This window comes from Lactuca saligna, chromosome 8, assembly GCF_052625555.1.
Source record: "Lactuca saligna cultivar CGN05327 chromosome 8, ASM5262555v1, whole genome shotgun sequence".
NCBI classification, from domain to species: domain Eukaryota; kingdom Viridiplantae; phylum Streptophyta; class Magnoliopsida; order Asterales; family Asteraceae; genus Lactuca; species Lactuca saligna.
Window position 1 is genome coordinate 191,549,865 of NC_136424.1, and position 72,089 is coordinate 191,621,953.

Consider the following 72,089-nt stretch of genomic DNA (forward strand, 5'->3'; position numbering starts at 1 on the left):
TGTTGGTATCAAATGGGTTTTTAGGAACAAAATGGACAAGGAAGGTAATTTTATACGGAACAAGGCTCGTCTGGTGGTAAAGGGATACTGTCAGGAGGAAGGGATAGACTATGAAGAGACTTTCGCTCCAGTAGCTAGGCTAGAATCTGTTAGAATATTTCTAGCTTATGCTGCTCACAAGAACTTTGAGGTTTTCCAAATGGACGTCAAGTGTGCATTTCTCAATGGAGAACTCGAAGAAACTGTGTACGTGGAGCAACCTCCTGGGTTCGTGAACGAAAAGCATCCAAATCATTGCTATATTCTGGATAAAGCTGTGTACGGCCTTAAGCAAGCTCCGAGAGCCTGGTATGAAACGCTTACAAAATTTTTAAAGATGTTTAAATTCAAACAAGGTTCGGTTGACCCAACCTTCTTTCGCAAAAAGGAAGGTAACCACCTTATGATAGTTCAAATTTATGTCGATGACATCATCTTTGGCTCCACGAATCCCAGCTTAACAGCTGAATTCAGAAAGCTGATGGAGACTAAGTTTGAAATGAGCTCAATGGGTCCTATTAACTTTTTCCTTGGTTTAAACATAAGACAGGGACCCGAAGGCATCTTTATTAATCAGGAAGCTTACACGAAGACTCTCCTAGCAAAGTTTGGTATGATGGGAGACACAAAAGTCAAAATCCCAATGGCATTCGGCACCAAGCTTACCCCATCCCTAGACAAACGGGCTGTCGATATCACACTCTATCGTCAAATGATTGGATCATTGATGTATCTAACTGCTAGCAGACCTGATATCATGTTTTCTGTGTGTTATTGTGCTTGATTTCAGGCAAACCCACACGAACCTCACATGCTTGCAGTGAAGAACATCTTACGATATCTTAAGCGAACCACCTCCTTAGGTCTATGGTATCCATCCAACTCAGGCTTCTTTGTTCAAGCCTATTCTGATGCTGACCTTGGAGGATGTGGACTCGACCGTAAAAGCACAACTGGTGGTTGTCAATTTCTTGACGGGAAGTTAGTCAGCTGGCAATCCAAGAAACAAACGTGCGTGTCGCTATCTACTGCCGAAGCGGAATACATTGCAGCTACATCTTGCACATCTCAAGTGATTTGGATCCAAAGTCAACTTCGAGACTATGGACTCAATATGAAGAAGATCCCACTATATTGTGACTCTGAAAGTGCAATTAGGATCTGTCATAACCCAGTGCAACACTCCAAAACCAAACACATAGCACTACGGTATCACTTCATCAAAGATCACGTGGAAGATGGAAACGTCGAAGTTCACTTCGTAAGAACCACTGATCAATTGGCTGACGTCTTTACAAAAGCTCTTCCTGAAGCATCATTCAATAAAATATTGCAAGGACTAGGTATGATGGAATCAGAGTCAGTACCTCACACTATCTCTCAAACTCAAACGTAAGAACCGAAACCAACCGAACGTTCGGGTTCGGTTCAACTATCTGCCTCACTCATTACTTCAAAGGTAGTTTTTCAATGTTGTATATTTCTTGTACAATTCGGTTTTTCCTCGTGTTAAAAAAAAAATTATTTTCCCTGTTTGCTTAAATTTCCAGGTTCCTCAAAATTTTATTGAACCGAAACCAACCGAAGGTTCGGGTTCGGTTTTTCAAAATTTTCTAGAACCTTCCTCAAAATTTTATTGAACCGACACCAACCGAAGGTTCGGGTTCGGTTTTTCAGAATTTTCTAGAACCAAAACCAACCAAAGGTTCGGGTTCGGTTTTTCAAAATTTTCAACAACCGAAACCAACTGAATGTTCGGGCTCGGTTTTTCATTTGTCAAATTTTCAAGTTGTTTAAAGTTTTTTTTAATTTTTTTATGTCTTATTTTTTTTTAAATCTCAAAATCACCAAAAAAAAAAAAAAAAAATTTCATTTCTTGTGTGTTCGTGTTCGTTTATGGGGATAAATTTGATGAAATACCTAAGTGTCCCTAGAAGCATGCTGCTGTATGTGTCTCAAGCCTCGTAAGATTTTGAATAATGGCCCTCATGACCTGGTATACACAAACCTTGTCTTCCCAATAAGGCCAACTCATTTATTCTAATCGTGAGCTACCTCACTCTTTTCTCACATGAGTTAAGAGTTTCCTGCTTGGTCCTTCTTTTCGCAGCAGAGGTACTTCGCTCTCTTACACCATCTCCACATTACTTCTCCACTACACTCATTTCATCATAGTAACCCTTGAGACTCTCAGAAATTACCACTGAGGTTTATGGTTACACAACATATGTGTTTATGATCTTAGTATTGTGTCACTACGAACTAAGTGAAATCCAAAATTCAACACCTAATGAATTGACGGTGAACAATTAAATTGCTCAAGTTTTTCACTACAGAATTGACGGTAAACCCAAAACATTTCTTCCCTTGGGATCGTGTTCTTATTTTTCTTTCTGATATTTTATTTCTTTTCAAGCCACTCTTATTTAGCCTAATTAAAAGAAGCCTTTCAACATTTCTTAATAAAAGGTTGATCGTAATTTAACGGGAATCCTCTTTTAAACCTTAAGTTCTCTCTTGTCATGTGGCATTAAATGCGCGTGTGGAAACAGTAACGGCTTGTCCCTATGAAACGACGTTTGTTGGACGGCGTGATCCTAGGAACCTGACACTCTCTCTCCTACGTGATCATCGCACGCCCCAACTGTCATCCATAAGAGATTTGAAATGATTTTTCTCTCTCCTATCACCCACTATAAATAGCCAACTACACCACCTTTTACCTCTTTACAACCTTCAAAATTTCCAGAACGTAAACACTCTCAAACAGTTTCCTGTTCATCATCTTCTTCATACCTGCATCAATGGCTGATTCCTCTTCAGTTCATGCTACCTCACAGATCCTTCCCATTCGCCCACAACAATGTCTGGTCATTAATCTTAACCCACTGGCGTACGACTCCTATATGTCGCCGGTCATAGAGTGCTTGAAGTATTCCCAACTTGTTCCGGCTCTTACCAGAATCGAATCGGTGCCGATGGTGGCCCTATCGCAGGTCTACGCGACTGCATATTACGACAAGGCTGTCAACCGGGTATTTTTCGAGATTGGAGAACACAAAACCTCCGTCTCTCGTCCACGTTTCTGCACCTTGCTAGGGTTTGCTGCTGACCCTTCAAGAGTTCATCCGGAGTCGATACAGATTGGTCATCTGTATAACATGTTTTACAACATGGGATACACAGAAGTTCTCACCTCTGTCACAAGATTCAAAAAGTCATGCTTGCCGCCACAATGGAACGGTCTATTTACAGTCCTTTTCAAGGGCTTGTCGGAGAGAAGTTCAGGATCAGATGGTGCAAGTCGTCTCTTCCTCACCATCATGTACGGGGTTTACAATGGGATTAACCTGGAATATGGGTTTGTCCTATGGCAACAACTTATTCAAAGCCTCTCCTCTTCATCCCGACACTCTGAGGTCTCGTTGGCCCGATTCTGGATCCTGATCACAAAATGGGCCATGGACAGATTTGATGTTCCCACTACTGAAGGTGCATCAATGTCTTCTGTTGGTACTTTCCATACTAAGAAGATCATCGTCTCAGATGCATCAAAATTCTCCTTTATTGGCTCTATCCCGAAGTCAATGTATGGTGATGTGCCTTCTGATAGCAGGTTGATTCGGAAGCTCAAGGAGCTAAGGCCATCTGGTCCGAGGGATCTGACCCCGGAAATGCTCAGGTCAATTCACGATGCAGACAAACCGGTGAGCAGGGGCAAAAAGGCAGAAAAAGGGAAGCAAACGTCCAAAGCTCCAAAGGGGCCTTCTCCTAAAAAGAGGAAACAACCGAAAGCTGCACAATCCCCACCCCCGAAGAAGAGGAAGACCCAACCGAAGCGAAAGCTTGTAATACCCTCTTCTTCGAGTGACTCTGAGGGTGAGAGTTCGGGTTCTGACGACTCTCAAGGGGACGCATCTCCTCAACGAGGTAACACACCACCTCGGTCCCCTACCCCAGAGATGGAACTACCAATTTCCCCAATTCCTTCCCCTCCACCAATCTTTACAACTACAACTGAATCACCACATGTAACCGAACCTCCTCAACTCAAAACCCAAACAACCGAAACAACCCATACTCAACCTCCAACCAAAATTATACCATCACCCACTCAACCTGATCCTACCAAACCCACAACACCCCCAACCTCTCCACCCCCTTCATCTCCTGAAAATGCATCTGAGGGCGAAAACCCTTATCTTGGGGGAGCAAACATGATCTTTGATTCGGTCTACTATAGTCCGTTTCAAGTTCAAAGTGACGAGGAGGATGATGCTCCAGTAACCAAGAAGCATCTCAAAGAGCTCAACGAGAAGATTGACCTACTTCTCGCCTCCTCTTCCAACCAGCAGTCCTCTCTGTCTGAAGCTGCCCTTCAGAAGATTGTTGATGCCTTCTCCAGGGCTCAACATGATTCAGCGGCCTCAGCAACTGTTGCAATTGAAGCATCTACCAGGGCATATGAGGCAGCAACCGAAAAAGTCAATAAACTATTTTCTGATGCCTCTACCCTGCTGCAGTCCCTGCAGGCAAGTGCAGATGCCACAAAGACATCTTTGGAACCCATTGTCCAACAATTGGCCAACTTTGTCTCATCGGAGTTGCCTTCGTTCGCTACTCTACGCCAAACCATAAGCGACGACAACTCGGCCTTTCGTGCCTCCATTGATGCTCGCCTCAACAAACTACAAGAGGATCTTGCAACCGAGCGTTCGTTAATGGACGATCTGGCAACCAAAACAACCGCACTTGAGGTCAAGACAACTCAACTCTCTCAATCCCAACAACAACTGGAAGATCTTCGATCTGAACGGGAGGTGGTCAAGACGTGTGTTTCGGATGTTCACGCTGTTATATCCAACATTCTGGAAGCACACGATCCCATCTTAAACTTTTCGGTGAGGCGTTCCCTTGCTGAAAAGCTCTCTCCAGCCATCGATCTTCTTAACAAAGTAGAAGGGCTTCCAAGTTTCGTGTCCATTCCGAAACAAGGGGGAGATGAGAAGACAGGATCAAAACCACCTCCTTCCTCCAAAGCTACTCACACGACCGAACCATCTCCGACTGGTCATGCTTTAGGCTCGGGTGTGAAGGACAAAGGCAAAAACATAGCTGAGGACGAAGATGAAGAAGGCGACAAGGAGACCATTGCTGACATTTTAAAACGAAAGAACAGTTGCAAGGTTGATGAAGATGCCAGTCGTGTGGCGCGAGAGGCTGCTGAAGCCGAACGCAAACAAAAAGAAGCCCACGATCTCCTTGAGAGCCGAAAGACTCTCTTCCCTTCCTGGACCAGGGAACGTTTAATCAAAGAGGCCATTGAAACTCCTAGCATCTTATGGCTCGAGCCGGTTATATCGTTCGACTGCAACAACACTGTCGATTCGCAGTTCGATATGCCGCTGACTCGAAAGGCGTTCATCTTCCACGTCTTCTCTAACATCTTTGAAGTCCCTCACCCGAACGCTGAGCTTGACAGGGAGCTCATTGACTTCTATCTGGCGGCTGCTCGTCCACAATTCCTTACTTGGAGCGCCCAGAAGATTGTAAACGTTCGGGTGCTGAAACCTTATACTGAGGGACGTTTTATAAATGTTCGGTTCAAGTTGATTCGGGGATCTGCAAGAACTACTCATCTTATCTCCCTGGCAGATCTACCGAATCTAAATCCTCATGATTGGATTGTCCTGTATAATATCCTTTTGACTAATGAAGCTGAATATGGTCCCATTCTAGACCATGTCAAAAGGATGTTAGTCTGCTACATCATGGAGGTTGCCCTAATGGATCAGGAGGTCGCCACAGTCTTCAAGAAGAAACCCAAAATTGCTCCTGTGGGATCGGCCAGTGATCTCAATCAAATGCTACTGGGCAGGATCGACCCGAGACACAACACGGTTATGTTCACTAGAGCGGAAGGACAGAAATGTCTCTTCGCTTTAGCTGACAAGCATCTTTACACCACAACCTGTTTGGAGCATGTGCTGTTCATTATCAAACGGTGTAAAGAGAACTCGGTTGATGACGTCAAGTACTTTGAAGATATGATTAACTGGTACATCCGGTTTAGACAGACCATTCTTTCCATCACCAAATGTCTGTTTAGTACCGTGAAGAAGAAGGTACCTGCTTCAGCTGCTGGCCCAAGTAACTAGTGAAGGTATCGCTCCAAATTGACGCAAAGGGGGAGATTGTTGAGCTAGAGATTTCTTTTTGAAGATTGCGTCTTTTGGGCTCGTTTAGCATAAGGCTTTTTGTATTACGGTCTGGGCCTGTCCAACCGTGAACCTTTTATGTTTTGTATATAAGTTTACGCTTGCATGCATATTAGGTTAAGGTTTTTAGAGATCCGAGAATAGCGGTACATCTAGATGATATCAGGTTTCTTTGATCGTTCTTGTAACCTTCCAATCCTCTACAGTTGATGCTCTTAATCGAGCTCTTCTGAGGATTTTGTTTAATCATTCGACTCGTTTGATTCCATCTTGTCTTATTCTTTTTATTGCGTTCTTATTGTTTACATTTATATACTTGTTCAAGATCTAATCGATCTTTATAGATTAAAGGTTAGTTTAATCTCAGCATAATTGTTATATTAAAAAAGAAATTTTTGGTCGTAAATTTTGGGGATGTTACAGTAATTAAGGTACACAGATTGAAGAAGATGAGATGTTATATATGTTGGATTAGTGTCTAAGGTTGTAACTATATTTGGTAAGTACTTGATCCGGTTGTGCATGGTCCTTTTGGGTTGCCTTCACCATAGCAACTTGGTAGGGTGATTTAGAGAGAAGAAATATTATTATTAATATATTATAAGAATAATATGTTAAAGGAATAATATTATCTGATTAATATAAGTCATAAATTAATTAGGAATTAATTTGGTGACTTAAGGAGATTAATTGAATAAGGGGTTATAAACTGTCAAATGTGTGAAATTTGTATTTTGAGCTGATAATCCTTATGGATATAGGGTTGGATGATTTTAGGGATATGGATCACCTAGAAATCGTCCAAGGGCTTATCTAGGAAGGGATTTGGATTTCTTTGAGGCTAAGTTATCCAATTAGGGTTTAAAGGTGAAACCCTAGGAGCTCACATTATAAATAGACCCATAAGGTTGAGGAAATCGGCCACCTTGTGATTAGAGTAACCCTAGAGCCGATTTTCCTCCTCCCCATCTCTCTCAAATCATCTTCTTGCTAGTTGGTGTTTGTAAGCCATTAGAGGAGTGACATGTGTGACTCTAAGCTCCAAGAAGAAGAAGGTTTTCAAGCAAGTAACTCAAGGTATCATTCTATATCTGTTTTCATGTGTTTTGATTATTTGTATACATTAGATCTAGTTATGAAAGTCTTGGATTTGTTGCATGTTCAATTAGTGAAACCTAGATCCAAGCTATAGGGTTGTATGTGCACATAGGTAAAGTTCTTATGTCCAAAACTCATCAGTGGTATCAGAGCCATGATTGGTTTCAATTGAATAAGATGCTTAACTGTTTTGCTTGCTGGAAATCGTTTTTCTTCACCTCTGTTCGACCCAACTCGGCGAGTCAGTGTTTGGACTCGGCGAGTTGGCCCTACTCGGCGAGTTCAAGCGTCAGACAGAGGATAATTCGGGATTTTGTTGCTGTTTTGTCTTGGATTGATACCTAAATCGTTTTATTATGTAAAAATCCGAATTTTAACCTAATTTAATGATTATCCTTGATATAAACATAGATAATTTCAAATCTTTTGAATATTGATTATTTATATGATAAATATTGGAATATTTAAGATCATTTGGTAATTATCTAATGGCTAAAAGTTAATTAGATCAAATATAGATAATTATGAAATTAATTGTTTAATTTAAATTATTTGTTATTTGATCCCTATTGTTTGAAAGTTCAATTTATATCCCGAAGTTTTGAAATTTGAATTTTGTGATTAATAGTTTAATTTAGAAGAATTTAAATTTCAACCCCTAGAGTTTTACAAGTTTAAAAAATTCAACCCTATACTATATATTATTAAAAGCTTAATATATATATAAGTAAAATTAAAATGTTAGTCTTACCGTTAGTAGGCCTCATTCACGAAGCCGGTCTATAAGGTGGGTATAAGGTTGTTGCCTATAAAATGGTGCTTAATGGGTGTACACTCACACCTACTGCTTGCTTGACCGGTGGAGGGTCGTTAGCCGGATGGGTAGGATAGGGCAACTCTCTCTCCTCATTAATAAGTATAATGAAACTATGAAGTAACTAAACTATTTTATAAAAATTCCCAATCCTAGTTACTTTAGGAAAAGTGAATTGATGCAATCCCATGAAATTGCACTTTGCACCCTTGCTATGAAGTTAGTGGAGCGTGTGTGGTTTACCGACACACTAATTGGTTCTAAGCAAAGGTGGCAAAGGGTGATTCATTGTTTATCATAGTTCGATGGAGCTTGTGTGGTTTACCGGCACATCGGATAGATGATTGTAATAATGAAGGCACCATGTAGATTTGCATGGTAATTCACACCCACTTTGTGATCCTCGGCATCCCAGTCACAAACAAGAGGGGCATATTGAGATTAAACATGCCATTGAAAGGTTCAATGAATCTCTTAAAATCTAGGAATTCTTAATAAAACTTAAGGTTATGTTCTCGTGGTGAAGAATTAGTGAATTGTCATTCACTTACCTCCAAATTATTTGCATGATTGGATTACAGCATCCCTTTTCTAATATGTAAATAATGTTGTTGGGTCCTAGCCCTAATTTTTCATTTTGGGTGTTTAATTAGGGATCCAAATTCTAATCAAACTTTATCCTTTCTATTTGTAGATGTCGAACGCAAACAACGCTGCTGCCAACTTATTCACCTTAATGAGTCTTTGCCAAAAGGTGACCTTCGATGGTACCAACTTTAGCGAATGGATAAGATACATTCGCACCATCGCACGCTACGAGGACGAAGAGTATGTCCTCAACAAAAAGCTCGAGAAGGTCAACCCGGAAATCGCTACTCCCAAAGAAATGGCAGTCTTCGAGACACACGAACGTGATGCAACGAAAGTTCATTGCATCATGATAGCCACTATGAACCAAGAATTCCAAAAGTCCTATGAGGACATGTATCCGTATGAAATGCATCAAGACTTGATGGAGAGGTACCACCAAAGTGCAAGTTAAGATCGCTATGAGATCATCACAAACATGATCACCGCTAAGATGGGAAATGGAGAATCGTTGACCGTGCATTTGCAAAAGATGCAACGATATGTTGATCATCTTCGCAAGTTAAATGTTAACTTTGGGGAGGATTTGGCCATCGACATTGTCCTTCATTCCTTGCCTTCATGCTACAACCAATTTAGGATGACCTACCATATGAACAAAGAATAGGACACCCTAAGGAAACTCCAAGGACTCCTAAGGACTGCTGAGAGCAACCTAAAAGACAAGTTTGTTGCGCCAACTCCCACACCAACCGCTGCTCCTGTTTTGGCTATAGGGCAGGGAAGGGGAAAGAAGAGGAAGGCTCCATCAAAGAGCCACCACAAGGGAAAGTCCTAATATGGTTCCTCTTCTAGTGGGGAAAAAGTTGATCCCGCTAAGCCCAACCCTAACCTGAAGGAGGCAGAGTGCCATCATTGCCATAAGATAGGGCATTGGAAGAGAAGCTACCCGGAATATCTGCAAGCCATCAAGGACGGAAATATCAAGCCATCTTTTTCAGGTATATACACAATTAAATCTAGTAATTCATCTCACAATATTTCTTGGGTTCTTGACACAAGATGTGGTTACCACATTTGTTCTGACTTGCATGGGTTAAGAAGAAATAGAGATGTAGAGCAAGGAATAATAAATCTAATCATGGGAAATAGAAGATCGTCGCCTGTCACCAAGATTGGAGTGTATTCTTTAGTGCTTAGTAATGGATTAAGTTTAGATTTAAATAATTGTTGCTACTCGCCAGATATGGCAAGAAACATCATTTCATTTCATGGTTTGTTTAGACAAGGATTTAGATATTCGTTTAATAATATGAATGGTTCTATTTATGCTTACCTAAATGGTGTTTTATACTTTGAAGCTATGCCTTGTAATGGAATTTATGAAACTGTTATGATTGTAGATAACCTAGGAAATGATGTGTTGTGTATATATTCTTCCAATAGTACGGATAAAGTATCTTTGTGGCATTGTCGCCTTGGACATGTCAACAAGAAGCGCATAGCCCAACTCCAAAAGGATGGAGTGTTGGAGTCATTCGACCTTAGGGAAGATGACACGTGCGAATCTTGTTTACTTGGAAAGATAACCATGTCACCCTTCACTGGCAAATGTGAGAGGGGTGAGGGTTTATTGGATCTCATACATACCAATGTATGTGGACCCTTTAGATCCACCACAAAGGATGGAAACCGCTTCTACGTGACTTTCACTGATGATTATAGTAGATATGGGTATATTTACTTAATCAAGCACAAGTCTGAAACGTTTGAAAAGTTCAAAGAGTTCGAGAATGAAGTGGAGAATCAATTGGGCAGGAAAATCAAGATGCTTCGATCCGATCGAGGAGGAGAGTACCTAAGTCTTGAATTCCACGACTATCTCAAGGAATGTGGAATAGTTTCACAATTGATGCACCTAGAACACCACAGTTGAATGGTGTGGCTGAAAGGCGCAATCGAACCCTGTTGGACATGGTCTGTTCTATGATGAGTCTTGCTTCACTACCTATCTCTTTTTGGGGGTATGCCTTACAGACTTCCGCCCATATCCTTAACCGAGTCCCTCCAAAGAAGGTTGCCAAAACACCTCACGAGATGTGGACAGGGAAAGCTCCCTCGTTGGCACATATCAAGGTTTGGGGTTGTGAAGTTTTTGTAAGACGAGAAACTCATGAAAAGCTCGAACCTCGTAGTGAGCAATGTATTTTCATCGGCTACCCGCAGAAATCCTTAGGATATCTCTTCTATAGACCGGGTGACAATGTTGTCTTCGTTGCGAGGAGAGGTTTTTTCCGAGAGAGAGAACTCATAAGTCAAGGAGATAGTGGGAGGCAAATCGATCTTGAAGAGATTCAAGAGTTGAGCGATGAAGGAACCTCTACCGCTGGCGTTCAACCCGAGGAGGAAGCTCCGGTTGAACCCATTGACCAATCCTTACCTCTTAGACATTCCGAAAGAGTTAGAGTTCAACCCCATTTATATGGTTTTCATATTACTACCGAAGGGACACGTATACTAGCGATAGTACACTAATAAATCTAGATGAACCTAATTGTTATAAGGAATCCATGGTAGGCCTGGAGTCTGTAAAATGGAAAGAGGCAACGGATAGCGAGATTCAATCCATGTATGACAACCAAGTTTGGAATTTGGGTGATAATGTGCCCGGACGTAAGACGGTTGGGTGCAAATTGATCTTCAAGAAGAAGACCGATATGGATGGAACCATGCACACGTACAAGGCGCGATTGGTTGCAAAGGGCTTTACTCAAACTCCTGGAGTAGACTATGATGAGACCTTATCACCATTTGCAAAGATAAAATCTATTAGAGTGATGTTAGCTCCTGTCGCATTTCATGATTATTAGATATGGCAAATGGATGTCAAAACCGCTTTCCTTAATGGGAAGTTGGCTAAGGATGTTTACATGGCTCAGTCAGAGGGTTTTGTCGATCCGAAGCATCCAAATAGAGTGTGCAAGCTTGAGAAGTCCATCTATGGACTTAAGCAAGCATCTCGCAAATGCAATCTTTGCTTTGATGAGAAAGTCAATGAGTTTGGATTTGTATGAAGCGAAGATGAATCTTGTGTATATGTCAAATCCAGTGGGAGCATAGTTAGCTTTCTCGTTTTGTATGTCAATGACATACTGCTCATAGGAAACAACATCCCGACTCTGCATGAGGTAAAGTCCTGGAGCGGGAAGTGCTTCGCTATGAAGGACCTCGAAGAGGCTTCCTATATTTTGGGAATAAGGATAGTGAGAGAAAGAAGTAAGAGACTAATAGGACTTAGTCAGAATACTTACTTAGATAAGGTACTAAAACGTTTTAGTATGGAAAACTCGAAGAAGGGAGAACTGCCGATACAGAGGAATACCAAGTTGAGTAAGACTCAAAGTTCGAGTACCGAAGCTAAGATAGTCGAGATGATCCGAGTACCTTACGCTTCTGCGGTTGGCTCGATCATGTATGCTATGACTTGTACTCGACCCGATGTGGCCTTCGCTTTGAGCATGGTCAGTAGATATCAAGGGAATCCTGGTAGAGTGCATTGGATTGCGGTCAAGAACATCCTTAAGTACCTTCGGAGAACCAAGGAATGGTTTCTAGTCCTTGGAGGAAGTGATGACTTGAGGGTGCGAGGGTATAGTGACGCCAGTTTCCAAACCGACAGGGACAACTACCGTTCGCAGTTGGGATGGGTCTTTACCCTTAATGGAGGAGCAGTAACTTGGAAAAGTTCCAAAAAGGAAACAGTAGCTGATTCAACGTGCGAATCAGAGTACATTGCAGCGAGCGAAGCATCAAAGGAGGCAATATGGTTGAAGAACTTCATTGGCGATCATGGAGTTGTGCCTGCCATAAAGGAGCCCATGGAGATTTTATGTGATAAGGAAGGAGCGGTTGCCTTAACCAAGGAACCAAGGGATCATGGTAGATCTCGGCATATCGACATAAAATATCACTTTATTAGACATCGAGTAGAAGAAGGACACCTCATAGTTAAGAGGATATCATCAGAAGATAACCCAGCAGATCCGCTTACGAAGGGACTGAGCAGGGTTAAGCACTTGCAACATGCTAGGAGTATTGGGCTGAAGGATGATATTAGTTTATATTAGATAGTATTAGAAACATGTAATAGATAAATATAATTGGCATTTGATGATTAAATAAAAGAGTATTATTTATAAGTATTGTTACTGTCTTATGTTAATTATTTAGCTATTGTTTCACTTTGCATGTTTTGACTTCCAGAATAATTGAGTTTGTTAAGGATAATCGAGTTATTCAAACTGTCCACAATCGTTCATATGTTAGAAGTAGGTATGAATGAAGATTATCATGAATTGGTGTGTAGACTATCTAAATGGTATTAGACATAGAAAAGGTTTGCTACAACATTCATGAGTGCTTATGAACAAGTTTTGAGCATTGGAATAAACTCACGCTTGCTGGAATCACTTGGAGTGATCGCAAGACGATAATATCATATGGTCTTAAAACCTAGATATATGGTTTATTATTTACTAATTGGTTGTACATTGATAATGCGAAACCACAACAATAAATTGATGTCATAAAACTCATTGTTGTGTATAGTTGGTTAGTCGATAAGTAAATGCATATAAGTCGAAGTTTATCTATTACTTTTATTCTAAGAAGGTAAAAGCGATATCACGGCCGCTCGATGATTTGATTTGACTTATGTGTCGGGCCCGCTCAGGACTAAATTAATGTGTTCAATTAAGTTCTATGTCAAATAAATCTGAGATCGAGAAAATAATTGCTAGACAATAAGTATGACAATGTCTTATGAAATCTTCTGCACGATATCAAAACAGAGGACTGTACGATCCCTTATCTAAAGGACAGGTTGTTGATATGATCAGAGTTGACAGCGTCTTTAAGAGCTACGATTGCTAATCGGATTATGTTTGTGTTTATAGTTACTAGACTTATCCAAGTGGGAGACTGTTGGATTAGTGTCTAAGGCTGTAACTATATTTGGTAAGTACTTTACCCAGTTGTGCATGGTCCTTTTGGGTTGCCTTCACCATAGCAACTTGGTAGGATGATTTAGAGAGAAGAAATATTATTATTAATATATTATAAGAATAATATGTTAAAGAAATAATATTATTTGATTAATATAAGTCATAAATTAATTAGGAATTAATTTGGTGACCTAAGGAGATTAATTGAATAAGGGGTATAAACTGTTAAATGTGTGAAAGTTGTATTTTGAGCTGATAATCCTTATGGATATAGGGTTGGACAATTTTAGGGATATGGATCACCTAGAAATCATCCAAGAGCTTATCTAGGAAGGGGTTTGGATTGTTTGAGGCTAAGTTATCCAATTAGGGTTTAAAGGTGAAACCCTAGGAGCTCACAGTATAAATAGACCCATAAGGTTGAGGAAATCGGCCACCTTGTGATTAGAGTAACCCTAGAGCCGATTTTCCTCCTCCCCATCTCTCTCAAATCATCTTCTTGCTAGTTGGTGTTTGTAAGCCATTAGAGGAGTGACATGTGTGACTCTAAGCTCCAAGAAGAAGAAGGTTTTCAAGCAAGTAACTCAAGGTATCATTCTAGATCTGTTTTCATATGTTTTGATTATTTGTATACATTAGATCTAGCCATGAAAGTCTTGGATTTGTTGCATGTTTAATTAGTGAAACCTGGATCCAAGCTATACGGTTGTATGTGCACATAGGTAAAGTTCTTATGTCCAAAACTCATCAATATAACTGGATCAAACCGATTCAGTTCACCGATTTAACTGTCTGAAATTGAGCGTACGTTGGTTTAAGTTTGACTATTTAACTTTGATCAATTCACGGATAAGATTTAGGTTGAGTTTGATACCTGTTTGACTGGGTCTGAGTTAGCAATTTTGGCTGATTCGGTCAGACGAAGGTTGTTTAATCTTGCTCATTCGGTCAACATATCTGGCCGAAATAGCTGAATTGGTCAACTTGCAAGGCCCATCTGACTGGGAAAAAAAGACTATCCCTACCCCCGATCTCTTTTTCCCTCCTCCTGGCCTAAAAGAAAAACGTGTAGCCTCCATTTGACAGCTCCCCTTCGACATATCTCAATCACTACAATCATCATCGTATTTCTTTAGTCGTTGCCATCTACCTTTAGTCGGACGTCTGCCCTCTTTCTGTTTGAGCTTCGTCCGTCTTCTTCGTCCAAAATCATCAAGACAGGTAAGGATAATATTTGAAATCCGAAAAGATCTATAAATGTGTAGGAAATCAGAAAATGTTTGTGTATAAGTTATGAATCAGAATTTTTTTGTGTATAATCTATGAAATCAGATATGTTGTTTCTTCTAATGCTCTAATGTTATGAAATCTTAAATTGTATATGTATAAGCTATGAAATCATAATTTTTTTTATGTATAAGCTATAAAATTAGAAATCTTGTTTGTTCTAATGCTTTGAAATCAGAAATCTTGTTTGGGTATATGGTTTTATTGGTAGAAAATTGTTGACCTTAATTGTGTTATTGTTATTTAGGATTATGCTGATCTAATTGGTAGAAAATTGTTTTATGTTTAGATATTTATGTTAGCTTGTTATTTATGTTTTAGGATGTTAGTTTGGAATAAGTGTGAGGATAAAACCTTTCTTGATGCATGTATCCATGAACTAACCACTAATGGTCGTGAGGGTTCTAGGCTTAAGGAAAGTTCATGGAAGACAATATACAAACAATTGATAAACAAACACGGTAAAGAAGTTGATGAGAAGCAAATGAGAAACCACTTTTCCTACTACAATCAAAGTATGTTACTTGGGTGAAACTGAAAAACAAAACTGACAATATATATGATCCTATAAAAATGAATTTAATCTAATTGATGAACAATGGAAGGAAGAGGGGAAGGTAATATTTTTATAACAAATACTAATATTTATAAAAATTGTAAACAATTGAACAAGTTGATGTTGTCATTGAAAACTAAGCCCCTGCTATTCCCTGATCTTTGCACCCAACTATTTCAAGGCTCGGCCTCGACTGGCGTTCAAAGTTGGGGGCCATCTTCTACTGTCCCTTGTCCTGTAGAAAACTTCAGTGCCCATGATTTTGATGATGATGTTCCAATGTAAACTGCAACAGAACATGTAGGTGTAAGTGAAGAATCTTCGGGGCATTCAAAAAATAGGGAAGTTGGTGGAAACAAAAGAGTTAGTGGAAAAAAGATGCAAGGGCACTAGAAGTTGAGGAGGAGATTGTCAAGCTTGCTAGGTCGTTGATAGAAAAAATGAAAGAATTGCAAAAAGTGAAATGTATAGGGATGTTGATGCATGTATGAAAAAAGTGAAATTGATAGGGATGGTATATCACATGATTCAAGAGTTTTGAAAGAAGTTGCATTCAATCCGACTTCTGGATTTCCATTTCCTCCACCAGGTTTGTAATATTTATATAATTTTTATTATCTATCTTCTTTGTATAATATGTGTCACACTCATTTGCAGATAAACATTACCTTTGTGATGTCGCATATACAAACACTCGCGAGTTTATGGCTCCGCGGCGTAATACTAGGTGTTGGTTAGCCGATTTTCAAAGAAGTTGACCTTTAACTAGAGAACAAAGTTCCAATCATGCTCATGCACAACTTAGATATGTTATTGAGCATGCTTATGGTGTATTGAAGGCAAGATTCTCAATGTTAAAACATATGGCTCCTTATCCTTTTACAGTGCAAAGAGACATAGTCATTGTTTGTATCACGGTCCATAATTTTATAAGGAAATACAATATACAAGATGACTTGTTTAAAAATTTTGAGGAGAACACTTTCGTTACTCCTGACGTCCAAGATGAAGGAATTGATAGAGAAAACATACAATGCATAAAATGAGGTCCGGAAGCAGTTTGATATATGCGTGTTTTGCATGATCAGATTTCAGAGCAACTACTTTCACCTACTTTACATTAAATTATTATTTTATTTTAAATTTTATTATGTTTTTATTTGGATATTAAATTATTTATGCTTAATTTACATGCTGTATGACAATTTTTATTTGGATTTTTAAATGATTTGTGTGTAATTTATATTTTGTATGACAATCTATATGCTTTTATAATTATTCAACAGTTTCATCGATCACTGTATAGAGCAACAATGTAAAATGGTTATTTTTTTATCATTCAGCACATTCATTTCAATTGTACAATCAAACAACGTGGTTTTTTACCCAGTCAAGATTTCTTACCCTGACAGACCTTTCTCGGTCAATATTTTCTCAATCAGCCACTATCAAACGGAGCCTTACATTTTGTTTGACTGAGCATTTCAAAAGTTATGTCTTCCAGCTAGCAATATTTATGATGTCTGTGTGTATTCTATTATGCATTAAGTAATTGTAATTCATTCTTCATATTTTGTACTACTTAGATTTAAGACTTTCTTGTCCTAAAATAGTTAAATGTTTTTTAAGTTTATATATATATATATATATATATATATATATATATATATATATATATATATATATATATATATCATGGAATTTGGTTTCATTTGACATGTTTATTGTTGCATTACTTATTATATGTGTATCCTTAGTACTTACTTGCTTTCATGAAATCATTTAGTGATATCCATCATTTTTAAGAAAATATATGCATATTTTTTAAATGTTTTTGAGCATTCTACTTGTTGAATACATCCTAGGATGGTTTAACTAAAATATCTCAGGTACTCGGATTTGATTATTATTTGTTTAATTTATTGTTAAGAGATTTATAGATAACCCTCATGTACTTAAGTAAAGGCTCGTTACCTCTTGTGTGAGTTAGAGTTGATGGTTCCCTAGTTCTTATTTGAACTTAGACAAAAGTTATGTGGTAGTCCACCACTCATGAGTCTAAGGCTTGAGGTAAAAGTCGGAAGGTAGTTCATCGTTTGTGAATCTCAAGTTAAACCTAACTAGTTTGGGAATTTGGACTTTATAAGATGGACAAGAGTTAGGAATAGATGCACACATTACATATTGAGTTGTTGAATTACTCCTTAAATACCCTTTTGGGAGTTTGATATGATTTTGTAAATATTTGCTAATCAATTACCCTTTTTGGCTATTTTTAGAACTGTGTGTAGCATTAAAGTATAATACCCTTTTGGTTTGGTTTGAGTATTTCTAAACCTTAATTTGATTTGGTGTGGGATACTTATTAATTAACCTTTTGTTTATGATTATGGAATACTAATTCACTTGTTATCAGTTGTGGGTTAGTAAACCCTTGATATTGGGTTTGGATAATACCTTCTTTAGATATAAATTTTGAGTTATTAAACTCTTGGGGTTTTGGTTCATGGATGTTATATCCTTGTTTTTATATAGGTTTACTTACCCTTTGCTCTTGATTATTTAAGTCTTAGTACTCTACAATTTGGTTTATAATAGTTTTGGTATTTGATTATTTATATTGATTTTGGAGGTTTGATTCAAATAAGTTAGAATGTTATCTTCTTTTTCAAAATGCCTCAACCTCATATATTCTCACTAGGCACTTCCATTACTTAATTATCTTGACTTTTGCTTAGAAGATAGCAAAGATATTTTGAAGTCCTCGCTTTGTGAGGTTGTATTTAAACATATAATGATTATTAAATTGAATATTATCTTGCACTTTTAACTAAAACTCAATATTTTTGTACTTTAGGGCCTGATTCTACACAAAAATATATTTAAATATTTTAACACGTATTGGAATTGTATTTTCCGCATAAATTAAATGTTTCACGGGCTTAGTAGTATTCTGTGACAATTGATAATTTGATTGGTTATGTGGGTATATATAAAATGAAGATTAAAAGATATATATCTAATACCATCAATCATTTTAAAAAATACTTCGATCATCTAAATTCAATTTTACAAATATCATCTACAAAATTAACGTCATCTATAAAATATGACCTCACATGAGAAATGCAACCAACACTGACATTGTTTTGAAAGAAAATAATTAAAATAATATATTTTATTATTATTATTAGGTATTTTGATAACTTGTTAAACTTCTAATCATTTTTTTTAAAATTAGACATACATGTCTTTTATTTATTTATTTATTTATTTGAACTTGTTATATTCAATTTAGGGATGAGGTATTGGATATGGGAACTCATGATTCCCACCCACAAATCCATCAAAAGACAATTCTTCTGCTGCACATTACTTCACAACCGGCCACGATTGATAATGTCCGCTGTGTATCAATTTCCACCAAACTTTTAGGGTTTTGAAGAACCGAATAAATCGATCCATCATTCTTCCCACACAATAAAACAATCGTCGAACGAATCCAGTAAGCATTGCTCATTTTTCTGTGCTTTTAATTAGTAAATTTCACATCTTTTTTGCAATATGAATCCCACAATTCCGTTTGTTCAAGCTACTCATCTCATCCCAATCCGTATTAATGTTCATTGGGTCCTATGAACAGAAATGCTTAAATCGATGTTTTCCTGTTGCAAAGTTTACATATCGGAGACACGAAACAAATCTGCTCTCGAATCAATTGAACAAGCTGCAAAACTATTTCCAGAGGCAGCCATTGTCAATAAATTTGAAGATGAGAAATATAACAGAGTAGGATACACACTTGTCTCAAAAAACTCTCCAGATTCATGTCCCTTAAAGCATGCTGTTTTCTCAATGGTGAAATCGGCTTTTGAAGCCATTGATTTTGGATTGCATACTGGAACTCATCCGAGGCTTGGGGTTGTTGATCATATATGTTTTCATCCATTAGCTTCAACATCACTTGAACAAGTTGCTGGAATTGCCAAAGCTCTTGCTGTAGATATTGGATCCATACTTAAAGGTTTGATTTCTTAACTAATATGTAATGTTTATGGGTCAATTATGGTAAGGGAAATATACAGAAAAGTCGTGTTATTTTAATAGAAAAATCCTGATTAATTATTCGATAATCTCCGATAAAGTCATTAATATTTTGGATCAGTTTACTGTTTAATATGAACATTTATTTTTTTAACAGAAAAATCACGATTATCTAATTTTATACGATAATATGTCATTTTCTGTTAAAAAAAATAAGGATTGTTTCCTTAATTTGGGCAAAATATAAAATAATCGGGATTTTTTTTGTTCAAAAAATAAAAGTTGGGAGGAAACTGTAAATTGAACAAAAATATTGAGACTTTATTGGAGATTTCACTTTCATGTTAAAATAAAAATAACAACTTTATCGTTAATTTGGGCAGAATATTAAATAATTAGACTTTTCTGTTAAAAAAAAAGGACTTTATCAAAAATATTCCCAAAATAAATTCCCCACAAATGATCAATGTTTTTTTTATTTTTTTTGAAAACCAAAGCTTAAACATTTTCAATAATCATTTCATGCTATTTCAAATGAATGATAGAGTTTTTCAACCATTATATTTAACAAAATACTTTCATTTAAATTGTTTATTATAGCATCTTACTTTAATTTTTTTTCCAATACTGCATTGTACTTCAAAGTAAAATATCTTAATAAGAAAAAAAATTCAAAATACAATACTATAATAGCGAACAAAAAAAAGGTCCCCACCGTTTTATCAAATCACATCATAACTCACAGTACACAGTACACAATACACAGTATATAGTCATAACAAAAGGCTATGCTAATATATACAAACATAGCCTACAGTCCCAACCTACACATACGGAGCTGCTCATGACACCGAAAGATCACTAGACTCCATCAGAAGGTCCTTCGGCTACTTCAACCCTAACACAACCACACACCACTGGTCCGGTGGACCACGGTCCATGGTTCTACCACTCAAACCGGACCATGGTCCAGCCCACGTGGTTCAATCCAAAGGCGTGATCACCATCGGTGCAACCAAGTGGGTCGATAACTACAACGTGCCCGTGTTTTGTGCTGACATGGCAACGGTTCGAAGGATTGCGAAAAGGGTGAGTCAGAGAGGGGGTGGGCTCACTTCGGTTCAGTCTATGGCTCTGGTTCATGGTGAGGTTATTGAGGTGGCTTGTAATTTGTTGGACCCGGGTGCGGTTGGTGGCGACAGGGTTCAGGGTGCGGTTGAAAAGGCGGGTTTGGAGGAGGGTGTATCGGTTGGGAAAGGGTATTTTACGGATCTTTCTCAAGAAGAGATTATTCAAAGTTACTTGGATTTGAATTGTTCTTGAATTTGAATTGGAATGATATGATATTTTAATGTATTTATGTTGATGTAACATTCAATTTTTAGCAAAATAGCAACTATAAAATTATGTATTCGATCGATCTTTATTTGAATGCCTATAAAAGAAACATTGTTGTACAATTAAATTAATTCGTAATATAAACTCAAATTTTAAATAACTAAAATAAACTAAATACATATAAACTTAAATTTGAAGGACTACAAATGACATTATAGACTTTTAACACCAAATTTGGTGTTGATAAAATATTATAACATCTTATAGTATTGAACCGAGTTAGACTGCTGAAAAAAAAAAAAAAAAAACAAAACAAAACAACGGATTTATACCTATTTATGACTTGGACTAACTAACCGGGTTTATTAAAAATATGGTTGAACCGTTAACCCATAACCCAGATTAATCCCACTGTTATGTTATTTTTAATGTTTAAATCAAATAACATTGATGAATTACAAAAGAAGTTATTGGATATAATATTATAGAAGTGAACTATACCCATGTATCAAAAATCAAATAAGATTTTTTTTAATGTTTAACAATATCTTTATATAAACGTAAGTTAGTGATTTTTTTATTGGACATAAGAGTTCTTACAAATTATGAGATTATGTAACATAAAAAATATAATTATTTCAAATATTTAATGAATCGTTAAAATTCTTTCATTAATTTATATGCATAGTAAGATACTATATTCATTTTAAAACAAATAATATATTAAAACTATTTATTATAAAAAATTCTGAAAACCAGATTTGAACAAGTCGACTAAAAAACCAGATATTAGTTAAATCATTAATTTATAACACCACACATATGGAAGCCATACTCATTTTAGCACCAAAATACTATGAATACTCGTAATAAATATTTATAACATGTAGATATAGCTTTACATTTCAACCTCATATCCAAAACTTTAATCATGTTGTATAGTGTCCAATGTAACAAACACATAACAAACAAAAAGGGCCTCAACCCGTATTAAGAAAAAAAGATACTTGCATTGATTTCTTTAAACTTTACAACTTGCAATTTTTACCAAAAAAAAAAAAAAAAAAAAATCAACTTTCAATCTATAAAAAACAATGTACACTTTCCCAAAATCTAACCCCTCTTCACGAAGGACACGTTTTACTTCCAAAATCATCCGACAAAAGCTCCGCAAACAACTCATTCAACCTCACCGCGCCCTTTCCGGGGCTAAAAACCGAATCATCACCACGAACCGCACACGGGTCCGAGCCACGGTCCGAGGCACCCACGCACCACGCACCACGACCGAACCGATGGGTTCGACCCAAAAGCTCTTGATCAATCTTGTCAAGAACTACATCATCTTTTTGAAATTTTCTTGCAAATGGCGCGCTACTATTCACCATTTTTTCAAAGTCTTTAATGGTCAAGTAACGCGGGTGTTGCTTTGGAGGCGTGTCCCACGCGATGTAATGAAGGTCGTGACTTATTGCGGTTTTTGTGAACTCTTCCGTGTTGCAAATAACTGTGTGGAAATAGCCTTCGGGTGAAGACACAAAGTTTGTGTAGTACATTAAGATAGTTCTTGGAAAATTATCGTATCCCCAAATGCAATATTCCACAAATGATCTTGTTAGCATTACCCATGCCGAGCCTATTATATTGTGGAAAAAAATAAAAATTGTAAGTTACTGTTGACTCGGACTGTGTTTGGCGGGTCACAGCTAGCTAGCTGATAAGAAAGTTTATTTTTCGAGCTTTTTTAAGTTGTTATGTTTGGCAAGCTAAAAGTAGCTTATAAGCTAGCTTTTTAAAAAGCTACTTAGACTAATCTTTTAGGAGCTTTTTAAAATCTTTCCAAATATATCCCTTAAATAATTATAGAAACCTATTCTTTTAAATGTTTTTATGTCATTTTATATATCTTTCGGTTAGTTTTTACTAAACGTTATTTTTATCAGCTACCTTTTTATTTAACAAGTTTTTCAGCTATCAGCTGAAAAGCTAGCTAGTATGCCAAACATAACTTTAATGTAGACTCAGAGAGCTATATATAAGTGTTTCTTTTATTAACTTGTGAAAGGAATCATGAGGGTTTTTGCATTTAAGTCCTAACTTATTTAGAATTTGTCTTTATTTGTTTTTAGGGCTAATGGGGAAACGAAAGTTGCCCACATATGAAAGTGTAGGGATTAAATCTGTAAATTTTCTATTAGGTAGGGACTATTTTTGTAATTTTTTTAAACATATGGACCGTTTCTCTAAATAAATAAAAATTACACAATGATATTTTCTGTGAATTATGGGGAAAAGTTTTGTAATTTTTTTTTGAACATATCGACCGTTTCTGTAAAACAAAATACATAACATTTTCTGGAAATTACAGGGACAATTTTTGTAATTTATTTTATACACAGGGGTCAAACCTGCCAAAATACAAAAATCTTAAACATATGCACTGTTTTTGTAGAAAAAAAGAAGAAAGTTTACATAGACCTTTTCTGTAAATTAAAAAAATTGCAAGGACTAAATTTACAAATTTATTCAGTTAAAGCAGTGAAAATTGCTTTGTATTTGGTAGAAAGTAAAAAGCTTTTACGACTCCCTTCCTTACAAAGAGATGTAAACGTTGACTTTTAGGTCAAAGTCAAACAAAAAACTACTTTTCAAATTTGAAATTATTATGGCTATTGAAATCAAACCTATCACCAATGTTAATATATTTTACAATAACATTCAAAAATAGTATAACCATCAAAATTTTATTGAAAAGACTGAAAAATCCTTGTCAATTTTGAATTTATAATTTTGACCCAAAAAGTCAAAGTCAACATACATCAATTTTCTTTAGAAGATGCAGAGAGCTTTATAACTTGAGGCAAAATGCAGAAAAGCTCTAGTACTTTCACCATTATATTTAATTATTTATATAGCAACTTAACTATTTTCAAAAAAGCATAATGATTTATTTTTTGTATTTTATCCTTTTAACTTATTATATCCAGAATTAGATATCTTACTTACCAGTGAACAATTTAAAAGATGTAGGAAGAGATCTTCTTTGTGAAGTGATTGCAAGATCCGATTTCTTTGACAAATAAAGACCGGGGTCCACAATAATCGGCTTTGCCCTTTGATTCCTACAAGAAAATACGTATCAAAAACTATCATTATTTTTGAAAGATTTAAAAATAATAATAATAATAATAATCAAGTCTATGAAAGTACATTCTTGTTTCTTACAATTTCCATCCTGTAAGCTTTGTGTGTTCGATGAAGTTGAGAGTTCTTGACAAATTAGAGAAAACATGAAGTAGATCTACATGATTAAACATGAGCAATTTATTAGAATGTAATTAAAATGTAACAATTAACAACATATATAATGAAAGTAGGATGATGTAATAATTACTAAATAAACAAATGAAAGTATGTTGTTATGTCTTCCATTTAAGCCTAACAAAAAATATAACAATATTCTAGCAACACATGTAGATGTAGCCAAATTGACAAACTACAAGTATACCATTATTTGTTTTTAATGCTTCTTGTTTTTACAATGATGTGTGAAAAGAACAAAGATAGAAAGAATCATCCTAAGATCATTTTTACAATGTTGCTTCTTTTTACTTAATGGACTTAATGGAGACAGACTTAATACTATAAGCTATATATGAGTGTTTCTTTTTGTCTTAATACATAAAGAAAAAAACATAACACAGAAAGTCAGGGAAATGACGATTTTCTCTATTAAGTCGTTCTTTCTGCATTAAGTCTCTAATAAGTCAAAAATAAACAACACCTAAGTATCTAAAGGTAAAAAGCATCACTATTCACTACCTACATTATTCATTTTAAGGTTATCATTTCGTTTTCCTATTTTTCCACACACAATCGCATCATTATTTCTACGAAGAAAAACGTTGAATGTAAAACACCTAAACAAATAGCATCCAAATATCAATGTTATAAATTTCATGAGTTGAATGATAATAAACCATATAATGATATGGAAATTTCAAACTCACCATCTTGAGTCACAAGAGGATAATCAGAAGCACTAAGATTTATAAACCAATCCCAATTCAAACTCTCCTTCAACAAAATAGCAATAGCTTGAAGGGTTGTTGCTATCATTGTGGGGCCCTTATATGTCACCAAATTAGACTGAGCCATGACTCTAACATTCTCAACTTCAGAAAAAGTTGGATCGTTTTTAACAGCCATTGTTAACTCCAATCTTTCTCGAGGTGGAGCTTCAAGATCCATATGCAAGATGTATTGATTTCTTGGATGATAAACAGCTTGTAATGTTCTCATCATTCTTTTACTATCACCCTTCGTACCTGAAATAAGGTAAGCTAATCTAGGGGCTTTTTCTTTCGGGAATTCACTAGGTTTTTCTATATTCATGTCGACAAAAAACCCACTTGAATCATCTGATTTTGCAAAAGAAACTATATCGAAATGGGATGAATCGTGATTGTACGATGATGAGGATGATGATGATGAATAAAACCCAAAAATGGCAGCTGAAATTAGAGTAATCCATACGAGCAAGCTTACAAAAAAGGGGATTATCCACTTTCTATCGCTATTGTATATCCTCCCTGAGTAAACATTAGCATGTTTCTTGAAATTCTTACCGAAAATTGACATCTAGGGCTTTGAGTAGACGAAAGTTTCGATTTTTTTAATCGACAACACATCAAACCCTTGAAATATCGCAAATTAACAGAAACCCATGTTTCGAAAACAATAAAGATCGAAATTCTGCGAAGGGAAATCAAGAATATGAACCTGGTGTGGAGAAATTAGTTGAATTTGAGTTGACTTGATTGCTCAAAACAGGAAATATCTTTGACCATCGGACAATGGTTTTCAATCGATGGGGAAATACCGGAATAATGACATATACAATTCAAATTCCAAGTGGGCTTTCGGTGGGCGAAAGCAAAGATCGTTTTTTGTTTATCAAGAAAAAAAAAGAAACGAGACAAGACAGTAGTATTTTTAGGGCATGAAAAGGAGGAAGGTGGGGGGTATGGAGAGTTTTTTAATTAAATGGGAGTAGATGATAGCGTAGATTGAGGTGGCGAGTGGACAACAACATCAGGAAGTGTTCTTTTTAAAGTATTTTTAGAGTTGAAAACACTAATGGAGTAAAGCATAAGTTGGAATAAAAGCAGAGTTAACTTGTAAAATAAGGTGTTGAAATTGACCCTAGATTCGTGCTTTGTGACTTTGTGTTTCCATATAATTGGTTTATGTTGCATTAGACGATCCCGTGGGTTTGGGTTGTAAATCTTTTTATTTTTATTTTACTTTGAGCAAATATATTTTTAAAATACTTTTAAATTTATTTACGTCTGACTTGAATACTCGATTTCAAAGAGGGAAGACCAAATCACTATTAGGCTAGGAGTCCTTTAATTGTAAATCCGGTACGTGTTTGGACCGCTCCAAAATCCAACTAACACGAATCAAATATTCTAACACCTCAACTGATATGAAATTGGAGCTTGAAACCACAAATAATATCCAAATGGATTTGAATACGCAGTAGGATAACAAGAACAAAGGATAAATGATACGAAAAAGTAACCAAGAATAAAGCAACCATGGATAGTATGAACATCAAACTAGACATATAGCTTGAAATTCAGTGAAAACGAACCAATACATAATTGGTTTGAGTTCGAAATCAGGATTAGAAGTCGTGTCCTAATAAAGATTAGTTTTGAATTGTCGCAACAACTCGGTATGAACAACAGTTCAACTTTTATAAAAACAACTGAAAGGAAAAATAGCTTTATATAGCCTTAAAAAGATTTCGGTTAAGCTAATAAAAGGACACTCTAATAACTAGCCAATTAAAGGTGTTATGTAAAACTACTCTTAAAGACTTTATTAAAACTAAAGAAGGAAAACAGCTTCAACATTGAAAACTGACTTTTCAGCTTCCGAGACTTGAAACTTCTGAGGCGTGACATTTCCGAGGTGACTCTTAAACTTCCGAGACCCCACGTTCGCATCCAAATCCTCCGGACTGCCAATCGCTCTCGCATCCAAGCCAATCGAAATGTGAATCCCTTTCGCATCCAAGCTCCTCTTCGCTATGACCCACAAGTGAATGCGAACAACATCGCAACGAATCACATTGCAATGAACGAAATCGCAACGAGCCAAATCACAACGAATCGCAAAAGAATGTGACAGGCTGTGATCGTTCGCAACCAGTCGCAACCAACAATAGTAAAACTTGATAGTTCTCCCTCCACACTGATGGTTTTATAGAAAAAAAATTGTACGATGCGTAAAACAATTAACAATTAATAGTGTACATGCATCCTATGAAAGATCTATGTCACACACTTTGATAACAACATACAATGAACAAGTAAACCTATCATAACTCTAATGTAATTCAAAATTACTAAGTATAGGATTACATACCTTTGATTTGTTGTAGTAAACAAATCACTTCAATCCCCTTGTAGTGTTGGTCTTGGAAAGCTTAGCACCAAAAGTATGATGTCTCTAATGGCTCACACCCAAACTCTGGAACTAGAAGATAAGAAGATAGAGGAAAAATAGGATTTTTGGCCAGAGTATCTTCCAAGGAGGAGTATCCACGAAAATTAAAAGTTGTGGGGTTCTATTTATAGTTTAGGTAATTTAGGGATAAAGAAAGATTTGAGTAATTAAATAATAGATTTAATCTCAATTCAAATCGTTTCCTTATTATGATCTAAGAGACTTCTGGAAACCTTGCAAAGCCTCCCAAAACAATCCACCTTGATGGGGGTTCTAGAATTGTCTTTCCTTGCTCAATGACGAACAATTACAATTCACCCCTTTCACCTTTAATTAATTCCAATTAATCCCAATTTAATTCATGATTAATTCTGATTAAAAATTAATTAATTCTAATTGATTTCTTCTTAATTTATTAATTATAATAAACTAACAAATCAATTTTCTATTTCCAATTAATATATTAATCACATAATATATTAATAAATTATTTCCTCATAATTTCCAATTAGTTTATTAATCATATAATAGTCTAATAAATCATCATCTCTCTATAAATGTCATTGTAATCAAGTTATAGTTATAGGACAACCCAAAAAGGACTTTGCTTTTATTTACAAGAATATACCAATTTAGTTACTAGCTTATACATCTTATTCAACAGTCTCCCAGTTGGATAAGTCTGTAACTACAATTGCAAGTAGAAACCTTGAACTAAACAACAAAGCGTGCTTTCCAAAGCCATTGTCGAACTCTGATTCAAATCAAACGTTGGCCCTAAGACAAGTGATCAACTATTCTTTAGTCATAAGAACATCCTATATGCTCATACAAGCCCTAATGCTTGGATCTAGGTTTCTCTATTGTACATGCAAGTTATCCAAGACTATAAACCCTAATTCTAGCATTCAAGTAATCATATTAACATGAGAATAGGTTTAAGATCATACCTTGATTGTTATGTAGCAATAACAATCCCAAATCTCCTTGTATTGACTTTAGAAAGCTTAGAGTCACAAATGTCACTCCTCTAATGGCTCACAAACACCATAAGCAAGAGGATGAAGAGGAGAGAGGATGGAAGCTGCCCAAAAAACATGTGAAACCCTAGAACAAAGCTTAGCCCTATTTTTAGTCCTTAAGGGGTCTATATATAGTGAGGCTATTAGGGTTATCTAACAAGGAAACCCTAATTTGGATGCTTAAGCCCTAAGCAACCCATAGACTCCTTTAATTAAGGCCTTGGACGATTTCCTTATGGGCTTCCCCATAGAATTCGTCCACTCCTTAATTTAAGACAACCCATAGCCCAAATTGCAATTATCTTATAATTACAATTCTAGTCCCTTAAGTTTAATTAATCTCTTTTAGTCACAAAACTAATTACCAATTAATTATTGACTAATATTAATTAAACAATATGATTTCTCCTTTAATATATTATTCTCATAATATATTAATAAATCATATTTAATCCTTTCTCTCCATAATTCATCCTATCAAGTTGCTTTGGTTAAGGCAACCCAAAAGGACCATGCACCATCGGGTCAAGTACATACCAAAATAGTTATGGACTTAGACACTAATCCAACAGTCTCCCACTTGGATAAGTCTAATAACTATTCTGCGTATGACTTCAGATCCTGATCTGCAATCGTAGCTTTCCAAAGCCGCTGTTATGACGACTGACTAATTGAACAAATCAAATTAGCCCTAGCCCGGCCGACCATTTATGTTTGTCATCACTAAATCATCGAGGGGCCCAAAGATATCGCTTTTATCCTACTTTGGATAAAAGGAACGGATAAACTTTGATACAATGCTTGCTTGCACTCACTTACCGAATCACACACAATAATATGTTTTATAACACCAAGTTACTAGTGCGTTTACATATTATCAATGTGCAACCGATTTACAAGATACAACTCACACATCTCGGTTTCAAGAATATAAGATGTTATCGTCTCACCAATCACTCGTGATACAATTCATGGAGTGATCTAAGTGAGCGTGAGTTTAATCCAATGCTCAAATTCATATTCATAAGCACTCATGAACGTTGCAGCAAACATTTACTTATGTCTAATACTCTTTTAGACAATCCACACACCAATTCACGATAGTCTTCATTCATATCTACTTCCAACATATGAACGACTGTGGCCCGTTCGAATAATTTGACTGTTCTAAACCAATTAAATTATTCAGGAAGTCAAAACATGCAAAGTGAAACACAAGAATAATACTAATCCCATATGGCCTCAAACCTTTGAGTATAAATAAAACACCTTTTATTTATCACCATATCGATTACTCATTATTTGTCGTTTCGGGTAATCAACTTCTTACTTGAATTATTACACTTGTCCCATGCTCTTTCGCATGCACACAATGTTTACCTATGGTTCTTACTTTGTGAAATAGATCAAATTGAATACATTTCCAATCATTCTCATTTCACAACTCCAAATCCTTTTTCATAAGTGTAAGAATATCAAATTCTTGCCACTTATAGAATATGCTAGATTCTAACATTTTATGCAATTATCCTTTCGTAATATCACTGCACCAAAGTCACAAAGACTATTGCCAATGAAAATACGAAGTCCTCTATCAGAGATTGTTACAAGACAATTCCTTAGATATGATGTCTCTCACTCAAGGTACATTCCTTTGAACATCCTTTTTCATAAAAGTTTCTAATCTAGTCATAGATTTTTCAATATTCAATTTCCCAATATGGACACATTTCCATATTTTCCATATGACAACTCATTTTTAATAGAATCTTATTTATTCGTAATAATGTCAATATGGTCCATCCAATATGGAAACATTTCCATATTTTCCATATGACAACTTATTAATAGAATCTTTTCTATTCATAATAATGTCGATATGGTCCATTCAATACCATGCTTCCAACTACTCATAAGCAACCAATCCTCGTCGAACTTTGGATTGTCCTTTGATAGTTGTTTAATTATTTTAGTCAAAACCGATTCTAGTCCTTTTTCCCTCTAAATGCGCTAGACATTTGGAAAATTTTAGAATGGTCAAATATTAAAGCATTTGCAATCGATCCTATACCCGAAGCGTATGGGACACGATGCATAATGTTTTATTTTCTATGTTCTCAAAATTCGAATTGTGAAGAGGAATGTCATAATCATAATCGAAATTTTAAGAACACACTATGTACCTTTGACTAAATTTATTAAAATTTCTCAACCTATGCCTTTAGATTTGAAATGAAGCATAATATTCTCTCCCTTAATTATAGCAAAACAACTTTACAACCCTTACCACTTTGCAAGGTATAACTCTTGTTTTCTATAATTAATATTGCCAACTTGCAATATGTGCCTTAATAATCATACAATCATAACATTTATGCTCCCACTATCATGATGATTATTATAAAACATAACACTTATGCTCCCACTAGCTTCGACATGTATTCATAAACATCTTAACTTTCAGAAAAACAATACCTATTGAATTTCTTAAGTCCATGTTTCTAATACTTAATGCTTTGATAATCTTTTATCAAGGCCTCTTAAACGTATACACCTTTTCCTTAGATAGCTCATAGGTGTGTCTAAACAATTAAGACTAGTTGCCAAACCTCACAATTCAAATCATGGAAAGGGATACCGTAACCATAATCGAATTCGAGAATGCAATTTTACAGTCACTATCTTCTTAAAATCTTTCTTAGTGAAAGCATTTCCTCACAATCATTTTCATGAAGGATGAAATCTTATGACACTTAGATTTAAACGGTGTATGTGTTTCAATCCATGTGAATTTGTTAAAACCAAAGTTTACGACAAATTCAAACTCATATGGACTGAACTTTCTTAATCTTGATTTCTTTCCTTATGGTAGCACAACTGCCCACCACGTCTTCCAAGTAATTAAGCAGCTCACATTTTCCTATCAATGTACCTTTCATTTATCAAGGTGCCTTGCCTTTTATGCGCTCAAAATGAGAACTCATAGAACTCACATGCATAATTAACTCAATTGGAAACAACACATAAACAAAATAATATCAACACGATAGGTTGTAAACCTCAACTCGTGTGCTAGTGATGATCGATAAGGTTTATTTGATTTGTTCTTGAAACCTTTCAAGACCATTAAGACTCCCACTGACTCCTTGACATATAAGATTCTCTTTTCAATAACCATTTCTTGACAAAACAAATATTCAAGAGTTAGTGTAGCTTTTATCAAAACACTTCATAAATTGGTCCTAGTTGGCCTTTGTCTTATCCAAGACGTCACAACTTTCCACATTTGATGAATGTTATAAACCTTCTTAATACTTTTCACTCATTGTCACAATCTTAACTTTAAGACTTGTTATTGGAACGAAGTATGATTGACCTTTTGATTTAACCATTTCTTCAATTCTTGATTCCTCTTCTTAAACATACAATTGTACTAAGACTCACTTAAAGGATCAATTGAGATATGGTTCTTAATCATTAAGACCTATCATAAAGCATAAAAGGTACTCTCCCTTCTTCTTAGAATGGAGAAACTTTTATCTTTCTGCCTACTTGATTCTTATTATTCGTGCTGCTATTGATTTAAACTTTTTCAATCAATTCATAATTACACTTAATCTTATAAGTATAATCATATTTACTAAACCTTTAGTAAATCATGACGAATATCTTTGTTATTCTTGTGGTGGACTTTGATCAACACACAACTTTGTGTGCTCGATCTCCTAGTCCTTTCACTTGACACTTTGTCAACGAATTAGTCTAATTTCCAAATATGAAATTTCACATTCATCATGCAAACAAATTGTGTGATTCCAAATTTCTGTCCAATTGAAATTTGGGCGATGAGAAACTCTCCATATTTGGTAAATTCTTGACATTTCCATAAATAACATAAACAAGAATCATATCCATTCATTGTAGAAATATGCAAACATCAATTTTCATAACGATTTCATTGCAAGGAAATAAACAAATAAATAAATAAGTCAAACCAAAATGTATTTTATTTATAAAAACAGCAGAAATCATTTGTCCTTACAAAGAAAATTTCTAACAACTCTATCATAACTATCTAAGCTCAAAATCTAATCTTCAAGTTCATGCGATCGAGATCCATTTCTTTGTGATTAGACTCATCTTGCTCTTTCATCAAGCTTCCTTTCTTTTCACCGATCATACAAAACATTCAAATGCAATCTTATCACATCATGTATTAAGAATCAACGAATAGGAACTTAATTTAGATAGTGGATTTTACCTGAAGCACAACCATACTCTTTGACTCTCCCATCTTTGGAATCTTCAGGCTCTTGGGGCAGATTTCTATCCAATGCCCTTTCTTTTGGCAGCAAACGCAGGTTGGTTCTCCTAGAATGTCCTTGGAAGCATGGTCGGTTGACTTTCCCAACAAATACGCTCCATTGCTTCGCCAAATCATTTCTGATTCAGCAGCAATGAGCATGTAAATTAGGTCAATGAGGTTGTCGTCATGATCCATCATATAATACTTTCTTTTGAACTCATTATATGATTCAGGGAGTGACTGCAAAACCCAATTCACAGCCAACTCATCCGGGAATGACACACCCAACATAATCAACCTATCGATGTGTGATTTCATTCCCAGAATGTGGGCACACATGGATTTACCATCTTCATGTTTCATTTCCAATAGGGCCTTAGTGATATTGATCCTTTCAATTTTTCGATCTTGTGGGTTAGGGAGAACAATTAGAGGAGGTGAAGGAAGTGAAGCATGATTTCTTGTTCCTCGATCGAATCGTGGAATACTATCCTCATGTGGAATGCTTGTTCCACGGGATTTGGGAAGACCATAGTTGTCAAACTTTGACATCTACAACACGGGAGAAAACGAATTCAAGTTAGCTGATTGATTGAGTCCTTAGTAAATCACCCAAATGAGATACTAAGGCTAGGACCCAACACAATATTCTACAACTCAGGAGAGGGATGCCGTAACCCAAATTGCAGAACATTTGAAGGTAAGTGAATGACGATTCACTAATTTCCACCATGAATAAACAAAAAAGAAATTTAAGTTTTAAATCTATGAAAACTCCTAGATCCTTTAAGATTCATTGAACATTTCAATGTCATGTTTAAATCTCGATATGTCCCTCTTGTTTGTGACTGGGATGCCGATGATCACAAAGCGGGTGTGAATAACCATGCAAACTTACATGGTGCCCTCACATGTTACAGTCACCTATTCGATGTGCCGGTAAACCACACACACTCCACCGCACTATGACAAAGATTGAGTCACCATTTGCTACCTTTGCTTAGAACCGTTTAGTGTGCCGGTAAACCACACACGCTCCACTAATGTCTTCGCAAGGGCACAAAGTGTAATTTCATGGAATTGCATCAATTCACTTTGCCTAAGTAACTAAGACTGGAAATTTGAAAAACATTTAGTTACTTTAGAAATTCATTATACTTATAATGGAAGGCTTCGTCCTATCCTACCCGTTCGGCTAACAACCCTCCACTAGTCAAGAGTGCGGTGGGTAAGAGTGGATACCCATTCAATTGCCATTTTATAGGCAATTTCCTTAAACACCCCTCATAGACCAACTTCGTGAATGAGGCCTACTAACGGTAAGACTGACTTTTACTCATACATATATATAATGTTAGACTTTTAATGTTATATATAGTATAGGGTGTATTTTACACTTTTAAAATACTAGGTGGTCGAATTTAATAATTATACCTTTAATTCAATTAAATTGTAAACCAAAACTATTATGGATTTATTATACCTCTTTTAACTATACACCTTAATTAATTAATAAAACCATAAAGATGTGATTTGAACTTTTCAAAATAATACTAGCGTTTTAGAATTTAACATTCCTAATTAAACCTTTAATCAACTTTTAAATTCCAAAACTTGACGACAAGTTTTGAAACATTTCAAAACATTAGGGTTTAGAATTTAAACATACATCAAAATTAAACTTTTAATCAAAATTTAAATTCCAAAACTTGACGGCAAGTTTTGAAACCTTTTTCAAAACATTAGGGTTTCAACTATTTAAATTTCAAAACAAGAAAACTTTTGAGTTCAAATTTAAACTATAAAACCTAAAGGGGAAAAAGAGAAACTTTTCAAAGCACAACTATCAAATAACAAATAATCTAAATTAACATTTAATCACATAATTATCCATATTTGATTTATTTAATGATTTCTTGCAAAACAATTTACCAATTTAATCAAAATAATTAATCAAGTATCACATAAGGAAACAAATATTTTATTAATTGATAAATATCTTCAATTAGATCAAGAATATACTCATATATATCAAAAAATCGGATTTATATTGATCTAATATGATAAGGCAACTATCCTTAAGCAAAAACAACAAGAAATCCCGGTTTTCCCTCCATCTGACCAGCCGACTTGCTGAGTCAGGCATGGACTCGTCGAGTCAGCATGGACTCGGCGAGTTCATCTATGGACTCGGTAAGTCCAGCCTCTAGAAACACAAAAAACGATTTTTTTCAATCATATAATGCATCAATACAATAGAAACCAGTCTAGGCTCTGATACCATTGATGGGTTTTAGTCATAAGAACATCCTATGTGCTCATACAAACCCTAATGCTTGGATCTAGGTTTCTCTATTGTACATGCAAGTTATCCAAGACTATAAACCCCAATTCTAGCATTCAAGTAATCATATTAACATGAGAGTAGGTTTAAGATCATACATTGATTGTTATGTAGCAATAACAATCCCAGATCTCCTTGTATTGACTTTAGAAAGCTTAGAGTCACAAATGTCACTCCTCTAATGGTTCACAAACACCATAAGCAAGAGGATGAAGAGGAGAGAGGATGGAGGCTGCCCAAAAAACATGTGAAACCCTAGAAAAAAGCTTAGCTCTATTTTTGGTCCTTAAGGGGTCTATATATAGTGAGGCTATTAGGGTTATCTAACAAGGAAACCCTAATTTGGATGCTTAAGCCCTAAGCAACCCATAGACTCCTTTAATTAAGGCCTTGGACGATTTCCTTATGGGCTTCCCCACAGAATTCGTCCACTCCTTAATTTAAGACAATCCATAGCCCAAATTGCAATTATTTTATAATTACAATTCGAGTCCCTTAAGTTTAATTAATCTCTTTTAGTCACAAAACTAATTGCCAATTAATTATTGACTAATATTAATTAAACAATATGATTTCTCCTTTAATATATTATTCTCATAATATATTAATAAATCATATTTAATCCTTTCTCTCCATAATTCATCCTATCAAGTTGCTTTGGTGAAGGCAACCCAAAAGGACCATGCACCATCGGGTCAAGTACATACCAAAATAGTTATGGACTTAGACACTAATCCAACATATAAGACATGGATTAGAATCAATCTCATACTTCAAGATTCTATTTTCGATTTCCTGACTTATGACGATTGAATTCAAACTATTAATTGAAAACATCAATTTAGTCCGGGCTCGACCTCGGCAACAAATCATCGAGGCAGAAGTGTCACACCCACAAACCAGAATAGAGGAAACGCTTGGGGGCGAAGGACGCCATGTACAGTATCATAACAATTGCATAATAGTAAAACAATAAACAACATCCATTGCATTTAAAATAGTTAATACATGTATGTCCTGTATATTGTTTATAAGACACCAAAAATGTATAGCAAAATAAAGCGGAGTCTTGAATAAGCTCCATCTTCTCAAAAACCTAGATGCGTGTACCTAACTACTGGTTTCTTGAGAATAAAAATTATTTTGAAAAGATAGCATCAACATTTACGTTGGTGAGTTCATAAGATTTTACTATTTGAATATGTATTTGTTCCCTGAAAATGTTAGTATGTTCCCCAGAAAATCTCATATTTTCTCTATTTAAATGAAAAGAGGTCTTAGGCCTTAAGACGAAAATGTTTGTATATAAGTGTATGTTTTCCATAAATGTATGTTTTTCCTTGATAGAAAATAGTGTACTGCACTTGTATGAACTTTATAATGTAGTAGTTCTGGAAAATAATGATAGATAGTCCTATTACTCAAATAAACCCACTGAAGTAATGTTTGTTTTGTGAACCGAAATGTTTAGTTAATACTTAATGTGAATGAGAGTATAACCATGCTAAACTAACTAGTTTCCTACACAACGTTCTTTAGGCATCGAAAAGTTATGACATTTGTCACCCGTAAACCTATCGGTTCAACTGTAGCTAACAACCGAGGTGCGGGATTGTCAGTCCTGTATAGATCTATACAAAAATTCATGCTCTCCTTCCAATAGACTTTGGCTATAAAACAGGACTTAGCAAGAACCTTACTAAGTACCCTGAAGTAGTGTCTCACATTCTAGTATTAACTCATTTACGTATAGTGTGTATATGTTTTCCTGTTCTTACAAATGAATAATGTACTTGTAATGAAAAGTAATTTGTACTTATGTATTGATTCATGTAATGTATTATTGAACTAGATAATAGTGTGAATGGATCTCAAAACCATATCTATTATAGTTTCCAAATGTAATGTTTCTATTGAAATGATTGACAATGTTATTGAAATAAGTTTAATACTCATATATATACTTGGTATGTATAATTAAGGTTTGACTGACAGTCGAATATGTGATCCTACCCTAAGCCCACAACCAAACAAGGAACAGGAGTCAAAACAAAAGCAATAGTCCTAAGTCTGTTAAATCCTATATATATATATATATATATATATATATATATATATATATATATATATATGACTATAGTTTGATAAAAACAACAATTTAAGAGTTTGAAAAATATTTTAAAAATAGTTTAATAAGTTTATAAAAGCATTAATATCTTAAAAATGGTTTGTAATCACATGTAACTATGTAAGTGTTAGCACAAATATTTTGTGTTTCACTTGTATTCTCCCCCTAAAAGCATTTAAAAATGGTAAAACATAGGGGTATGAACTCACCTTATGTGAGTGTTTGAGTGAAGATACGGTGTAATAGAGTAATTTCCACAATATATATATATATATATATATATATATATATATATATGTATGTATATAATTAGTGAAAATAGTGGTAAATATGAAATGGAATAGCCTAAAAAATAAGAATCACTTACAATTGAGGGTTTTAGAATGGAACCGTGAGGGTGATAGGTGATTTTGGTCACCTTTGGGTTTTTGGTCACTTGATGATTCAAGTGGTGTTCTTGGTGTTCTTAGTGAACACAAGAAGATATGAGTGTTTTCAGTCCAAGGTATGAAGATTGGAAGGTGTTTTCGGATGGTACTTGAGAGAGAAGTAAGGTTCTCGGCTTGTGTTCTTGAGATAAAAAGGGAGTTTTCCGCTGGATGGTGTAAGAACGAAGGGATGATTTCAATCCTCCCTTATATATAAGGCTGAGATCATGATGGGCCACATTGGTTGGGATATATGAAAATTCCTTGAATGTCGTGAAGTGGATAGAATTTAGGGGTTCTCAGTCAGGAACTCTATTCGAGAAGTAGTTTTCGGCCGAGAATGGGTACCATGTGAGGTTTGCAGTCCGAAGACGTAGTCTTGCAGGTTTGCGGCCGGAAAGGATTTTCGGTGCGAGGGAAGGGGGCCCATCCGAGGGTTTTCGGTGGGAAGGCTCCTATGCGAGACTTCTCGGTTTGAGTGTTTTTAAATTCACTTTTTTACAACACTTTAAATAAAAAGGGTTTGTACATAACTAGATTAATAATTTAACTTAAATAAATTAACAAAACAACAAATTTGACTTTTATTTGACATGTTTGACTTAAAATATAATGGGCTGTCACAAAAAGGAACAAATTACTTTGACTATATAGTCATACAATTTACTAACCAAATGATGCATGTAATTACTCTTTATAGCACCCAGTTACGAGATGTGTTTGGGTAAGCCAATACACCATTGATTTGTAATCTAGGAACTATATATCTCCACTTAAGAATAGTAGATATTATTATCTTAGAATTACTCGTGATAAAATGCATGAAGTAATCTATAAGTGCGGGTTTATCCAATACTTAAAATCTCTATCTTCAAATCACTCATAAATATCAAAGAAATTCCAATTTCAATATCTTAACCTCAATCAACAATCTACAATCAATTAATGATAGTCTTGAATCACTTCTTACTACCAAAAGTATGAGTGATTGTGGAATTTTGAATAATATTAAAATTACTCAGGTAAGTAAACATGCAAAGTGAAACACAATAATAATTAATTAACTATGGTTTCAAACGTACTGAATACATATAATTTATAATATTTAATCACCATAATAGTTATGAATTTATTCATTGTATAATGTTTCGAGTAATCAACTAAGCATTTGAATTAGATAACATTAATCGTGTCTCTGTTATGAACATTTATACTATACCTATCTATGGTCCTTTTGTGAATAGATCCACTAGGCACTATTCCAATGATGCACATTTCACAATTCCAAATTCTTATCATTTATCTAAGATGTAATGGAATTTCACCTTTACATGCATTGTCTTTTTGTGATGTCGAGGTTCTAAAAGCACAGAGACCAAGCCTTTGATATTACAGAATGTTCTACTGGAACTTGTTACTCAAAAAAATTCCATGGCTATGAAGTCTCAAATTCAAGGTATACTCCTTGAACACTTCTTTGCATTAAAGTTTCCAGTTCACATGCAGATTTTAAAACATCTCTCGTTATGAAAACATTTCCATATTCCCATATGACCCACATTCTAACCAAGAACCATCTCAATCCAGAACGTGTCACTATGGCCCGTCCTATTAATAACATACTCGCACTATCCACAAGCAACCAATTCATTGGTAAAACCTTATAATGTTCTTCAAATTTGTTCAACAACTTTAGTCACATGGAATTCTAATTCTTTTCACACAATGCTAAAGACATTTGAAAATTAGAATAATCGAATATTATTGATGGGTTTTTGAGCAAAAGAACATCCTATGTGCACATGAAAAACCCTAAAGCATTTGGATCTAGGTTTCTCTATTGTACATGAAAATAATCCAAAGCTTGTAACCCTAATCTAGCATACTTTAAAAAACGACATCTATAACAAAAACAAGTTTAGATGATACCTTTCAATAGTTACAAGAATCTTCAATCTTTAAGAAGCTTAGTGTCACAAGTGTACACCTCTAATGGCTTACAAACACCAAAGCAAGAAGATGATCAAGAAGAGAATGGAATGGAGGCACAAAATCGACTCAAGGACTCTCTGGAATAAGTGGTAGCCGATTTTGGGTGCCCTAGGGGTCCTTAAATAGCTGAGCTATTAGGGTTTTAATTAAAACCCTAATTGGATGACTTAGGCCCTAAGCAACTTAAGAATCTTCTGGAATAAGGCCCCTTGGACGAAATTAGAGTTGGATTAAACTCTAATTTTCGTCCCCCCCCCCTATATCCATAAGGATTCACAGCCCAAAATCAATTATCTTATAATTGACAGTTCCAATCCCCTTTATTTAATTAATCTATTTTAGCCACATACTTAATTCTCAACTAATTCTTGACCAATATTAATTAAACTATATGATTTCTCTTTTAATATATTATTCATATAATATGTTAATAAACCATAATAACCTCTCTCTCTCTCTCTCACTCACTCACTCTCTCTCTCTCTCCATAAATTATCCTGTCCAGTTGCTTTGGTGAAGGCAACCCAAAAGGACCATGAACAATCGGGTCAAGTACATACCAAATATAGTTACGAACTTAGACACTAATCCAACAGTCTCCCACTTGGATAACTCTAATAACTATAAATTCAAGGATGACTTCAGGATCCGATTAGCAATCGTAGCTCTTAAAGATGCTTTCGAACAATGATCTTATCAGTAATTTGTCCTTTAGATAAGGGATCATATAGTCCTCCGTTCTAGATATCGTGCAGACAAATACATGGAACATAGTCATACTTATTGTCCTGTAGTTTGTTTCTCGATCTCTGATTCGTCTGACATAGAACTTAATTGAACAAATTAATTTAGTCCAGACCGGGACCGACACATAGGATAAAAGGAACAGATAAACTTCGACTTATATGATTTTACTATTCATCATCAAATCATGCACAACAACACATTTTATAACATCAAGTTACTTATGCTTTTACGCATTATCAATGCATAACGAATTTGCAAACAATAAACCATATATCTAGGTTTAAAGACTATATGATATTATCGTCTTGCGATCACTCGTGATAAATTCCATGAAGTGATACCAACAAGCGTGGGCTTAATCCAATGCTCAAATCTTATTCATAAGCACTCATGAATGTTGTAGCAAACTTTTGCTATGCGTAATACACTTCAGACAATCTACAAACCAATTCATGACAGTCTTCTTTCATACTGTAACAACGTAAGTTTTAAAACCAATTTTTTTTTCATTTTTGCAAACATCAAAACATCGAGTAATATTTTAAATTCCAATGTAAACAATATTGTTACGACCGATTACATCACAATGATCATAAAAATAGTTTTCCCCGAGTATGTGTACGATCACGCCGGCGCCTTCCCACGGTCCTCGCTAGTACCTGAAACACATAACACAACAACTGTAAGCATAATTGCTTAGTGAGTTCCCTAAAATACAACCTACGCACATACGCCTTTCCAGGCCCTGACCTTCCGATCCATGTGTCTCAGGGGACTTCCGTCCCAACTGGGTAAACCTTCCGGTCCTACCCACGCCAACCTTACGGTCCACATTACAACGCCTTCCGACCCATAACATATTCGCCTTCCGGCCCATAACATAATGCCTTCCGGCCCATATCAAGCATATCATACATGGCACATATAACGATTAACTTATCACACATAATGCATATATCTTATATCATATTCGACCTTCCGGTCACATAGTCAAACCCTTCCGGGTACGGTATAGTGAGAAGACTCACCTCGTATATCTCGATAACTCGCGAACCCTGGAAATCACTCGTGCTCGAACCCCCGAGCTATAATCCTCCTATAACATCATATATATCTAATTAATACTTTTACCACTAAGGTTGACCATCCCTATCAAGTCAACACTGGTCAACTCTGGTCAACGGTCAATTTGACCGGACTCGGCGAGTACACTAGAGCGACTCGGCGAGTCTAGGCGTTTTCACCAACTCGCTAGGATTCGCTTTGAACACGTCGAGTACTCCCCTGACCCGACGTGTTCCACCTGGTCATGAATCGCAGGGCCACCGCGACTCAACTCGCTGAGTCGCAAGGACAACTCGGTGAGTTCCAGCTCGACTCAGTCCACCTGTCACCTCTTTCTAACTCTCCATGACTCACTGAGTCAACCATAACTCGACAGGACCTCTCACTGAGTGGTTAAGGACAAACTTCATGCTACTCGTCGAGTCTGTTCTTCAGACTCGGCGAGTCCATTCCATGCATCAACTCAATCTTGCTTCTGAGGTCAGATCCGCTCCATACACTCATAGATCTGGCCCTTCTAAGCTCATTTATCACGTAAAGTCACAGTCTTGGCTACCATGCAACACCCACAAGGCTCTTTTTGGAGAAATGACCTCCAAGATGGCAACCCTAGTCTCCAACCCAAAAGGAAGGACATAAAGCATAGCATTTGGGACTTTCTGGACATGCTAAGGTCCAGATCTAGGTACCATATTTCCATGGGACCTCTCACACTTCACTTACAAAGCAAACAAGGCAAGAAGAAACCCTAGATTTGACCATATCAACAAAAACACATAAATAAGCTCTGAAAGATACCTCAAGAAGCTTCCCTTGGCGAAATGGAAGTAGATCCAAGATCCCAATCCTTCTAGCTTGACTTTCCCCCTTCCTTTCTTGAAAATACACACAAATTTGGTGAACAATAGCCTCTTATCTCACTCACAGGAACCCTTAGCTGCTTTGGTGCTCTCAAGGATCAAGGTGGCCGCAATGAAGGGCCATAAGGTCCTTTAAATAGAGCTTAGGACCGGGCAATTAGGGTTTCATCAAACAGCGCGGACTCGCCGAGTCCATTCCTTGGACTCGCCGAGTCCAGGCGCGAACCCGCATCCAGAACCACGATCCGACTCGGCGAGTTTAAGCTCCAACTCGCCGAGTCCCCTCACAAAACACAAAAAAATATATGAATAAAAGATACCTGGAAATTCGGGCTGTTACACATACCTACTTCCAAAGTATGAGCGATTGTGGACTGTTCGAATAATCTTATTATTCAGGAAGTCAAAACATGTAAAATGAAACAATATGTAAACAATTAACATAAGATAGTAACTTTACTCATAAATAATACTCCTTTATTTAATCATCAAATGTTAATTACAATTTATCTATTACACGTTTCAAATCTATCTAAACTAATATCGTCCTTCAGCCCAGTGCTCATAGTGTGCTGCAAGTGCTTAACCCTACTCAGTCCCTTCGTAAGGGGATATGTTGGGTTATCCTCTGACGATACCCTCTTAACTACGAGGAGTCCCTATTCCACCCGATGTCGAATAAAATGATATTTCCTATTGATATGTCGAGATCTACCATGATCCCTCGGTTCCTTGGTCAAGGCAACGACTCCTTCATTATCATAGAAAATCTCCATAGGCTCTTTTATGGATGGCACAACTCCAAGGTCTCCAATGAAGTTCTTCAACCATATCGCCTCCTTTGACGCTTCGCTCGCCGCTATGTACTATGATTCGCACGTTAAATCAGCTACGGTATCCTGCTTGGAACTTTTCCAAGTCACCGCTCCTCCATTCAGGGTAAAGACTTAGCCTGAATGAGAACGATAGTTGTCTCGGTCGGTCTAAAAACTAGAGTCAATATACCAACCTTAAGTCATCACTCCCACTGAGGAGTAGAAACCATTCCTTGGTCATCTGAAGGTACTTAAGAATATTTTTGACTGCGGTCCAATGTGCTCTTCCAGGGTTCCCTTGATATCTGTGTTGGAATACTGTCTAAGGCTGCAACCATATTAGGCAAGTACTTGACCCGGTTGTGCATGGTCCTTTTGGGTTGCCTTCACCAAAGCAACTTGACTGGAGAAATAAACAGAGAAAGAGGTTATTATGATTTGTTAATATGTTATAAGAATAATATATTAAAGGAGAAATCATATTTGTTTAATTAATATTGGTCAATAATTAATTAGGAATTAATTTTGTGATCAAGTGTAATTAATTAAACTAGAGGGGCTGAATTGTAATTATGTGATAGTTGCAAAATAGGGCAATGGTTATCCTTGTTTAAGGATGGACAAATTCAAGGATAAGGATATCCTTAAAATTGTCCAAGGTCCAAGAGATAAGGGTTTTCAAGGCTTATCTTGTGGTTGCTTGGTGGGCAAGTAACTGGATAAGGATAAGGACTGAAACCCTAATCTAAACCATATATAAAGACCCCTAGGCCTTGGGAATTCGTGTACATGCTTCTAAGAAGTCCTAAGGACGATTTACACATCCTCCCTTCTCTCTCTATAGCCTCTCCAATTGCTTGTGGTGTTTGTGAGCCATTAGAGGCACTACACTTGTGGTGCTTGCTTTCAAGACTAAGGGTTTGAAGATTTAAGTTGTTATTGCAATATAACAACAAGAGGTATGTGATCTAACCTTATATATCAATTTCGAAAATAGCATGCCACATTAGGGTTTTATCCATGTGTTCATAATTTTGTGTATCTAATAGTGAAACATAGATCCAAATCTAGGGTTGCATGCACACATAGGATTGTTTGTATAAAACCCATCAGTGGTATCAAAGCCTTTGGTTAACTTGTTTTCAATTAGTATTATTCAACTGTATGAACTTGACAAATTAGGGTTTATAGCCAATAAACCCTAGGAGGCCATAGATTTCGAAATTAGGGTTTCCTAACCCTAATTTGCGAAAATCTTGAAAGGGTTTTTTGAATCCTTTCCTTTTAATCCAAGATTTCGAAATCTAGGGTTTGCAAACCCTTAGATTTCGAGATTTGCCTCCTTCCCCAAGATAAGATCCTAAATTTTAGGGATTTGGATAATCCCATATCTTGTAATTATCTTTTAATGGTTAAATATGGTAATTAAAGATTCTGAATTATCCCATCCCATTATTTTCGAAATTTAGAGGGATAAAAGGGATTAGGATAAGTTAATTGTTTAAATGGTAATTATCCTCATGATTGAGATAATCCCTTATGATTTAATAATTTAAATTGATAGTTTAATTTGTGATAATTGTTAAATCAAGAGTTTTAATATTTAAAATTTTAATTTAAATGGTATTAAATTTCGAAAATTTTAAATTGGAAATTAAAAACCTAGTATTTTTGAAATGTTTAAAATACACCCTATATTATTATATTATTACAAGTTTAATATATATATATATATATATATATATATATATATATATATATGTATGTATAATTAATATGCTAGTCTTACCGTTAGTAGGCCTCATTCACGAAGCCGGTTTATAAGGTGGGTGTAAGGTTGTTGCTTATAAAATGACGCTCAATGGGTGTACACTCACACCCACCGCTTGCTTAATCGGTGGAGGGTCGTTAGCCGAACGGGTAGGATAGGGCAACCTCATCCTCTCATTAAAAGTATAATATGAAATACAAAGTAACTACATGGCTTTCAAAATTTCCCAATCCTAGTTACTTTAAGAAAAGTGAATTGATGCAATCCCATGAAATTACACTTTGCACCTTGCTAAGAAGTTAGCGGAGTGTGCGTGGTTTACCGGCACACTAATTGGTTCTAAGAGAAGGTGGCAAAGGGTGATTCATTGTTTATCATAGTTCGATGGAGCATGTGTGGTTTACCGGCACATCGAATAGGTGATCGTTACAATGAAGGCACCATGTGAATTTGCATGGTAATTCACACCCGCTTTGTGATCCTCGGTATCCCTGTCACAAACGAGAGGGGCATATCGAGATTTAAACATGCCATTGAAAAGTTTCAATGAATCTCATCCGAACCTAGGAATTCTCAATACATTTAGAACTTAGAGTTATGTTTCTCATGGTGGAGAATTAGTGAATCGTCATTCACTTACCTTCAAATTATTTGCATATTAGATTACGGCATCCCTTTTCTAATGTGTAAATACTGTTGTTGGATCCTAGCCCTAATTTTCTTATTGGGTGATAATTAAGGATCCAAATTATAATATATCTTTGTCCTTTCTATTTGTAGATGTCGAACGCGAACAACGCTGCTGCAAGCTCGTTCACATTGATGAGCCTTTGCCAAAAGGTGACGTTCGATGGAACGAACTTTAGCGAATAGATAAGATACATTCAAACGATTGCTCGCTACGAGGACAAGGAGTATGTCCTCGATGAGAAGCTCGAGAAAATTAATCCTGAAATCGCTACTCCGGCTGAAATCACCGCTTTTGAAACTCATGAGCGTGATGCAACGAAGGTTCATTACATCATGATAGCCACTATGAACTCCGAATTCCTAAAGTCCTACGAGGACATGTATCCGTACGAAATGCACCAAGACTTGTTGGAGAGATACCACCAAAACGCGAGGCAAGAGCGTTACGAGATTTTCACTAACATGATTTCCGCCAAAATAGGTCATGGAGAATTTCTTACCGTGCACCTGCAAAAGATGCAAAGGTATGTCGATCAACTTCGCAAGTTAAATGTTTACTTTGGGGAAGACTTGGCGATCGACATGGTGCTTCACTCTTTGCCGCCATGTTACAATCAATTTAGGTTGACCTACCACATGAATAAGGAAGTGGTCACCCTAAGCAAGCTCCAAAGTCTCCTTAGGGTTGCTGAGAGCAATCTCAAGGACAAGTCCGTTGCACCTACTCTTAATCCACCCGCTGCTCCTGTTTTGGCTATTGGGCAAGGAAGAGGCAAGAAGAGGAAGGCTCCGTCTAAGAGCTACCGCAAGGGAAAGTCCCGAGATGGTTCCTCATCTAGTGGGACAAAAGTTGGTCCCACCAAGGCTACTTCTAACCCAAATGAGGCAGAGTGCCACCATTGCCACAAAATAGGGCATTGGAAGAGAAGCTGCCCAGAGTACCTGCAAGCCATCAAGGAAGGAAAGATCAAGCTGTCTTTCGCAGGTATATACACAATTAAATCTAACAATTCATCTCATGCTATTTCTTGGGTTCTTGATACCGGTTGTGCTTACCACATTTGTTCTAATGTGTAGGGACTAAGAAGAAATAGGGATGTGGAGCATGGAAGGATAAATCTAATCATGGGGAACAGAAGATCATCGCCTGTGACTAGGATTGGAGTGTATTCTTTAGTGCTTAGGAATGGTTTATGTTTAGATTTGAACAATTTTTGCTATTCGCCAGAAATGGCTAGAAACATCATTTCATTTCATGGTTTGTTTAGACAAGGTTTTAGATTTTCTTTGAATAATGAGAATGGTTCTATTTTGGCTTATCTAAATGGTGTCTTTTATTTTGAAGCAATACCGTGTAATGGAATTTATGAAACTATTATGATTGTTGACAACTTAGGAAATGATGTTTTATGCATGGATTCTTCCAATAGTATGGATAAGGCATCCTTGTGGCATTGTCGTCTTGGACATGTCAACAAGAAACACATAGCCCAACTCCAAAAGGATGGAGTGTTGGAGTCATTCGACCTTAGGGAAGATTACACATGCGAGTCTTGTTTGCTTGGAAAGATGACTAAGTCACCTTTCACAGGTATGTTTGAAAGGGGTGAGTGTCTATTGGACCTAATGCATACCGATGTATGTGGACCGTTTAGATCAACCATGAATGATGGGAACCGCTTCTATGTGACTTTTACCGATGACTATAGTAGATATGGGTATATCTACTTAATCAAGCAAAAGTCAGAAAATTTTGAAAAGTTCAAAGAATTCAAGAATGAAGTGGAGAATCAATTGGGCAGGAAAATCAAGATGCTTCGATCCGATCGACGAGGAGAGTACCTAAGTCTTGAATTCCACGATTATCTCAAGGAGTGTGGAATAGTTTCAAAATTGACGCCACCTAGGACACCGCAGTTTAATGGTGTGGCAGAAAGGCGTAATCGAACCTTGTTGGACATGGTTCGCTCTATGATGAGTCGTGCTTCGCTATCTATCTCTTTTTGGGGGTATTCCTTAGAGACTGCCGCCCATATCCTTAACTGAGTCCCTACTAAGAAGGTTTCCAAAACACCTCACGAGATGTGGATGGGGAAAGCTCCTTCGTTAGCACATATCAAGGTTTGGGGTTGAGAGGCTTTCGTAAGACGAGATACTCACGACAAGCTCGAACCTCGTAGTGAGCGATGTATTTTCATTGGCTACCCGCAGAAATCATCTGTATATCTCTTCTATAGACCAAAGGACAATGTTGTCTTTGTTGTGAGGAGAGGAGTTTTCCGAGAACGAGAACTCATAGGCCAAGGAGACAGTGGGAGGCAAATCGAGCTTGAAGAGATTCAAGAGTCGATAGATGAAGAAACCTCTACCGCTAGCACTGAACCCGAGGAGGTAACTCTGGTTGAACCGATTGACGTATCATTACCTCTTAGACGTTCCGAAAGAGTTAGAATTCAACCCCAGTTGTATGTTTTTCATATTACTACCAAAGGGGACACGTATATTAGTGATAGTACACTAATAAACCTTGATGAACCTAATAGGTATAAGGAAGCCATGGCAGGCCTGGAGTCTGCAAAATGGAAAGAGGCAATGGATAGCGAGATCCAATCCATGTATGATAACCAAGTTTGGAATTTGGTTGATAATGTGCCCGGACATAAGACTGTTGGGTGCAAATGGATCTTCAAGAAGAAGACCGACATGGATGGAAAGGTACACACGTATAAGGCGCGATTGGTTGCGAAGGGCTTTACTCAAACTCCCGGAGTTGACTATGATGACACCTTCTCACCAGTTGCGAAGATAAAGTCTATTAGAGTGATGCTAGCAATTGTCGCATTTCATGATTATGAGATTTGGCAAATGGATGTCAAGACTGCTTTCCTTAATGGGATGTTGGCTGAGGATGTTTACATGGCTCAGCCGGAGGGTTTTGTGGATCCGAAGCATCCGAATAGAGTGTGTAAGCTTGAGAAGTCCATTTATGGACTTAAGCAAGCATCTCGCAAATGGAATCTTTGCTTCGATGAGAAAGTCAAAGAGTTTGGATTTGTACGAAGCAAAGATAAATCGTGTGTATACGTCAAAGCCAATGGGAGTATAGTAAGCTTCCTCGTTCTATATGTCGATGACATATTACTCATAGGAAACGACGTCCCGACTCTGCAGGAAGTTAAGTCCTGGCTCGGGAAGTGCTTCGCTATGAAGGACCTCGGAGAGGCTTCCTATATTTTGGGAATAAGGATAGTAAAAGAAAGAAGTAAGAGACTAATAGGACTTAGTCAGAACACTTACTTAGAGAAGGTACTAAAACGTTTTAGTATGGAAAACTCAAAGAAGGGAGAATTACCGATACAAAGTAATGCCAAGTTGAGTAAGAATCAAAGTCCAAGTACGGAAGTTGAGATAGCTGAAATGAGCCGAGTTCCATACGCTTCCGCAGTTGGCTCAATCATGTACGCTATGACTTGTACTCACCTTGATGTAGCCTTTGCTTTGAGCATGGTTAGTAGATATAAAGGGAACCCTGGTAGAGCTCATTGGATTGCGGTGAAGAATATCCTTAAGTACCTTCGTAGGACGAAGGAATGGTTTTTAGTCCTCGGAGGGAGTGATGACTTGAAGGTGCGAGGGTATAGTGACGCTAGCTTTCAAACTGACACGGACAACTACCGTTCGCAGTCGGGCTGGGTCTTCACCCTGAATGGAAGAGCAGTAACTTGGAAGAGTTCCAAGCAGGAAACCGTAGCTGATTCAATGTGCGAATTAGAGTACATTGTAGCGAGCGAAGCGTCGAAGGAGGCAATATGGTTGATGAACTTCATCGGTGACCTTGGAGTTGTACCTGCCATAAATGAGCCCATGGAGATTTTCTGTGATAATGAAGGAGCAGTTGCCTTGACCAAGGAACCGAGGGATCATGGTAGATCTCGACATATCGATAGAAAATATCACTTTATCAGACATCGTGTAGAAGAAGGACAACTGTTAGTGAAGAGGATATCATCAGAAGATAACCCAGCAGATCCGCTTACGAAGGGACTGAGTAGGGTTAAGCACTTGCAGCATGCTAGGAGTATTGGGCTGAAGGATTATATTAGCATAGATTAGATAGTAGTAGAAACGTGTAATAGATAAATGTAATTAACATTTGATGATTAAATAAAGGAGTTTTATTTATGAGTAATGTTACTGTCTTATGTTAATTGTTTAACTATTGTTTCACTTTGCATGTTTTGACTTCCAGAATAATTGAGTTTATTAAGAATAATCAAATTATTCAAATTGTCTACAATCGTTCATATGTCGGAAGTAGATATGAATGAAGATTGTCATGAATAGGTGTGTAGATTGTGTAAATGGTATTAGACATAGCAAAAGATTGCTGCAACATTCATGAGTGCTTATGAACTTGTTTTGAGCATTGGAACAAACCCGCGCTTGCTGGAATCACCTTATGGAATGTGACAAAAGGGTGATCGCTAGACGATAATATCATATAGTCTTAAAACCTAGATATATGGTTTGGTATTTGTTAATTGACTGTACGTTGATAATGCGAAAACGCATTAGTAACTCGGTGTTATAAAATGCATTGTTGTGTATAGTTGATTAATGAATAAGTTAATGCATATAAGTCGAAGTTTATCTGTAACTTTTATCCTAAGAGGGTAAAAGCGATATCTCGGCCGCTCGATGATTTTATTTGACTTATGTGCCGAGCCCGATCAGAACTGAATTGATATGTTCGATTAAGTTCTATGTCAAATAAATTGGAGATAGAGAAACCAAATGCTAGACTAATCATTCCATAGAATTGTCAGCATGATATCTAACAGAGGATTGTACGATCCCTTATATAAAGGACAAGATTGATTAGATAAGAGTTTAACAACGTCTTTGAAAGCTACGATTGCAAACCGGATTGTACTTGTGCATATAGTTACTAGACTTATCCAAGTGGGAGACTGTTGGAATACTGTCTAAGGCTGCAACCATATTAGGCAAGTACTTGACCCGGTTGTGCATGGTCCTTTTGAGTTGCCTTCACCAAAGCAACTTGACTGGAGAAATAAACAGAGAAAGAGGTTATTATGATTTGTTAATATGTTATAAGAATAATATATTAAAGGAGAAATCATATTTGTTTAATTAATATTGGTCAATAATTAATTAGGAATTAATTTTGTGATCAAGTGTAATTAATTAAACTAAAGGGGCTGAATTGTAATTATGTGATAGTTGCAAAATAGGGCAATGGTTATCCTTGTTTAAGGATGGAAAAATTCAGGGATAAGGATATCCTTAAAATCGTCCAAGGTCCAAGAGATAAGGGTTTTCAAGGCTTATCTTGTGGTTGCTTGGTGGGCAAGTAACTGGATAAGGATAAGGACTGAAACCCTAATCTAAACCATATATAAAGACCCCTAGGCCTTGGGAATTCGTGTACATGCTTCTAAGAAGTCCTAAGGACGATTTACACATCCTCCCTTCTCTCTCTATAGCCTCTCCAATTGCTTGTGGTGTTTGTGAGCCATTAGAGGCACTACACTTGTGGTGCTTGCTTTCAAGACTAAGGGTTTGAAGATTTAAGTTGTTATTGCAATATAACAACAAGAGGTATGTGATCTAACCTTATATATCAATTTCGAAAATAGCATGCCACATTAGGGTTTTATCCATGTGTTCATAATGTTGTGTATCTAATAGTGAAACATAGATCCAAATCTAGGGTTGCATGCACACATAGGATTGTTTGTATAAAACCCATCAATCTGTTGACCATGCTCAAAGCGATAAAGCGAAGGCAATATCAGGGCGAGTACAAGTCATAGCATACATGATTGAGCCAACTGTGGAAGCATAAGGTACTCGGTTCATCTCTACTATCTCGACTTCGGTACTCAGGCTTGGAGTCTTACTCAACTTGGCATTACTTTGGATCTGTAACTCCCCTTTCTTGGAAGTCTGCATACTAAAACGCTTTAGTACCTTGTCCAAGTAAGTATTCAGACTAAGTCCTATTAGTATTTCACTCATGTTTCTCACTATCCTTATTCCCATAATATAGGCAGCCTCTCTGAGGTCCTTCATAGCGAAAAACTTCCCAAGCCAGGACGTAACTTCCTGCAGGGTCGGGATGTCATTTCCTATGAGTAGTATGTCATCGACATACGATACAAGGAAGCCAACTATACTCCCACTAGCTTTGACATGTACACATGATTCATCCTCACTTCGTAGAAAACCAAAGTCTTTGACTTTCCTGACGAAACAAAGATTCCATCTGCGAGATGCTTGTTTCAATCCATAAATGGATTTATCAAGCTTACACACTCTATTGGGATGTTTCGCATCGAAAAATGTCACACCCCAAACCGGAACGGTGGAAACGTTCGGGGGCGGATGACTTCATGTGGTAACGTAAGAAATGAATACATAATAAAGAAAGAAATACAACCATCATATATATAATTGAAAGTTTACATTGTTTAAAAGTGTACATGTTCAAAATCAATTACAATATGATGTTAAAATATGAAATTAAACTAGCATCGCAGCGTCCCTTCTCCAAAATCCGTTTGTTACCTGTAATTACTGAATCCCTGGGACATACAAGTAGTTTTGAAAGAGTAGATCAGCATTTAAGCTGGTGAGTTTCATAAGTATTTAATGACAATGTTTGTATGAAATGAAATGTTTTTGTTCCTTGTTTGCTTGTTCCTAGAAAATCCTATATTTTCTACTAGTATAAATGTAGCCTTCTTTTAAGACCAATGTTTGTTTCTAGTAAATGTATGTACGTATAAAATTTCCAATACGTCTGAAAAACCCCGTAAATCATTGTGTTTTTAATTCTCCATGTGAGTTTTATAACCATGTTGTTGACTAGAAATGCCTATACACAACGTTCTTCAGGCGTTGGAATGTTCTGACGTTTGTCACCCCAAATGGTGGACTGTAGCTAACAGTCAGGGCGCGGGTTATCAAGCTCGTATAGATCTATACACAAACACCATGCTCCCCCTCCAAGGGATTCTGGTATATAATACAGGACTTGAAATGTGTACTCGAACGTACGTGAAGTTAATGTCTCACAAAACTTAGTATAAAACAGATTTACGTGTGAAAATGTTCGTTCGTTATTGTATATGAAAGTAGCTTCTTGAAATAGTATTTCCATGTATGTAAAAGTTCGTAGTATTCTCGTAAAACTATACCTATTATAGTTTCCTAAAAGTGTGTTTCGTTTGTATAATAAACCTTAAGTGAAAATGTTCACTTGTTATGAAAAGCGTAGTTTTTGTAGTGCCAAAACCGACACACAGAAATGTAGTATAAGCAAGTATCTGATTTATATAAATACATAAATCGTTTCTCATTTCAAAAGATAAAATGTTGTCGTGGTATAATTTGCATATGAAAGTTTCCCTTTGATAGTTTCAAATCACATATGATTCCTTTGATAAAACGCGTAAAGTGAAAGTTTATATAACACACGATAAAATCGAGTGTTTTACTTGTATTCCCCCCTTAAAAGCATGTAAAAGTACTCATAAAACATTTAAAAGTGTGAATTATAAGGGTATGAACTCACTTGTAAGATCGGAGGTTGCGGGATGAAAACTGGACAGAATTTCGGCTCGCGAACGTGGATTTCCTCGGGATTCTTGGGAATCTCGGGGGCACAAATGACCTTCGGGACTCGAGCAAAGTGATCGGGGCTTCGGGGTAGTACGGGCACGGAAAACGAGGCAAGATCGTAAGAGAAATGAGAGAAATGGTGTGTTTTTCCCGGAACCCTCGCATCTCTATTTATAGGGGGTTGAGAGGCCTCGGTACGCAGGGCGTACGAGCTTACGCGGGGCGTACTTGTGCATCATGTGTGACCGAGTCCTCGACTGCCTCGGCTTCGGATGGGATGGGACGGGGTAGTCTCGCATGGGGGCGACGTGGACGAACCGAGACCAAGGCCTCGCGTACGCGGGGCCTACGCCTGTACGCGGCGCGTAACTCGGATGGATCCGGTGACTCACCGTTCGGATAATACCGAATTTTGAATTAAATTTATATATTAATTATTTAATAAAATTCAAAAATTCATATCTTCTTCATACGAACTCCGTTTTCGACGTTCTTTATATCCTCGCGAAGGTGAGACCATACTATACAACTTTCGTTTAGATCCCGTTGGCAAATTCCGAAATTATTTTTATTATTTATTTTGAAAAGGTCGCGGTAAGAAAATTTCTTTAGAAATTCATAACTTCTTTATCTGACGTTGGTTTTTGCCAGACTTTTTATCGCTGAAATACCATTGTTGAGTCCTTCGATTCTCGTTTAGGTCATTCTGACCAAAAGTCGCTCGATCTCTGATTCGAGTTTTTAGCCGTCTATCGTTAAGTCGAACTTGAAAAATTCCTAACTTTCTTATACGAAGTCGGATTTGGGCGTTCTTTTTACGTACGATCATGGTTTAATGACTTCTAACATACTAGGTAGTTTAATTAGTGATTTTTGGATATTTTATTTTCGAAGTTAATTTTATTACAAATAACGTGGTTACAATACTTGACTTTTTAGGTCGTTTACATGTAGTTGAAATATCGGGTTGTCACATCATCCCCCCGTTAGAGGGAATTTCGTCCCGAAATTTAAAGAAAGAAAGATACAAGTGAATCAGAGAAAAAGATGCGGGTATTTTTGTTTCATCTGATCTTCGCGTTCCCATGTGAATTCAGGTCCACGCTTGGCGTTCCAGCGGACTTTCACGATGGGTATGCGACTTTGTTTCGTTTGTTTGACCTCTCGGTCCATGACTTCTACTGGTTCTTCCAGGAAGTTGAGGCTCTTGTTGATCTCGATCTCTTTGAGTGGGATAACAAGAGTCTGATCGGACATACACTTTTTCAAATTCGATACGTGGAAGGTTGGGTGTATGTTACTAAGTTCACGTGGTAGATTAAGTTTGTAAGCTACAGCGCCGATTCTGGCGAGAATCTCGAAAGGCCCTATGTACCTTGGGTTTAACTTTCCACGCTTTCCAAAGCGTATCAAGCCTTTCCATGGCGAGACTTTCAATAGAACACGGTCTCCTAGTTGGAATTCCAAAGGTTTTCTCCGTTGGTCAGCGTAGCTTTTCTGTCGGTCTCTAAATGCTTTCAACCGTTCATGAATCTGAACGATCTTCTCTGTTGTTTCTCGTATGATTTCCGGACCGGTGAGAGTGTTTTCAGTATCTCGTCCTTTAGCTAGTTGTGTGTCGCCAACTTCGGTCCAGCACAGAGGGGATCTGCACTTGCGGCCATAGAGGGCTTCGAATGGAGCAGCCTTTATGCTTATATGATAACTATTGTTGTATGAAAATTCGACAAGAGGTAAGTGGATATCCCATGACTTTCCAAAGTCAATCACACAGGCTCTCAGCATATCCTCCAAAGTTTGTATCGTTCTCTCACTTTTCCCGTCTGTTTGTGGATGGTAGGTTGTACTCATGTCCAATCTAGTCCCTAGGGAACTTTGTAGTGACTGTCAGAACCTTGATGTAAATCTACTATCTCTATCGGAGATAATGGACATCGGAACCCCATGCAATCGTACTATTTCCCTTATGTAAGTTCTTGTAAGCCTTTCCATCTTGTCAGTCTCCTTGATTGGCAGAAAATGCGCGGATTTGGTTAATCTGTCGACGATGACCCATATGGTATCAAGTCCACCCGTTGTCTTGGGCAACTTGGTTATGAAATCCATTGTGATCCGTTCCCATTTCCATTCAGGTATCTCTGGTTGTTGTAGTAATCCTGAAGGTTTCTGGTACTCGACCTTAACCTTAGCGCAAGTAAGACATTTACTTACAAAGGTAGCAATCTCTGCTTTCATGTTAGGTCACCAGTACAGTTTCTTAAGATCCAAATACATTTTATCTGAACCTGGGTGAACGGAATACCTCGTGTTGTGCGCTTCAGTCATGACCATATCCCTGAAACCACCATGTCTTGGGGTCCAGATACGGTCCATGAGATAATAGGCTCCGCCACTCTTGACTTCTAGATTCTTTTCCATTCCTCTCAGGGATTCACCCGTCACATGCTCGGGTTGTAAAGCATCTAGTTGAGCCTCTTTAATTTGTGTGGATAAGTGGGAATGGATGGTCATATTTAGAGATTTGACTCTCCGACCAGTGTATTCTTTTCGACTGAGGGCGTCAGCTACTACATTGGCCTTGCCAGGATGATAACGAATCTCGCATTCGTAATCATTGAGTAACTCAACCCATCATCATTGTCGCATGTTGAGCTCCTTCTGATCGAAAATGTGTTGAAGGCTCTTGTGGTCGGTGTAAATAGTACTCTTCGTTCCGTACAGGTAGTGTCTCCAGATCTTTAAAGCAAATACCACCGCTCCTAACTCGAGATCGTGTGTCGTATAGTTTACTTCGTGTGTCTTAAGCTGACAGGAGGCATAAGCAATAATCCTCCCTCGTTGCATGAGAACACAACCAAGCCCTTGATTCGATGCATCGCAATACACTACAAAATCTTCTATCCCTTCGGGGAGGGATAGTATTGGTGTGATGCATAAGGCTTGTTTCAGAGTTTGGAACGCCTTCTCTTGTTTTGATTCCCATTCAAAGACCACACATTTCTGGGTTAATGTAGTAAGAGGTTTTGCGATGCTAGAGAAGTTCTTTATGAATCGGCGATAGTAGCCCGCTAGACCTAGAAATTGACGAATCTCTGTAGGTGTCTTTGGTGCCGACCAGTTCTCAATGGCCTTAATTTTGGAGGGGTCCACGTGTATCCCTTTCTCGCTAACAACGTGGCCCAAAAATTCGACTCTTCGAATCCAAAATTCACATTTAGAGAGCTTCGCATAGAGCTTCTCTGATCGTAGTGTTTCTAAGACCCTCCGTAGGTGTTGACTATGTTCTTCCTTACTTCGGGAGTAGATAAGTATATCATCGATGAATACGATGACAAATTGATCCAAGTAAGGACGACACACTCTATTCATTAGGTCCATGAATACTGCTGGTGCGTTGGTTAACCCGAACGACATCACTACAAATTCGTAATGTCCATAACGGGTTCGGAAGGCTGTCTTGGGAACATCTTCCTCTAGCACTCGTAATTGGTGATATCCAAATCGTAGATCTATCTTTGAGAAGTAGATCGCTCATTGAAGTTGATCATATAGGTCGTTAATGTGGGGTAGAGGGTAACGATTCTTGATAGTGAGTTTGTTCAGTTCTCGATAGTCGATGCACATCCGGAACGATCCGTCTTTCTTCTTTACAAACAAGACCGGTGCTCCCCAAGGTGAGAAACTTGGTCTGATGAATCCTTTTTGGTGAAGTTCGTTAAGCTGACTGGAAAGTTCTTGCATCTCTGCTGGTGCCAGACGATAAGGCGATTTTGCTACAGGGGTAGCCCCTGGAATTAAGTCGATTCTGAACTCGACTTGGCGTTGTGGTGGTAATCCCGGTAGTTCTTCTGGGAAGATATCGGGGAAATCCCGTACCTCTGGGATGCTGTTTATTTCTTTTACCTCCCGACTCGTATCGACGATGTGTGCAAGAAATGCCTGATAATCCTTCCACAAGAACTTTTGAGCTTGGATGCATGAAATGATGCGAAGGTTTGTACTTGATTTGTCGCCGTAGATCACTAATGTTTCATGGTTAGGGAGATTTAGACGAACGACTTTTTCAAAGCACATGATGTTGGCACGAAGAAGACTTAACCAATCAATGCCAAGTATAACGTCGAAACTTTTTATTTGGTTTGGCATAAGGTTGATTGGGAAAAAGTGACCGTATAAAGTTAATGTACAACCCATGTATACGCAATTAGTGTTTTCCGGTTTCCCATTTTCCATTTCTATAGTGAATGATTATGCTAACATGCTAGGTTTACGTTTAAGTAAGTGAATAAAGTTTTGGCTCACAAAGCTTCTCTCTGCTCCGCTATCGAATAGGATGCATGCATATGAATTATCGAGAAGAAACGTACCAGCAACTACTGTACCAATAGCTAATACTCGTCCTACTCCGCCGGTATTTGCTGCCTTTGGGTAGTTTCTTTTGTAGTGGCCCACCTCACCACAACCGTAACACGCTTCGCCTACACCAGCACCGGGAACTTGAGTGATCGGTTTTGCGGGGGCCTTGCAGAAACGGACAGTGTGCCCGTTTCTGTTGCAGTTGGAACACTGCATTTCCTGACACGGTCCGTGGTGGTGGTAATTGCACTTGGTGCACTTTGGGAGGTTGCCCACATAAGGCTTTGTTGGGTAGAGATTTGTAGGAACGGTAGTAGGTACCATCGCAGCGTTTACAACAACCAGTTGTTGTTTCTTCGAGGATTCTTGGGAGGATCCACCCTTCCCCTTATTCCATCCTCTCTTGTTGTTGTTGTTATTTTTGTTTCCCTTGTGTGGTTCTGGTGCAGAAGTTGTTGAGTTTTGATGATTTCCATAATTAATAAGCGATTGTGCCAGCTCCTTGGCACTTTCAAAAGTGTCAGGTTTGGAAGCTAACACGCTTGACTGAATTTGGGGCGATAGTCCCCAAATGTATCGCTCTATTTTCTTGCTCTCGGGAGCAATCATATGTGGCCAAAGGATTGCCAGCTCGCAGAATCTGTTGGTATAAGTTGCTATGTCAGTACCAATCATTCCCAGAGTCGAGAGTTTGTGCTCGAGTTTTTGAATCTCTCCTCGTGGGCAGTACTCCCTCATCAACATGATTTTCAAGCTCTCCCAACTTATTGAGTTTGCCACTATCAGGGTAAGTACCTTAACGTGGCCATTCCACCAAGTTAAAGCCCTATCAGTAAACGTGTAAGTTGCAAACTTGACTTTGCTGTGCTCGGGGCAGGAGCAGATGTCAAATACTGATTCCGTTCTTTCAATCCACTGCATTAAAACATTCACACCACCCGTTCCATTAAACATCCGGGGCTTAGCATTCGTAAAGTCTTTATAGGTGCACTCCCGGGGTTATCCATGACTATCGCCATGGTTGGAAGGATTTATGCCAATTCCTGAACCTGTAGTAACAGGGGTATTGATCTGTGACATGGCAGCTACCACAGCTGCAGTGACTGATGCCTGGAACATGACAACACCAAATTGAGGAGGTGGAGGTGGTGGTGGTATCGGTATTTCGTTGTTAGGGTTACGCCTGGGATTCCTGCGTGGCGGCATCTTTAAATATACGTTTAAAAGATGATGATATGGATAAGAATAAATGAATAATGAATGTGTCTCATGAACTAAATGTTGGATAAGGTGTCTAAGTCCATAACTATTTCTGGTATGTACTTGACCCGACCCGGCATGGTCCATTTGGGTTGCATGGCACCATGCAATTGGATAAACTAAATGAGAGAAATAACGCTTGGAGATTATTAATATATTATAAGTTCTAATATATTAATAATATTATTTGATTAGTTTGATCAAGAATTAATTTAGAATTAATTAAGTGATCAAAAGATAACTAATTAAATATATGGGTTGATTAAGTAAATCATCCATATCTTGTATAGTGGGCTAAAAGGCTCCATGGATCATCAAGTTGGGTTCCACCCATAGGATGCTCCATGGGAGTTACAAACCCATGGGTCATGGAAATGAAGAGTCATGACACATTAGGGTTTAACCCTAGATGTGTCAACACTATATAAGTAATATGATCTCCTCCCAAATCGGTTACACTAAGTAATAGAGGGCTTGGCCGATTTTGAAGAGCGTGTGTTCTCTCATAAGTTCTTCCAAGAGCATTTGGTGTTGTGTGAAGCATTTGAGGCATCACCACTTGAGGTGCTAGGCTCACAAGGTTTCAAGGAACACAAGCAACAACAAGGTAAGTTATTCTATCTATACTTTATGTTAAAATTGTTCCCCATGTATGCTAGATAGGAATATAACCTTGGAATTCAACTTTGCATGACAAAATTAGACAAACATAGATCCAAGGTTATTAGGGTTGCATGTACACTTAGGAAGTGTTAGAATGCTCAAAACCCATCAGTGGTATCAGAGCCTAGGCTTGTTTGTTCTTATTTGTGCTTAAAAGTTGAAAACAGAATCGAAAATTTGCTGTCTGCGATCGGACTCGTCGAGTCCATAGGGGGGACTCGTCGAGTCCATGTGTATCTTCAACCAACTCGGCGAGTCATGTTCTTGCACTCGGCGAGTAGGGTCGAATGAGTGCAGAATTTCGATTCAGTTGCTGGAAAAATGAATTAGAAACATTACCCTAAACTGTTTTAGTAAATGTAAACTTGTTTTTGGTGGTGTAATGTTTTGCTAATTCATTTACAACAACTAGTTATCAAAATTACAAAGTTTTATGTAATTTTTGATTATGTTCATATTCATGTTCTTGTTCTTATGATGTTTTAGATGATCATAGGAATTATTTGTAACCTATTTGGTAGTTTAATTCTTGATCATAATGTGTTTTAATGGAGTTCATAACTTATCCTTAAGTTATGGAAAACCAAGAGTCACACTTGAGTTAAAACCATTAAGAAAACACAAGAGTTATAAAAATGAAGAGTCTTCATTTTATGACTCTATTAAACTCATAAGTTACAAGAAATGAAAAGTTTTGAAAGTTACAAAACTTGCCCTCAAGTTTTGGAACAAGTAAAGTTAAGTTAAAACTTTAGTTCCAACCCCTAGAATTTTAAAAAGTTAAAATTCAACCCTTATACTTATATTATGATAATTTAATAATTATATATATATATGTATAAGAATAAAGTCGTCTTACCGCTAGTACGCCTCATTCACGAAGCCGGTCTATAAGGTGGGTATAAGGTTGTTGCCTATAAAATGGTGACTTAATGGGTGTATATTCTCACCCACCGCTTGCTTGACTGGTGGAGGGTCGTTAGCCGAACGGGTAAGACAAGGACTTATAAATTCTCATTCAAAGTATGATGAATATATAAAGTAACTAAATGTTTATTAAATTCCCAATCTTAGTTACTTTAGGAAAAATGTGAATAAGGTGCTAATCCATGAAATTACACTTTACACTTTGTCTGAGTCGTTGGTGGAGCGTGTGTGGTTAACCGGCACACTAACTTGGACTTAACAAGGTAGGTAAAGGGTGACTTAAGGTTTATTATAGTATCGGTGGAGCGTGTGTGGTTTACCGGCACATCGATTGAGTGATAAACTTTAAGGGTACCAAGTGATTTGCATGGTTACTTCACACCTCGTTTTGTGATCCTCGGCATCCCAGTCACAAAACCTGGAGGGCACTCCCGAGATCGAAACATGCCTTTGAAAAGTTCATTGGATCTCAAAGAATCTAGGAATTTCTAAAACCAATAAAAAACTAAATATTTATTATTTCGGTTTTCGTGGTGGAAATTGGTGAATCGTCATTCACCTACCTTTCAAATATGGTATAGCTTAGATTACGGCATACCTCTTCTAAGTTATATTATATTGTGATTGGATCCTAGCCTTAATATTACATTTGGGTGTTTTATTAAGGACTCTCTTAAATCTAAACTAAACTTGTTCTTCTTTTTCAGATGTCTTCAACTAATGCTTCTGGCTCGAATCCTAATGGCTCCTTTACTCTTATGAGTCTATGTGGGAAAGTCACCTTTGATGGATCCAACTTTAATAAGTGGATCAGAAACATCAGGATGATTACCCGCTACGAGGACAAAGAATATGTCCTTGACAAGGAGCTTAAGGAAATTGACGAGTCCACTGCAACTCCCCAGGAGATCGCTGACTTTCATACTCATGAAAAAGATGCAACCAAGGTGGCTTGCATCATGTTAGCCACCATGACAGCTGAACTCCAAAAGTCTTATGAAGACTTCTACCCTTATGAAATGCACCAAGATTTGATGGAAAGATACCATCAAAGTGCACGACAAGAGAGGTACGAAGTCATCTGCTCCATGATAACGACCATGATGAAGGACGGAGAGTCCGTCACGAGCCACATGCAGAAAATGCAAAGGTATGTGGATCGGTTGCTGAAGCTCAATGTGAACTTCCCTGAGGAGCTTGCAATAGATATCATTTTGCACTCCTTACCATCGTGCTATGATCAATTCCGCATGACATATCACATGAACAAGGAAGAAGTCACCCTCAGCAAACTTCAGGGACTTCTCAAGACCGCAGAAACAGGTCTTAAGGGGAAGTCGGTTGCTATCATTCCTACTCCAGAAACAACTCCGGTCTTGGCAATCGGGCAAAGTCGAGGGAGGAAGAGAAAGAGATCTTCAAAGGGTACCAAGGCTCGGACCCTTGATGGCTCTTCTTCAAGTGGAACCAAGAAAGGTTTCATTACTCCTTCTTCTGACCCAAAAGAGGCTGAATGCTTCTATTGCCACGAAAAAGCTCATTGGAAGCGGAACTGCTCAAAGTACCAGCAAGATGTAAAGGATGGGAAAGTCAAACCCAACCATGCAGGTATTTACACTATCATTTCTAATAACTCACCCCATTCGAAATCTTGGGTCCTTGATACAGGTTGCGGAATTCATATTTGTTGTGACTTGCAGGGACTAGGAAGAAGTGAGAATGTGGAGCAAGGAAGAATAAACTTAATCATGGGGAATAGGAAAGTTACACCTGTCACCAAGATTGGAGTTTATACTTTATCGCTAAGTAGTGGGTTAAATTTAGATTTGAATAAATGTTGTTATTCGCCAGAAATGGCAAGAAATATTATTTCCTTTCATGCATTGTACAAACAAGGTTTCACCTTTTCGTTTGATAATGAAGTTGGTTCGATTAATGCTTTCTTTAATAATGTACTTTATTTTAAAGCATTACCTTGTGATGGTGTGTATGAAGCTGTATCTATAGTAGATAACTTAGGAAATAATGTTTTGTGTATTGATTCTGCTAATAATAATAACTTGGATAAAGCATCACTATGGCATTGTCGTCTTGGACATATAAGCAAGAAACGCATAGGCCAACTCCAAAAGGATGGAGTCTTGGAGTCGTTTGACCTAAAGTCAAATGATAGTTGCGAATCATGCTTACTTGGAAAAATGACAAAGTCACCCTTCACAGGCACGTGTGAAAGGGGTGAAGGTTTGTTGGACCTTATACACACGGATGTGTGTGGACCATTCAAACATGCCACAAGGGATGCTAATCGTTATTATTTGACTTTTACTGATGATTACAGTAGATATGGATATGTCTACTTAATCAAGCATAAGTCAGAGACTTTCGAGAAGTATAAGGAATTTAAACAGGAAGTCGAGAATCAATTGGGCAGGAACATTAAGATGCTTCGATCCGATCGAGGTGGTGAGTATCTTAGTTCAGAGTTCCTCGACTATCTAAAGGAATGTGGGATTGTCTCACAATTGACACCTCCTAGGACACCGCAGTTGAATGGTGTGGCTGAGAGGCGTAATCGAACCTTGTTGGACATGGTTCGTTCCATGATGAGTCGAGCTTCGCTACCAATATCATTCTGGGGGTATGCCTTAGAGACTGCCGCCCATATCCTCAATCTAGTCCCTACAAAGAAAGTTGCCAAAACTCCTCACGAGATATGGACTGGTAAAGTACCTAAACTAGACCACATCAAGATTTGGGGCTGCGAGGCTTTCGTGAGACGCGAGACTCATGATAAGCTCAAACCCCGAAGCGAGAGGTGTATTTTCATCGGCTACCCACAGCAATCCTTTGGTTACCTCTTCTACAGACCTAGTGACAACGTGGTCTTTGTAGCAAGAAGAGGAGTCTTTCGAGAAAGAGAGTTTATAAGCCAAGGAGACAGTGGGAGGCAAGTTGATCTTGAAGAAATTCAAGAGTCAAGTGGTGAAGGAACTTCAAACTCTAGCCCTCAACTTGAGGAGGAAACTCCTGTTGAACCAATTGACGAATCTGTACCTCTGAGGCGTTCCACGAGAGTTAGGAGTGCACCTGAGCATTACTATGGATTCCATATTACTGCAGAAGGTGAGACACTTATTAGTGATGAGACACTAGTAATTCAAGATGACCCTAACAGCTACGAGGAAGCCATGGCAGGCCCCGAGTCTGCTAAATGGAAAGAGGCTATGGATAGCGAGATACAATCCATGTATGACAATCAAGTTTGGAACTTGGTTGAGAATGTACCAGGTCGAAAGACTGTAGGGTGCAAATGGGTCTTCAAAAAGAAGACCGATATGGATGGTAAAGTACACACTTATAAGGCTAGAATGGTTGCAAAGGGCTTCTCTCAAATTCCTGGAGTGGACTATGATGAGACCTTTTCTCCGGTAGCCAAGATTAAGTCTATTTGGGTTCTGTTAGCCATAGCCGCATTTCATGACTATGAAATTTGGCAAATGGATGTCAAAACCGCTTTCCTTAATGGAAAGTTGGCTGAAGATGTTTACATGAGTCAGCCAGAAGGTTTTGTCAGTAACGAGTACCCTAATAGAGTGTGTAAGCTTGAGAAATCCATTTATGGATTAAAGCAAGCACCTCGCAGATGAAATCTTTGCTTTGATGAAAAGGTCAAGGAATTTGGCTTTTCTAGGAGTGAAGATGAATCTTGTGTATATGTCAAGGCTAGTGGGAGTATAGTTAGCTTTTTGGTATTGTATGTGGATGACATACTACTCATAGGAAACGACATTCCAACCTTGCAGGAAGTAAGGTCCTGGCTTGGAAAGTGTTTCGCTATGAAGGACCTTGGTGAAGCTGCCTATATTTTGGGGATAAGGATTTTGAGAGATCGGAGTAAAAGACTAATTGGACTTAGTCAAAGTACCTACTTGGAGAAGGTTCTGAAGAGATTCAGAATGCAAGACTCCAAGAAAGGAGAGTTACCCATCCAGAGTAGCGCCAAGTTGAGTAAGACACAAAGCCCTAGCACTGAGGCTGAGATAGCAGAAATGAGTCGAATACCTTATGCTTCGGCTGTAGGTTCGATCATGTATGCTATGACGTGTACTCGACCTGATGTAGCCTTTGCCTTGAGCATGGTTAGCAGGTTTCAGGGGAACCCTGGCAAGGCACACTGGATTGCGGTAAAGAATATTCTCAAGTACCTACGAAGGACTAAGGACTGGGTCCTTACCCTCGGTGGGAGTGATGACTTGAGAGTTGTAGGGTATAGTGATGCTAGCTTCCAGACTGATAGGGATAACTTCCGCTCTCAGTCGGGCTGGGTCTTTACCCTAAATGGAGGAGCAATTTCTTGGAAGAGTTCCAAGCAAGAGACAGTGGCAGATTCTACTTGTGAATCAGAGTATATTGCAGCTAGCGAAGCGGCAAAGGAGGCGTTATGGCTGAGGAACTTCATTGGAGACCTTGGAGTTGTACCAGCTATTAAAGAGCCGATGGAAATTTTCTGTGATAGTGAAAGTGCTGTTGCCTTAGCCAAGGAACCAAGGGATCACGGGAGATCCAGACACATCGACAGAAAATACCATTTCATCAGACATCGGATCGAAGAAGGACTCCTCGTGGCAAAGAGGGTATCATCGGATGAGAACCCAGCAGATTCCCTCACGAAGGGACTGACTCGGGTTAAGCATCTCCAGCATGCTCGGAGCATAGGGCTGAAGGATGATATTAGATTTAGTAGTTAGATAATCTCGAAATTTGTAAAGTGTAATTGACATTTGATGATGAATAAAAGTGTTTTATTTATGAGTAAAGTGTTACTATCTCTTGTCGATCGTTTACTATATTTCTTTTGCATGTTTTGACTTCCAGAATAATTTTGTTTGGTATAACATATTATTCAAACCTCCACAGTCGGTCATATGTCGGAAGTAGGTATGAATCAAGACTGTCATGATTGGTTGTAGAGGTCTGGGACAAGGCTACAACAATCATGAGTGCTCATAAGTTCTGAGCATTGGACTCAACCCACGCTCACTGGAATCACTTCATGGAATTCTATCTCGAGTGATCGTGAGACGGTAATATCATATAAGTCTTTAAACCTAGAGATATGATTTGTTACTTACGAGTTGGTTATGCATTGATTGTACGAAAAACGCATTGGTAACTCGATGTTATAAAATCGTGCTCTTATGTGTAATTCAATGAGTAGTAGAACAAACATATGAGTCGAAGTTTATCTGTTCCTTCTTGGATTAGAAGCTGATATCTGGGCCCCTCGATGATTTTGTTTTGACCTATGTACCGGGCCCGGTCAGAACTAGATTGATGTGTTCAATAAAGTTCTTTGTCAAACAAATCGGAAATCGGGAAACAAATGTTGGACAATAAGTAAGACATTGTTCCATGTATTTGTCCGACTGATATCTAGAACAGAGGATTATATGATCACTTATCTTAAATGGCGTACCATCATCTTCTCAAGTTTCGAGAAACCTTGTAAAGAGCTACGATTGCCGATCGGTTCCTGAAGTCATACTTGCAGTAATAGTTACTAGACTTATCCAAGTGGGAGACTGTTGGATAAGGTGTCTAAGTCCATAACTATTTCTGGTATGTACTTGACCCGACCCGGCATGGTCCATTTGGGTTGCATGGCACCATGCAATTGGATAAACTAAATGAGAGAAATAACGCTTGGAGATTATTAATATATTATAAGTTCTAATATATTAATAATATTATTTGATTAGTTTGATCAAGAATTAATTTAGAATTAATTAAGTGATCAAAAGATAACTAATTAAATATATGGGTTGATTAAGTAAATCATCCATATCTTGTATAGTGGGCTAAAAGGCTCCATGGATCATCAAGTTGGGTTCCACCCATAGGATGCTCCATGGATGCTCCATGGGAGTTACAAACCCATGGGTCATGGAAATGAAGAGTCATGACACATTAGGGTTTAACCCTAGATGTGTCAACACTATATAAGTAATATGATCTCCTCCCAAATCGGTTACACTAAGTAATAGAGGGCTTGGCCGATTTTGAAGAGCGTGTGTTCTCTCATAAGTTCTTCCAAGAGCATTTGGTGTTGTGTGAAGCATTTGAGGCATCACCACTTGAGGTGCTAGGCTCACAAGGTTTCAAGGAACACAAGCAACAACAAGGTAAGTTATTCTATCTATACTTTATGTTAAAATTGTTCCCCATGTATGCTAGATAGGAATATAACCTTAGAATTCAACTTTGCATGACAAAATTAGACAAACATAGATCCAAGGTTATTAGGGTTGCATGTACACTTAGGAAGTGTTAGAATGCTCAAAACCCATCACTAAATTGCTATAGTTCAACAACAGATGATAGTATGAGTCTCACAGATAGAAGAGCGAAGGTTATTCGTAAACCCGAATATATGAACAAGCGTATGGTTTTTCCATAATATTTTAAAGATTGAATGCGATACTCAACGTAGTAGTAATAGCGTGCGAATTATATTAATATGATAGATGATACAACGATCACAAAAATTTGACCCTTAAAAGGGTCTCCGATTACAAGAATTTAAAGGAAGTAAAAACTTTTAGCCGAAGTCCTATCTTATAACAAAATTTGAGGTTTTCGCAAGTACTACTTGCGACGTGTGTTGCGCTTGGAGCTCGACTCCACATCGGATTGCTTCGACTCCATAAGACGCCTATCGAAGGCGGCTTGTTGTTCCCTCAACTCTGCGAGGGCTGCATTCGTTTGTGCTTGGAATGCTTCGGCGCGGAGGTGGATGTCATTCTGCAACATATCCAGGCGGCGGATATCGGCCGTGTAGACTTGTACTTCCACGTTAACATCTCGGATTCGGTTTGCTTGAACCCCCGATTGGTAGGACTGGTTGGCCAGTTTACCTACCATCGTCGGAAGTGCTCGGTCGGCTGAACCTCCGTCGCTGATGTCGTAGAAGTCTCGACACATACCGTAGGGAGAGCGTATCCCTTGTTGTTGGCTCCAGTGGACGAGGTGACTTCCCCAAACGGGAGTCGGTCCTTGGAAGTTCCTCCTAATGGCTGGAGGGTTGATTATCTCTGGTTCCGAGTCTGTACCCGAGTCGTCTCCTTCATCCAACTCGATAGGCTCATCGTCCTCTTCCGGATCCTCCTCAATCCATCCTCCGTTGCCTTGGTTTGGGTAGTAGGGGTCTCCATGCGGGTGAAATCTAGCCATTTGACTATACGAGAATAGGGTTATAAGTTTTGAACAAAACTTGAGACATGTAATACTAATTAATCTATTGTATGCACCAAATTCTCCTATAGTATTTAAATTGTACGTTTGATACTAGTGTCTAATTTTGGTAAGTTTTGACTTGTTGCTCACTACGATCATTCCTCGATATACATTAGTCTAATTTCGGATAAACATAGTTGATCAGGCTATATTTGTCCCAAATTTGATTACATATCTCGAAAACTAATTGTAGTGTCCAACTTGTCTTAATACTTTTGTATAGTTCTTATCATAAAAATGTGTTGTTGTATGCATGTATTTTGGATTTTCATAACCTAAAATAATCTATTTATATGAAATAAGGATTTTAGGTACCAAAACTTTTGTCAGAAACTTTGAGTCCCTAAGCATTTGTAGTTTGTATATCTTATGAGGTTCGATATACTTAGTTCACTATAAACATTGCTCTGATATCAATCTGTCACACCCCCAAACCGGAACGGCGGAAACGTTCGGGGGAGGATGACTTCCTGTGGTAACGTAACAAATGAATACATAGTAAAGAACGAGATACAACCATCATATATATAATTGAAAGTTTACATTGTTTAAAAGTGTACACGTTCAAAATCAATTACAATATGATGTCAAAATATGAAATTAAACTGGCGCCGCAGCGTTCCTTCTCCAAAATCCGTTTGTTACCTGTAATTACTGAATCCTTGGGACATACAAGTAGTTTTGAAAGAGTAGATCAACATTTATGTTGGTGAGTTTCATAAGTATTTAATGACAATGTTTGTATGAAATGAAATGTTTTTGTTCCTTGTTTGCTTGTTCCTAGAAAATCCTATATTTTCTACTAGTATAAATGTAGCCTTCTTTTAAGACCAATGTTTCTTTCTAGTAAATGTACGTACGTATAGAATTTCCAATACGTCTGAAAAAACCCGTAAATCATTGTGTTTTTAATACTCCATGTGAGTTTTATAACCATGCTATTGACTAGAAATGACTATACACAACGTTCTTCAGGCGTTGGAATGTTCTGACATTTGTCACCCCAAATGGTGGACAGTAGCTAACAGTCAGGGCGCGGGTTGTCAAGCCCGTATAGATCTATACACAAACACCATGCTCCCCTTCCAAGGGATTCTGGTATATAATACAGGACTTGAAATGTGTACTCAAACGTACATGAAGTTAATGTCTCACAAAACTTAGTATAAAACAGATTTACGTGTGAAAACGTTCGTTCGTTATTGTATATGAAAGTAGCTTCATGAAATAGTATTTCCATGTATGTAAAAGTTCGTAGTATTCTCGTAAAACTATACCTATTATAGTTTCCTAAAAGTGTGTTTCGTTTGTATAATAAACCTTTAGTGAAAATGGTCACTTGTTATGAAAAGCGTAGTTTTTGTAGTGCCAAAACTGACACACAAAAATGTAGTATAAGCAAGTATCTGATTTATATAAATACATAAATCGTTTCTCATTTCAAAAGATAAAATGTTGTCGTGGTATAATTTGCATATGAAAGTTTCCCTTTGATAGTTTCAAATCACATATGATTCCTTTGATAAAACGCGTAAAGTGAAAGTTTATATAACACACGATAAAATCGAGTGTTTTACTTGTATTCCCCCCTTAAAAGCATGTAAAAGAACTCATAAAACATTTAAAAGTGTGAATTATAGAGGTATGAACTCACTTGTAAGATCGGAGGTTGCGGGATGAAAACCGGACAGAATTTCGGGATTCTCGGGAATCTCGGGGGCACAAACGACCTTCGGGACTCGAGCAAAGTGATCGGGGCTTCGTGGTAGTACGGGCAGAGAAAACGAGGCAAGATTGTAAGAGAATATAAGGGAAATGGTGTGTTTTTCCCGTAACCCTCGCATCTCTATTTATAGGGGGCTGAGAGGCCTCGGTACGCGGGGCGTACTCGTGCGTCATGCGTGATGGAGTCCTCGACTGCCTCGGCTTCGGATGGGACGGGACGGGGTAGTCTCGCATAGGGGCGACGTGGACGAACCGAGACCAAGGCCTCGCGTACGCGGGGCGTATGCCTGTACACGGCGCGTAACTCGGATGGATCCGGTGACTCACCCTTCGGATAATACCGAATTTTGAATTAAATTTATATAATAATTATTTAATAAACTTCAAAAATTCATATCTTCTTCATACGAACTCCGTTTTCGACGTTCTTTATATCCTCGCGAAGGTGAGACCATACTCTAAAACTTTCGTTTAGATCCCATTGGCAAATTCCGAAATTATTTTTATTATTTATTTTTAAAAGGTCGCGATAAGAAAATTTCTTTAGAAATTCATAACTTCTTTATCTGAGGTCGGTTTTTGCCAGACTTTTTACCGCTGAAATACCATTGTTGAGACCTTCGATTCTCGTTTAGGCCATTCCGACCAAAAGTCGCTCGATCTCTGATTCGAGTTTTTAGCCGTTAGCCGTTAAGCCGAACTTGAAAAATTCCTAACTTTCTTATACGAAGTCGGATTTGGGCGTTCTTTTTACGTACGATCATGGTTTAATGACTTCTAACATAATAGGTAGTTTAATTAGTGATTTTTGGATATTTTATTTTCGAAGTTAATTTTATTACAACTAACGTGGTTACAATACTTGACTTTTTAGGTCGTTTACATGTAGTTGAAATATCGGGTTGTCACAACAAACCCCTTTGGCTGACTCATGTAAACATCTTCAGCCAACTTCCAATTAAGAAAATCGGTTTTGACATCCATCTGCCATATTTCATAGTCATGAAATGCAGCAATGACTAGCATCACCCTAATAGACTTTATCTTCGCAACCGGTGAGAAGGTCTCATCATAGTCAACTCCGGGAGTTTGAGTAAAGCCCTTCGCAACCAATCGTGCCTTATAAGTGTGTAATTTCCCATCCATGTTGGTCTTCTCCTCTAGGATTCACTTGTACCCGACCGTCTTACGACCTGGCACATTGTCGACTAAATTCCAAACTTGGTTGTCATACATGGACTGAATCTCATTGTCCATAGCCTCTTTCCACTTCGTAGACTCTGGGCCTTCCATGGCTTCCTTATAGCTGTTAGGTTCGTCCAAATTTACTAGTGTACTATCACAAATAAACGTATCCCCTTCAATAGTAATATGGAGATTATAAAACTAGGGTGGAACGCTAACCCTTTCAGAACATCTAAGAGGTAATGACTCATCAATCGGTTCAAAAGGGGTTTCCTCCTCATGTTGAATGCAAGTGTTAGAGGTTCCTTCATCATTCGATTCTTGAAGCTCTTCAAGATCGATTAGCCTGCTACTGATGAAGACAACATCATCAAACAGTTAACTCGCTCTCGGAAAACCCATATCCTCGCAATGAAGACAACATTGTCACTCGGTCTATAGAATAGATAACCATAGGACTTCTGTGGCTAGCCATTGAAAATACACCACTCACTACGAAGATCGAGCTTGTCGTGAGTCTCTCGTCTTACGAAAGCCTCACAAACCCAAACCTTGATATGTGACAACGAGGGAGCTTTTCCTGTCCACATCTCGTGAGGTGTTTTGGCAACCTTCTTTGAAGGGTCTAAGTTAAGAATATGGGTGACAGTCTCTAAGGCATACCCCCATAATGAGATAGGTAGCGAAACACGACTCATAATGGAACGAACAATGTCTATTAAGGTTTGATTACGCCTCTCAGCCACACCATTCAACTGCGGTGTCCTAGGCGGCATCAATTGCGAAACGATTCTGCATTCCTTGAGGTAGTCATGGAATTCAAGACTAAGATACTCTCCACCTCGATCGGATCGAAGCATGTTGATTTTCCTGCCCAACTAATTCTCCACTTCCTGCTTAAACTCTTTGAATTTTTCAAAGGTTTCTGACTTGTGCTTGATTAAGTAGATATACCCATATCTGCTATAATCATCGGTGAAAGTCATATAGAAGCGGCTTGCATCCCTTGTGGTGGATCTAAAGGGCCCACACACATCGGTGTGTATGAGATCCAATAAACCCTCACCCTTTTCACAAGAACCAATGAAGGGTGACTTGGTCATCTTTCCAAGTAAACAAGATTCGCACACGTCATCATCCCTAAGGTCGAATGACTCTAATGTCCAAGACGACAATTCCACAAGAATTCTTTGTCCAAACTATTGGAAGAATCGATATGCAACACATCATTTCCTAAGTTGTCTACAACCATCACAGTTTCATATATTCCATTACAAAGCAATGCTTCAAAATTGAAAACACCATTAAGATAAGCATTAATAGAACCCTTTTCATTATCAAATGAATATCTAAATCCTTGT

General features: G+C 37.5%; 2 protein-coding genes across 2 annotated transcripts; one reads left to right on the plus strand and one right to left on the minus strand.

Annotated features, from left to right (window-relative positions):
• The first annotated feature begins 18,893 nt into the window (after positions 1-18,893).
• On the plus strand, positions 18,894-21,058 carry LOC145012019 (folic acid binding / transferase). Its single transcript, XM_078970783.1, has 3 exons — positions 18,894-19,108; positions 19,247-19,627; positions 20,465-21,058. Exons 2-3 carry the CDS (start codon positions 19,249-19,251, stop codon positions 20,968-20,970), a joined length of 885 nt encoding a protein of 294 aa, XP_078826909.1. The 5' UTR covers positions 18,894-19,108; positions 19,247-19,248; the 3' UTR covers positions 20,971-21,058.
• Positions 21,059-21,975: 917 nt separating this feature from the next.
• Positions 21,976-26,079, minus strand: LOC145010772 (beta-glucuronosyltransferase GlcAT14B-like). Its single transcript, XM_078969302.1, has 4 exons — positions 24,996-26,079; positions 24,211-24,286; positions 23,992-24,107; positions 21,976-22,621 (listed from the first exon to the last, which is right to left on the minus strand). Exons 1-4 carry the CDS (start codon positions 25,624-25,626, stop codon positions 22,110-22,112), a joined length of 1,335 nt encoding a protein of 444 aa, XP_078825428.1. The 5' UTR covers positions 25,627-26,079; the 3' UTR covers positions 21,976-22,109.
• Between the last annotated feature and the right edge of the window lie 46,010 nt (positions 26,080-72,089).

Bases quoted from the DNA above. Each gene is read 5' to 3' on its own strand.
- LOC145010772 (XM_078969302.1), bottom strand. From the start codon at position 25,626: ATGTCAATTTTCGGTAAGAATTTCAAGAAACATGCTAATGTTTACTCA. The intron at 24,108-24,210 runs GTAAGAAACAAG...ATTTTCTTGTAG, and splicing joins AAGCTTACAGGATGGAAATT to GAATCAAAGGGCAAAGCCGA. The intron at 22,622-23,991 runs GTAAGTAAGATA...ACAATATAATAG, and splicing joins ATCTTTTAAATTGTTCACTG to GCTCGGCATGGGTAATGCTA.
- LOC145012019 (XM_078970783.1), top strand. From the start codon at position 19,249: ATGCTTAAATCGATGTTTTCCTGTTGCAAAGTTTACATATCGGAGACA. The intron at 19,628-20,464 runs GTTTGATTTCTT...CATAGCCTACAG, and splicing joins TATTGGATCCATACTTAAAG to TCCCAACCTACACATACGGA.